Genomic DNA, 60948 nt, shown 5'->3' on the forward strand with positions numbered 1-60948 from the left:
GTGCATTGTAAGGGTGCAAACAACCAATGGCATGAAGGACGACAGGGGTGTAATTAAAAATGGACGTTTGGGATGGCTTGATCAATAATGGGTAATGCCCCCACGATTGGTCAAACATTAGGTTATACGACGTGGGATGGTCCGAATCAATAACAATTTGAGGGAGTCTTGTTCAGTCTTCTAACAGCGCCTGGCCCAGTTCGGCTAACGTAACGTAGCCATTGACTCCGGCGTGTCTCAGACGTGCTCGATCGGGAAAAGATCAGAACTGATGACTAATCATTGCCATCTGGTGATGTGTTTTGCTGCAAGAGGTAGTCAGATAGATACGTGCATGTTCACACGGCAAGCTACTAGTACAAGTATGCTGCATTAGTAGTACTGTCCAGTGACCCGACCATGAAGATTATGCCGTGACGTCCTGGCGGTCATAGTGATCCCGTCCCACATCATAATGGACCCATCCCTAAATCTGCAATGTTGCCTACGTTGACGTCCGCATGACGTTCGTCAGGACGCATGCAAACACGTCCATGCCCACTCAGAAAGTTCAGAGTGAAACATTACACGAGACCATTGGCGATTCCCCTAGCTTATACCTTCTAAACACCATTTGCGTCTGGCTAGATTGTGTCGATGTGTTAACGATGATACAACACGCGGTAGCCGACAATCCAGACGATTTATAATCCTTTAATCAGTAACTTTAACTTGAATGTCCTGGCGCAAATAAACAGCGATTTAATTGGTTGTTTCAGCTCAATTACTTCAAGTCGGGTTTATGATTAATTGGTCATGAACTTGTGTCGTTTACCCAGGGTCCTGTGATGGGGAAATACTGAAATACATTGAACATATTCGCTATTTCTCCCTGAGTTTGAAGCGTTCCAATTTCCCTTAGGCGTTCATCGCGTTGTAGACGACGCATTCCCAATCTGATCACAAAATAATACTACATTAAAGCAAGACGAGGGAGCTTACGTGTAACAGTGGATAATGAAAATCAACATTACTAATGGATCAGAGCGATTTAACGACCTATCACTGATGTGTCAAAATCAAGAATGAAATTGCATGATCCAAGTGAAATGTTTCGGGTGTGTTGCGGCATTAAGTTTAGGTTCCGAAAGTGTTCAATCTCTGGAAGTCATTTTTCAAAGCTATTTTTTCTCCCACGATCTTCTCACGACCAATCATAACACATATTTATATTTACTCTTCCTACTTTTTGGGAGAGTATATATGAAACTGACTGACATAACGACTATGAAACACTGTATTTTTATACAGACACATTCAGGGAAAAAATAAATTATAATTTTATTGAAATTATTTAAAAAAATGAAAATACATGTATCCTATCACAACCAATGAACGTTAAGGTTTTAAGAAATGTCGCCAACGCACAAACCGTACATTCTATTCACATGCTTCCTCTAAGGTCCTTATTAAGAGACAAGAAGGTCCCAGTTGAATCCATGGGACGACATAATGGATGATCATCATCAAGCAACGACAGCAGGGACACCGGTATTCAGAAAGGTTTTGATCATACACATGTCTTGATGTGCCCAATGTAAAATTACTTGAAGATATTGGTAAAGTGAAAACTCGTTAATCAAGATCCAGTTTATCGTCCAGATTACATAAACAATCCTATTAAACGAATCATTTGTCGCCTTAAAGTATGACTATGATGGGGCCATGTTATTGTCACAGCAACAGCATCAAGATATTCTAAACCCATTTTGTTTTTTCTTTTGAGAAAATTAATGATGTACATGTATATCAGTCTTGCAATGCCAGATTGTCATATACACAGAGACTCTGTATCTGTGACACGCAAGTCACTAATTACAAAACAATTTCTTTTCGAGAACGTAGAACACAACCCCACTCCCCGCTCGAATTATAAATATATATTACAAACATTAATCGTTTCCTGATTAACGGGACCCAGACTGTTGCGACTGCACAGTTATGATTTGCAGAACGCAATGAAAAACAAAAAGCATAGCATAGACAAAATATATTGCAAAATTCTGATTGCCTGTTGACACGGGACTAGAATATCTATTACATTACTCAGCCAAAATGAATATACATGGAGATCAATTACAATATTTAGATTTTTTTGATATGGTCACCGCAACCGTATTAATCAATTACCCCATGATGTATCTGGTGCTTGATCATTTTCCGTCACCGAGGGACGTGACGAGAACTGTAATGAACAAGTAACTGTCATGTGACGCCAGAACAAGTCTCTACATGCGACATTTGTGGAAAATGACTGACATCAACTGATGCTTTACAAATCAAATTTCACCATCTTCAAATGATAACCGAGCCGAACGGAACTGAATATATTCTTAAATCAACACGTAAGATAACTAACTACATGTCATTCCTTTGATGTCCATGGACGCTCCATACCCATCTGACATTTACTTCAACTGCCAGCGTTTCATCAGTATTTATTTACATATTATTTAGGGAACGTGCATCGTTATGAATGTTTCCCAAAGGGGCATTTTAAAGGTAAATGGTCTTCTTTATTATAATAATTTATAATAATTAACAATATGCAGTTTTGATTATATACACTCTAACCGTTCAGTAGAAACTCCTAATTACTATTCAAAATTAGTTTATCCCAACATTTGTCAATACGAATGATTTTAAAGGAACGATAATGTCTGGATGTCTGTGGGTTTTTTAAACTATATACGGTAATGACTGTAGTCACTCTTAGGATGTTATAGTACAATGCTCTATTTATGTGGTTCATGGTCTTGGGCATAGCTTCACAACTTGTTCATTATTCATTGAGAACGACCCCGTGATAATGATCTGAACAAGGATTAGTGATGAACCTTCCACTGAGGTGAAACTAGTAGCCAGTAAACTCGGAAGGTTATATGTTTGATATGTTTGAATGCGTCTGTACATGTACATGAATGCTGGTCTACCTGATTTTTTCTTCACGCTCACAATAGCCTCATACCAGCAACAGGTGGTCCATTGTGACTGTAAGTAAAGAAATATATTCTCTTTCTTTGTATTTGAACAGAAATCCAATTGAAACCCATCGACATAAACCTGATATGTTTTCGTTTCAGATGATGACTTTTCGAATCTCTTTCACATGAAACGGGTCCTGACAGAAAATGGAAACGTTTCAATTTCAGAGATACCTAAACGTGTTATCATTGTTTGGACAATAATCAACAATTTCAAAAGTTAATCGACCGGATGCGTCATACCAAAAGACGTCAAAAGATGGTACTTGTTGTTACCCTGTCTGGCGCTCGGCATTAAGGGGCTAACGCAAGGACTGGTCGGCTCGGAGTCAGTATGCTGTGTCTGAATGGGGTATTCATGTTAAACTGCGGCATGGCATTTCAGTGTGCTAGCACTATAAATCGGCATCAGTACAAGTAGTACAAGCAGCCACACACACGCGTGCATGCACGTCGCTATATAAGTGCAATAATATTGGACGCAATGTTAAACCCAATTTCACCTCACCTCAGTATAGTATGACACGTTGTAAGCACTGTCATGGTGCCCTTTTTGGCAATCAAATGTTCTTTAACAGAATCTTACGATATACCAGTTAAGGTTCCCCTCTGACATAACCAAATCCATTTTGAAACAAGGTAATACAGGTGGTCCCCTCACACCTGCCCAAGTTTTGCCTGAAGGTATTTGATGAAGTCAAGATTTTCAATGCATGGGGTTCAATTGGAAGGCAACATTTCATAAGACCAGGCTGATGTCTGAAATACCATCGACACCCTGTATGCACTTATTGAGGGAACATGATCAAGATCCGCTGGTGATCACTTCAGACTATTGGATGGTACATGTAGATTGTCACTCCTTATGCATGAAGACATGAAGGACATTTTCCAGGATAATTTCGCATGGAATAAATGCACTGACTGATCACAATTGAGGGCAAAATTAGTTGCATGAATAAAATTCGTCCCATAAGGCAGCTGGCATCTTACTTAACCGTAACCTTTCATGCAGGGAGTTCATACGTAGAACGACATTAAAAATGGAACAAACTTTAAAATAGTTTTGTAGAATCTTGACCCTGGAACTTTCTTGCACTTCTGTAGAAGAGATTAAGATTCATTAAGAAAACCACCTCTCGGATCACAATTGCTTTAAGGTTTGACACATGAATTCCATCTTTCAGTGCGAGGTTATAGGCAAGATGACCGTTATCAACCCTCTTTGTAATTGTGGGATACAATTGGTGCCAAGTAACTTGTGTTACTTGAATAGGCTCGGTGTCTTCGTTGACAGCATGTAGCGACATTTCGCTTGCTTGGTCCAAATTCTATTTACAGACTGTGTAAGATAGCCTGGATACAAGCAAACAAACAAACAAACAAACAAACAAACAAACGAACGAACACACACACACACACACACACACACACACACACACACACACACACACACACACACACACACACACACACACACACACACACACACACAAAAACTAATATGTGTCCACCCCGGATGTTCATGTCATAAGATACAAATCTTATCCGAAAGTTTGTCACTGCTTAGCTGTTTTTAGTTCATTGTATGCAATGGCCAAGTTTAAAATTTCCAGAGAGGAGCATAAATGAAAGCTACATAGCATCACTCAAAATCGTTACTTCACCAATAGTCAAATAGCCACCTTAATCAAGCACGTGATAGTCTATAACAGATTGGTGATATAAAAACATAGTCGAATACGCACATGTTCTGTGATTTTCCAAGCTGATCATGCAACTCAGTGAGCTGTGCGTTATGCTCGTCAGGAAGCTAGGTCTGATGACAAGTGCTAAACAAAACGGGAATTATCCCATTAATAATTTATAACATAATATCATTTATTCGCAAAACATTCAAGAAGTTCGCAGAAACACTTGAACACAGTCTTGGACTGTTCTGTCATAATACTTAAAAACATAAGACCATACCGCAATGTGATCTTTATACTGTAAGACCAATTTCTTGCGATTTTGTAGTAAAATGAACAGTCAAGAACAGAAAAGAACGCTTAGTATTTATCGTTGGATTGTGTAAAGTTTTTAATACCTTGGCAAAAGGAAACCCAAATTAAATGAAAACGATTGCCCAAATACAAAACAGGTTTTTGATGATAGCATGAAATAAAAATATCAATTTGTATAAAAAGCAATTAGTTGGATCCCAAAGCACCACACACAAAAAATGTCATTTTTGTCAGAAAAACAGAAAGAGAGGGTTCTTGAAAGACGCTGGTGGAGACTGAGCAGGTACATAGTGCAAGAATGCTTAGATGCAGCCGATGGACCATTGCCAGGCTATTATGTGGACACCACCTGCCTAGGCAGACAAGAAACAGGGAACGAAGCAGTAGGCCACGTGTGGCCATCCCAGGGGAGACCTCGTCTGCGCCAGTTACATGTGCGAAACCACTTCCTGACGATGACGTCATCGGGGTTGATGAGACTTGGAGGTCGCATCTGCAGACACACAGCGTCAAAACGATTGCATCCTGCAGCGACGTAGGCCTACAGACCCCACAGCGTCAAGGTCGGAGAACTGTGGTCTCGATCTGTGCGAGTGAGTGAGGTGGGTTCAACGCCGCTTTTAACATTATTCCAGTGTGTCAGCTTAATGTGGGATTAAAGCCCGAAGTGATGCAGGTTTCAGACGTTTACCACTTCGGTGAAACCTACGAGCACGGGTATGGTGCAAACAAACCTAGAAACATAATCGGGGCGAACCGGGATTCGAACCCACAATCATAGGTTTCTGGCGTGCCGAAGGACGCAACTCTGCACAACCCGTGCCCCCTACCACTTACAGTGGTAAACACTTCTTAAAATGGGACAAATACCGATATTTCTCACTATAAGAGGGTGCGTTACTAAGGTAGCCGCCACATTGAATCAGCCACGCGAGCCCTAGTTACCAGCTATATTTAGCAGCAAGACGCGCTGTATAATGTTCAAAATGACAATATCAAGCCCACACAGCTTAAATAGACCCGTGAAGATCCGGAGTAAAACAGGTCTTCACCAACCCATGCTTGCCGTAAAAGGTGACTGTGCTTGTCGTAAGAGGCGACTGACGGGTTGTCAGACTCGCTGACTTGGTTGATGCATGTCATCGATCCCGATCCCAATTGCGTGGATCGATGCCCATGATATTAATCACTGGATTGTCTGGTCCAGACTCCATTATTCACAGACCGCCGTCATATAGCTTGAATATTGCTGAGTTCGGCGTGAAAACAACAAACCAACCAACCAACCAAATACACCAAACCACTGGCCGACTCGCTTACCCGACCTCTCTGGGATCTCTATGCATACTTCTTGTGTCAATTGACACACACTCTTCAAAAATAGAAACGCACAGGTAGATTTTTAGTTATTGTTATTTATTGTACCTAATAACGTCGATATAATTAATTTAATATCATAGATACAAATATGAAATTTTGGAGCTCGATAGTCACATGTTGTACAAAGGCACTGACAACTGTTCATTGTCACGTCACATAAGGCAACAAGGTTGCGCTGAACTCAGTACCTCGTGTGACCGCCCCGGGCAGCAATCACGGCTCTGCATCTCCGCGGCACTGACTGGAAAAGTGTACGAATTCTGTCTTGGGGAATTCTGCGCTATCTGCTTGTAACGCCTTGGCCAGTTGTGGGAGTCCCTGTGACGTGTTCTGACGTTGACGTACACGTCGATCGAATTCCTCCCAAAGGTGTTCAATTGGGTTGAGATCTGAAGATCTCGACGGCCAGAGCAAAACGTTGATGTTGGGATTATGAGGGTAGTCTACCGTAACACGAGTTGTGTGCGGTGGAGCGTTGTCCTGTTGGAACAGCTCCCGCTGGCGGTCAATCATTAGAAGAAGGTGAGGTTGAAGAATTTGCTTCATGTAGCGAATTGCTGTCAAATTTCCCTGAACCACAACCAAGTCAGATCTCGTTGTGTAGGATATGGCCCCCACGCAATGACACTACCGCCACCGAAATTGTCGAATTCACGTACACAATGTGGAGCAAAACGCTCATTTCGACGACGATAAACACGTTGTCTTCCATCTCGCCTCTGAGGAAGAAATCGTGATTCATCGCTAAACCACACTCGACTCTAGTTTCTCACATTCCAAGGCTGTAAGGTATGGCACCAACGCAAACGTCGCTGTCGATGGATCTGTTGCAAAACAGGGACGATAACTGGTCTTCTGGGTCGGATTCCAGCCTCGCGAAGATGGTTCCTGACAGTCTGGTCCGATATCCTCCTCAAACCAGGGATGCGTCCTACAGTCTCCTTAGCTGTGGCATTGTGATGACGTATGTAGCGATCCTGTGCAGGGGTGGTAACTCTTGGTCGGCCGGTTCTCGGACGGTCTGCCGGTTCTCGGACGGTCTGCAGTGGAATTGAACTATGTGTATCGGTCCCAAAGACGGCAAATGGCAGAAGACTGCGATTCCCCTCTTTGGATACGTCCTATGGCGATGTTCCGATCGGCAGTGCTGAGTCTCGGCATTTTTTAACTTGAAAAATGTTGACAATTGAATGACAAATTATTGGCTTATGCTTGACTTTTTTATAGCCACTACCACGACTCACGAAAGCCATAACTTGCACGTTCATTTTGCTTTACTGTTTTCCTCCATGACATTTTTGTACAAGTGTGAAAACAATGCCGTATGACATTGCAAATCGACAATGGCTTCGTTTTGACGCACCTTTTGTCGAATATCAGGCCACCAACATTTTCTAATAACATATATCCAATTTATATACCGGATTTTTTGTGTTGTTAGGTTCAATGAACTACATACAACCTGAAGAGTGTATGGTCGATTATGAACATGAACTGAGCAAACTAGTATATTCACTTACAAAAACCTTGTATTCCGTACGATGAAAGGGTTTTATTTCTGTTATAATCCATATTAGTATGATTAGGCCTCGTAGTTTCCCAACAGAGTAAAGATGCTCATCTTAACATTGTGGGATAGTCGGCTCTCATCTCAACATTTATCTAAGACGTACTTCAGCCCTAAAAGACCCTTCTTGTGATCTTATAGTAGGTTTTGCCGATTACAGTTAATGGTAAAACCCCAAATACCGGGACTAAACCCCGGCATCAAATACAAGCAGACATATACGATTGTCCAGTTTGAGCTAATGCATTATCTATATGAATAAATATAAACATCAGTCTGAAAACTATCGCCTTGGGTGACCATTTACATTAAATGCATGAATGTATATACGTCAGTTTTCCCCATAAAGATCCAAGTTAGAACTGCTTGTCTTAAGAGGCGACTAATGAGATCGGGCGGTTGAGGAATGTCATCGTATCCCTATTGCGTACGTCGATGCTCATAATAGTGAGGTCAAGTTTCTATTATTTTACAGATCGCTGTCATATAGTTTGAATGTTTGCTGAGTGCAATGTTAAACAACAAAGAAAACGTCATTATAACATGAAGAGAAACCATTATATGTTATGGCGTCCTTAGTTGCCGTATAAAATATCATATTAGGTTAGCAGAACAATAATGCTTATCTAATATGACACTGTATACGGCAACGAAAGACACCACAACTAATTTATTATACCGAAAGGTTTACACTATCTAGTTTCTTTATCGCACATGTCATGTCAAAATTAAAACTTGACAATTACAACCAGTATAAGTGATAAGACCAGTACATATCTGTCTGATACAACGCTATAATGTAAACATAAACGTTAACAATAGAAAAGTATTATAGCTAAAATGGATAGAATTATCATAAAAATGCTTGCATGTTATCGGAAATCGGGCTACTGTAACTTGATAGCAGCCCACTTTTGCCTAATGAATGGCTTTTATCTATATTTTATTGTTATGTGACGTCACTGGCGTCACGTTTCTTTTTGTGACGTCATCCTATATTATGTTCTATGACGCTATTTGTAAATAAGTCACCTCCCTTGTGAGTTTTTTTTATACAGCCACTGAACGTATGCTGCTGTTTGGGGATTAGCTACAAATTCTAACCATTTTAGCTAAAATAACTGTAACGTTATTTTTCAGGGCATTATCATTTGCAGAATCCCCCTGTCTGTTTAACTGTCTGTCGAAATACGAATTTTCAGGTGAAATATGTAAGGTGGGTTTGAGAAAATCCAAGATGGCTGTTACTGGCGGAATACGATGTCATGTAAGGTCAGTAACAACTATCTAGGAGTTTTACGGGCTCATATGGGGATCAGTGGTTCTGCTCTCTGATTGGTCAACCTCACTTTGGTGGCATATACATGGAACATAATTGGCAGCGTATATTTACATCATCAGTGTGTACCAAGTAAGGGAAACGTAGTAACATCTTTGTAACCTGTTGCTGTGCTTAATTATAAAACGATGGTACTGTGAGTGTGCAGTCACGAAACATGTCCTCGTGGTCTAGCAGAGTCAAGCAGGACTTGACATGCCATACCGGAAACCTGCCCTCGGATGCCCAAATGGTATTGGTAGTTGGTATCTATTGGTATCTTTTGATAGATTATGTTGAACATCCACATGGAGTGTTTAACCCAGGTCCATGTTGTAAATAACATCCAGCCAATGTCCTCATACAGTTATGTATTTGGTTCCCTGTATATATAAGATCCGGCGGAACTTTTACTGTCAACATTTGTTCCTTTTTAAGCGCATACGTTTTGTTTCCTATCACACTGCAATATGTACCTGTCTTATAGGAACTTTCACGCACACATGTTCTGCCCTGTGAAGTTATCAAGGAATTCTTTATTCATTTGTAATTGGGCCAAGAAGTTTAAATTAGCTTCAGGTATATCGATGATCTGATATCGTTCTACAAACTTTAAATAGCCAATTCCCTTGCACTAATTTACTCACCTGAACTAGAAATAAAGGAGACCAGTTAGACCGCTTCCTCTGTTTCATATTTAGATCTATGCATAAAGATTCAGAGTGACAAAGCACTCCCCACAAGACTGTAAGGCAGGAGGGATGACTTCTACAATCAACTTTCCCTTTATGTGGACCAATATGCCTGTAGCTCCAGCCCTTGGTGTCAGCATTTCACAACGTTTGGGGTAACATCGAGCATTCTCTTTCTATCAAGATTTTAAAAAGCGCCACACAACTCTATGACTAGAGTTTGTTTTTGTGGGATTTTTGAGGAGTGTGGGTGGAAGAAAGAAAGGCTACATGAATTTTAAACATGTAACAAATACTTGGAATAAATTTGTTTCTGTTGGAACAAATGCTCTATGTGTAAAAATACATATCTGACATTTTCGTTAACATTTGAGAAAATAACGAATTATTAAAAAATATCTTAAGTATGTAATGATGCTGTTATATTATTCGGCTTACAACCCGACGGCCGTAGTGTTGACTGACGACTGCTCGTTTGTTAATTTTATTCATGAGAACATGGCTGTGGTTTGGGATTCTGTATTCTATCTTAATTACATGTTTCACGTTTTCTTTTATCCTTACTAAACCATCGGTATTTGTTTAATGCTTATTCTTTTTCATTATACTTCTTTTCATTTTCATTTTAGACCAATTATTTTAACTTTAAAATGATATACATAATATATTCAAATCTGTGAAACATATTTTTAAAAACAGCAACACTTTCTTAATATTAAAGGAAAATCAACCTGTCTTATAAATCTCACTGTTTCAGGATGCAGAATCAGTTTTCAAATCCCCATCAAATTGCAGAATTAGAAAACATCACGATGGAAGCTTGGATTACACATGTAAACTAAGACCAAAGATCATGCTTGCATTGGTCCCATACACTGAAGTTTGGCTGCCCACAGCTGTCCTCATCTTTACTGTTGATGTTCTGAAAATGAGTATTCTGAATCTTGTCAGGTTTCTTCTGGTTGTAGATGTTATGCTCGATCAACATTGATTTACATTGAAGGGTTCTGGAGCCTTGGGGGCATAGTGAGCAGGGACCTTAGCCTCATGGCTCTGACGATGGAGCTGGAATTGGTATAACCTGATAAATATAAATAAAGGCATGAAAGGACATTTCATGTAATGATTACAAGATGTATACGTATTCTGATATAACCTTCTTTGGATTCTACATCCAATACGCTTTCTCGTGATATCCAATCAGGGAAGAGTTTGATACCGTTCCTAAAAACGTTCCCAAAACACACTTAAGTACAAATCAACACACGTTTAGTATTCCAGGTTTCCATTTTATACATAATTACAATTTTCGGACACAGAAGAACTCTAAATGTGAATACAACATTGATGAATCCTGAAACGGTTTAAATAGAATATAGAATTACTCAATAACATGTCTAAGGTAAAGTGCGCACAAGTCTGTTGTCTACGTCAAAAACTGTTCCCAGATATATCCTACAACTCAATTTACCATCAGATCATATCGGTGACATATCTTCTGATTACACATTGTGTATTTCCAGTGCAATAAAAGCCAGAACGACCATATCAGTGATTTAGAGTGAAATCCTCACGCATAAATAATATGTTCCGTCTGATGTATGAGATGACCAATTTGGTTCTGGAACGCGCATCATATTATGACTGTCCAGACATAATGGCATTCCTTCTGGTTCTGCCACTTTGATTCAAGTGAAACACTGCTTGCAAAAGGAATAATATACAGATGAATATGATCTTGAACGTGTACGTCACAGTTTTTTAGAATCAGGATTGGGACTTAAGAATTGGAACAAACCAAAGCTTTTGTCTGTATTCAGCTCGGGGAGTAAGATAGTTGTATTGATAAAAGGAGACCACTCCGTCTAGTGCAATTGTGCTTAGTTCGTTATTGAATAAGTCATGATGTTACAGAAGTAGGAGTCATTGAACTGTTTTGCATGTGGAAACTTCGGATTAAAGAACGTGGTGAAAAGGCGTGCAAGAAGGTAAATGCCCCATGAATATAGCTTTGTACCATAACGTCGTGCGAGTAGGACACTAAGTCCATTAGATGCTACCTTAAACAACGGAATCCCGTTAATCCGGATGATACTGTGTCAGGTTAAATTGTCATGGTTAAAAGAAAGTTGTAAAAAGACGGAAGTAAAATGCATGATTACTGTCTTGGTCTATAATGGCTAGCGTAATACTACAAAACTCCGTAAGGTACCATTGTCCGTTTTGAAAAAAAATCCGGATTAACAAATCCTACCGTAATCATCCAGAACGTTTTCCCTCTGGATGTTGGTCTCAGTGCTGAATTCTTATGATTTCTATTTACTTCTGACGCTTATTTACAAATAAGTAAATCAAAATCGAATAAATCTTTCTGATCAAGGACTGGGGTGTTTCTTGCTTGAATCAATTATCTTAAATTCATAATGAATTTCTACAGATGTGAAGAAACATATCGTGGGAAGGTTCTTGCCTAAGAAACGTTATTATTACGTCAATCAAATCAACTCACTCGGCTTATGATTGATAACGAGGCCAAGACAAGTATCGTTGACAGAAGCTTGAGGGTTTCTGACGTTCTGACCTCTGATTGGCTAGGCATCCGGTTTAAGACTACAAATTCAGTTGAGGACCAGGGGCTTCCCATCTGTTATCACACGAATTGACCTAAAATATTATTGTTTGAATGTCCAATAATATTGTCTCGGGTTTTATAACTTTGCTTACACGTCAATAATACACCACATACGTTCCTGTTGACAGTACTCGTATTGAACAGTGCAAATTCAAATAAACTGCCTGCCATATATGAAACTTTACCATAGATTAAAATAAGTCTAGCTTAAAAAACCCCACAAAAGATAGATGCATGACGTAAAATGCATTGTAAAGATCAAAATCTCAGCGAAATCAACATTTAAAATGACATTCATACATCATCCGATATTGGCATGGCAGATGCCCGAATCGAGGTGGAGTAGCAAAACCAAGCTTTCAACGTAATTGACAAAGCGCACACGAATCTAAAAATCGCTCAAGTTCATTGACAAGTCACATTAATAGCGTATGTGACCACCCCTTCCATGAAGTCACCCCAAAACTCCCCGGCGCACAGAAAAAGTCGTCTGGGATACGTCGCCATTCCTCTTGGATCAGTTCTTTTCGGTTGGCCTGGGGATGTGGTCGCTGTCGATCCATGACACCATAGAGATGTTCTTTGGGGAACATGTCTGGAGAGCGTACAGGCCACGGCAACACGTTGACACTGTTGGCTGCAAGGAAGTTCTGTACGATTCGGTCTGGCGATGCTATGCTGATAAAGGACACCACATGGCATCTGTTGTAGAAATGAAAGGTCAATCGAACGAATAATATTATCCGCGTAACGCTGAGCTGTCAACTTTCTGTTAACGATGACCAGTTGTGTTCTCTCCTGCTCACAAATTCCTCCCCATACCATAACACCCCCTCCACCATACGCACGTCTCATCTAACTACCGGTATTGAATGCGTGTATTTCGCTGATGGGATCATTTTGATGTCGACTTCTATAATTTTAGTCGACTCTTACAATAAGCACAGATATCAGTGGATCACTGAAAATCAGTGATGAAAGGATAAGCATTTCCTGACCTACCAGTAGCACCCACCTTACGCATACAAATTGCATACAAACGGGATTAAGACACCTGTTCTCACTTTCACACAAATATTTAAAGTGAATGAGAACTATTTTACGCCGCTTTTAGCAATCTTTTATTTGTTTGCTGCTTAGCAGTATTCCAGCTATATGACCGTTTTGTAGTCTTCCAGCAATGTCATGAAATATGGGCTTGAACCACTAGGCTACTCCAGTTGCTGAAGACTACTGACGCGGCGTAAAGCAATCACTCAATCTGCTGTCTGTTTAAATTGAAAGATGTCATACTTTACTGTCACATAATCACACACTAATGAATCAAAACACTCAATAACGGTGTTAAATTAATCTGATCCTCTTTAGAGAGGAAGATGGCACTAGACAGTTCTTTTGCATGTCTTATTTGCTCTGTAAACAGAGGCATTAATACAGGAAGGGCGAAAGAGCAATTATAACAGAGTCTGTATTATTTTGCTTTAGTGTTGATTAAGGGATAGTGCCGGCGATAGATTGCATGGGTGACGGATATCAGTGGAGTATGTGAAAGAAGAGCTTTTTGACATCGCATGTTTTATTGTTTGTTGGTAAATCATCAAATGATAGCTAGTTGGGATTTAACATAGCTTTCCGTACTTCATTTATATGTGACGGAATAGTAATAATCGGGTTAAATGTCAGAGCCTGAGCCTTGAAGCTGAGGCGATGATTTTTATAAAGCTTGGTTTGTGGTTCCACCAACTCCCACACATCCCATGACAGCATGCATATTAAAAAAACGCTGTTTTTGAAATGGATGCTGAACTGTTGCAGTGTTTGAGAAGGATGAGAAGGATAACATTATATTTATATTCTATATTTCATACATGTTTAGATTCAATTATGCGTTAAATTTTTTCGAACAAAACGCACGTACCATAATTGTAGAAAGACCATCATCATTATATACAGTTTGTTTTTAACATCTAAGTTATCTGTGAAGGCGTAAAATGTCAGCTAGGACACTCTGTCAGAATTCAAAATGGACGAATTAACTTGAAAATATGTGAATAGTGTGTGTTTGACTATTCTATTTAAAACAGATAATCCATAAAAAAATGCAGCTTTATAACACCAAACTAATTAAATCATGCATGTAAAAAGCTACTTGTATTATATGTTTTTCAGACCAAATAGGCTAGCGTTCCTCAAAGAAAATTTCGTTCTGGATTTTTATATAAATAATGTGCTCATGATAATCCACGGTGGTGCGATCAACGGTTCTGGTATGGAATACTTCGTACCAAATATGTCTTTTTTACTTTCATTTTAGAGACACCAACAAATGAGTTCAATCGTCTTTGTAATTGACAGGTCTGTGGACACTCTTTTCTAATCATCAGTCGCTTCAAAAGAATACTAACCAGAAACAAGGAGGAACTGTGTCTAACTGGTTCAATGAATCTCAAAGCCAATGATGACACTTGTCCTCGTATCCTGACGCAGATGATTCTGAAGGGGCTTCAGGGTCGCCACACAGATGGTGCAAGGACGCATGCGGGGACTGTGGAAAAGTCTAAGTGAAATTGAACTATCATTGATATGTTCTGACGGATACCCAGCATTGGAATATTTGATATAAATGTTATAAACTGTATTGAATATTTGACATAAATGCAGTACAATTGTATATTGAATTATTGACATAACACTTTAAGATACATAAATTGACAGAAATGACATACAAAATATATATGAATAATGGACGTAAATGCCATGAAATATAAAAAAAATGAACGCAATGCCTACTGTATTTTGTATATAGAAACAATTAGCAAACAATTATATCTAAATGTATTATTGCTTCGAAATGGATTTTTAAAAAGTTTACATACATGTGTCTGAACATACAAATCATGTCAGTTTTGACATTTGATCAACTGTCGCCTACACAGAAAGCCTTCATTCCATTCTCTTGATGACAAACTTCCATTGAGGTCCTTTGAGGACACTAAGTTGAATCCACTCGAGACGGCATTGATGTAGATTACCATTGAAGAAACAGTTCAAAATCGATATCACTTCTGGAAATCGTACACCTATATTCAGCTGAGAGTAAATTTCCATCACATATCCATTGATTGCCCTCTGAGCACTTTGGTGATGTTAAGGATTTCGGGCATTTAAAGGGACTCCCACAAAAGGAGGTTAATAGTTGAGAATAATTGGGTCCTCAAAAAAAGGAAGGCACATGTATCACAAATCTTGATATGAGTAATGTCATGGCACTAACACAAAGTAGTTATAATTGAGACATGTATGCATGCGGCCATAATCTAGTAATCTACCAGACAATCTAGTAATTGAAATTTGGGTAGCGGTTCACTCTGTTTGGATATGGTGACACGCAATGAACCAAGTCACCGCCTATTTCTTTCTCAAAACTGGCATCTCTCCATAGAGCTCTCGTCTAAATGCAAATATTACTCACAGTACAAATCTCTCATTAATGTAGAAAAATATCATGTGAAATCTCTGCTTATTATAAAAGATTAATATGTATGTACAGGTGTAACAACTTTAAACTTGCAGTTGAAACTGGAAGACATTCAAAAATCCCATATGAAGAACGTGTGTGCGTGTATTGCCACTCCAAAGGTTTAACTCTAATTGAGGATGAGTATCATGTATTGTCAATCTGTGACAGATACCGAGTTGCAAGAAGAGATGGCTTTGCTGTAAGTGAAATCAACTTTACCACATTTCAACAGTTTTTAAACCTTATGTCAACAAACTCCACAAGAAGTTTAAAAAAACATTGGACTATTTTTATCTAAAGTTATGTATAAACGTAACTCATGACTGTTCTAACGTATTCTCAAACTATTTGTCTTAACATAACGCCATATTTTATAAGCATGTATGATCTACATGTATTATGGGCTGGAGGCCTGATTACTGAATAAATATGTCTGTCTGTCTGTCTGTCTGTCTGTCCTATTACGCCCTGGGGACGACATCTAACACCAACGCACTACAAGGAAAATAAATGTGCCAATGATGCTGATATAGACAGAAGGAACCTTCCTGCAACAGGGCAGGGGATGTGTAATGCTTTCTCTGTTCATTGAGTTGCACCAGTGGCCAAGTCGTCAGAGGCACCGCAATACCTGTGATCGTGCGTTCGAATCCTGGTTCACCCCGTTATGTTCAGCACGGGTTTGTCAGCACCATACCCGTGCTCGTAGGTTTTACGCAAGTGGTAAACGTCTAAGTTCTTCATCACTTCGGGCTTTCCTCCCACATTGTGTTGAAATGCCGTGATATAACTGATATAGAGTTAAAAGCGGCGTTAATTCCAACTCACTCACTCTTTGTTCATTGCGCACAGTAAATCCTGAAATTAAAAGACTATATAACACCATCTCCCAATGATGCAATTAACATGGAAGAAAGAAACGATGCTTAATCATTTGAGATGTGTCTACATCACTCGATTAAATTATGTACGAATGAAAGAGTCTTCAATTGGGCGACTGAAAGCAGGACGGGGTCTGCTTCTTGTTCTGTTCCATAACGTCAATAAGTTCCTCGTCACTTGGAACAGCCAAAAGAATAGCCCTTTTCGCGGAAGTTCAATTACGATGATTTATTGTTACAGGAAATAGCGCCCTGAGTGATAAACAAAAGGACTAGTATTTCAGTAATGACATTAGGTTTTCAGTCACAACGACAGGCAACGGAATACAAGGGATTGTTCTGAAAGGTTAGGATCATAGACTAGTCGTGAAGGAAACTATCCTGAATGTCTTAAAAGTGAAATATTTCAATTTATTCATACAACAAAACCTCGTTGATCAAGACGGCACTCATATCCAGTGAAATCGCCCGTATGTTAATAAATCCGGATTAACGAATGAAGGGTAGGTACATATGCCCCTTAAAGGGTAACTGCTCAGGCCTTTTGGCAGTCCCAGCAATTTTTTTTCACTGCATTCAAAGACTGTGTTTTTGGTCTGCTAATTCGATGTCATGATATATATCAACCAGACAAGTACCACAAATGTGTCTGTGACGCACAAAGCATTGATGACAACGTCTTGATCTTTTCGAGACATGAGCCCAAGACCATGAAGAACAATCTCCCTTTAAGTATAGATAAATGTTACAAATATCAATCGTTTCCTGATTAACGGGCTCTAGATTGCACATACATTTTGTTTCAAACGCTTCGGATACACAGACATTAAACTTATAGAACGCCACGTAATGAAAACAACGTTGCTAATGAAGGCATGGTAAAGTTAACATACCCTGAATTAGTTATTGCTTTTTGACAGATGTGAATCTAGTACAGTTTTTCAAATTCGTTTAAGGTCAGCAACGGAGTGATACTTGACACGGATATCAATTGCATAGTCAGCCAATATCAATACAAATCAATGACACAAATTAGACCTTTTTCTTACAGTCTGAGGTGAGGTGAAATTGGGTTTAACGTCGCGTCCAAGATTATTGCACTTACATAGCGACGTGCATGAACGTGTGTGTGTGTGTGTGTGTGTGTGTGTGTGTGTGTGTGTGTGTGTGTGTGTGTGTGTCCGGACTGATGCCGTTTAATAGTGCTAGCTCACCAGCAAGAAACCATGCCGCACTTTAACATGAATACCCCACTCAGACACAGTACACTGACTCCGAGCCGACCAGCCCTTGTTTAAGCCCCTTAATGCCGAACGCCAGACAGGGTAACAACAAGTACCATTTTTAACGTCTTTTGGTATGACGCGGCCGGGGTTCGAACCCCGGACCTTCCCCTCTCCGGGCGGTCGCTCTACAACTGCCGTAATAATGATTTACCTATGATATATCTAGTACTCTAGTACGCCTTCATTGTCTGTCAAACAGTGATGTGATGACCAGGTATGGGAATAACAAGAAAATTTCACACGACGCCAGAATATTCAAGAGCGTACTTTATCAGTTGAAAATGAATTCCATCAACTTATGTTTTTAGGTAAACTTTAACCATCTTCAAATGATGAGAATGAACCGGATTGAATATATTCTTTACTTAACATGTAAAATAATTAAAAACATGTTCTTCTTTTGATTGTCATGGAAGAATGGCCAACTGACATTTACTTCAGCTGCCAACGTTTCAAGAGTACTACGTGTCTATAGGATTTCATTTGATGAGGGTGTTTCGTGAGATAGCCTGCCAAAGGGAGCATCTTTATTATTATAATTCACGATGTACATTATGATTATTTACATTTACACATTTCGGTTGCAAACTCACAATTACTAATCATAATTCATTGAGTCTGAAATTTATCAAGACGAATAATTTCAACGGGAACGGTACAGTCTGGATTGTTAGAGGTTTATAATATATACGTTAATATCTGCATTCATTCGTACGTTAAGTAAATCAAAGACTTGTTATGTGTTCTGACACTTATTAGCCGTGGTTACACAAAATATACATTCCAGATTATAACTTTCACTGGGAACGGCACTGTCATTAAGATTTTTGCAAAGTATGGTTTATGAATCTTGGTTGCGTTTTATAATACACCCATTCTCATAATTATTGTCACCCCAATACTAAGAAGCATATAGCTAGGGGTGACAATAGTTAAGAGCACGGGAATATAAAAATATATTATATAATAGAAGAGGGGCGGTGGGGTAGCCTAGTGGTTAAAGCGTTCACTCGTCACGCCAAAAAAACAGGTTCAATTCCCTACATGGGCACAATGCGTGAAGCCAACTTCTGGTGCCCCCGCCGTTATATTGGTGAAATATTGCTAAACGCGATGTAAAACCATACTCAGTCATTTATCAGATGATGGAGCTGTATGGACCGTGGTTCGTGACATTGGTAGACACTTGTCAACCATCACAATATATGTTAAATACTTTGAAATCTACAACGAAAATTGCAAGAACTACCTTTTGTGTAACGTCTGAAATTGTTATGTCCTCAAAACATACATAGGGTAATTAATCTGTTAACCCAGTACATCACATCAAAAAGACAAATGTGATATATTTACGTCTATCAATGACAACTATTTAAAAAACAGCGTCAGTCTCCTCTGGTCGAGAAATTGATTTGGTTCCAAAGGGTCGTGTATTTTGTTTGTCGTATTCCGGATTGAAACACCATCTGTGTGATCTTATTAGGTTATTTCCCCTCTAGGCAGGACGGATTGTTTGACGCCAATGTGGGCGGATCAATGTACTTGAGGATAGCCTTTGAACTTGTTAGAAGATAGACGTGTGGTTCTATGTAAAAGACTTTCAAATTGTAGTGCCACCAAAAACAATAGGGTATTAAAGAAACAAATATTAATCAATACATTCAAGGAGGCATTGTCAGTCAGAATATAAAAAAAACCACGAACACATATTCTCAACCGCATTCGTTTCCGGACTAACGTATAACTCGTATAACTTTCTTTTTATTCTTCGGAAACGTTCTATTAGAACTGTCTGCCTCCGTGGTGTAGAGGATAGAGCGTCTGTCCGGAGTCATACTAAAAGAGTGAGTGAGTGAGTATGGTTTTACGCCGCTTTTAGCAATATTCCAGCAATATCACGGCGGGGGACACCAGAAATGGGCTTCACACATTGTACCCATGTCGGGAATCGAACCCGGGTCTTCGGCGTGACGATCGAATGCTTTAACCACTAGGCTACCCGACCGCCCCCATACTAAAAGACGTTAAAAGATCATACCCTTGTTTCTTTTTTTCTCTCTCTTTTTTTATAATTAATAACAGTTTGTTTTTTGGTTATTGTTTTTTAATTATTAATTTCACAAGACTGATATGTTACATTTAACATACAATGGATGATACAGATACGACGTTTTAACAAATAAAACGTGTTGTTACCCTGCCTGGCGCTCGGAATTAAAGGGATAAAACAAGGACTTGTCGGTTCGGAGTCAGTATACTGTGCCTGCAGGGTGGGGTATCTAATATTAAACATGGTACAAGTAGTTCAGTGGGCTAGCACCATAAAACCGGAGTCCATGAATATGCAGCCATTTGTAAATGCAACAATCTTGAACGCGACGTTACACCTCATTGTATCTCACCTCACTGTGTCTTTCCATTATGACTACTGTTTTATTACTTATACTTCATGGTTCAGTGACTGCTAATTACTTCCTATCACCTCTGTATATCTTGCGGAGGCAATGGTAACCCAGTCGCCTAAGGCGCCGCAATTAATTGTGCATTGTTACGTCTCTTGGGCACGCCAGAAACCTATGATCGTGGGTTCGAATCCCGGTTCGCTCCGATTATGTGTCTAGGTGTGTCAGCGCCATACGCCTTGCTCGTAGGTTTCACCAAGTTGATAACATCTGAGACCTGCATCACTTCGGGCTTTCCTCCCACATCAAGCTGCCGTTAAACCCAACTCACTCACTCACTCAATAGGTAAAGCTAGATACGGATTTGGAGTAGTCAAAATGGGAAAAAGACTTAACAGATTCCTTGTATTCGTTTGAGTTCATATTCATGAATCAAATATGGCAAAAGTGATTGGAAGTGAACCGGGTGGTGCTCCTCGTAGTACTCATATTCATGAATGCATCCGTTTCAAGTTACAAGTGTCATACCATGTCATTCAGCACGTGTTCAGCAAGTTATGGTTATCGGTTCTAAATTTAAGAATAACTTTTTTATGAGAAGAGATACTTTTCAAAAGATAAAGTTTTAAAAATTCTTTGCAGTACAAACCCTTTGAACTATGATGCGTATCCATAATAGAGCTTCGCCAGTTTTGCAGATATTGATCTTTAAATATTTCTTTGAAGCGAGCACTTTGCGCAGAACATATAAATGGGTTGTCAAACAATTCAGTAAGTCGACACAAAACAAGACCCGTTGCAATTTTAAGAAATTATGAATGAACTTTATCAATCAGATTTGTATTTTCAGATCCTAAAATTCCTTATCCATACATTAAAATCGGGGCAATCATTATGTCAAATGTAACATATAGTCAAAAGGTAAATTAATGTCGTACCATTTGTCGAGAGGCTAAGCTCTGTAAGAGGCGTACTACATAAAAGGCTCGACTACACAGTTTGGTCTAGGAGAGCCTACTGAACATTTCTAAGTACTATGAAATCCCAAATTACAGGTAAAAAACTAGAAGCAGTCTTATGTCAGGTACCTGTTGTTAAAAACAAGTTTCATTTTATAAAAACATCTGCATGTTGGGATAGAGACAACATTTGTAATAACTGTTACATCAGTCATAAACTTACAAACATGACTTCAGAGACCAGCACAGATTTCTAGTTGTAGACATTTATTTTATTAAGTCAATGCCAGTCAAGACAGCCATATATAAAAACTGAACGAAATAACTATGCTTCAAATTAAGTTCAATCAAAATACATTTATTCCAAATTAAATAGTTCAAATTTCAATACATATTCATGAAGACATCTCCTTGACCTTAAGGTCATGATTCACAATTTGCATGTGCATGTGCATGTTCATGCACGGTGCACAATTAGTGTGTTGGTCGTTTTTGTCGTGACATTATATTGAAACATAATATCATCGCTTTGGAAACGTTATCTACAGCAGGACGACACTCATAACTTGCGGCGAAACCGCATTATCAGTGGTTCATATTGGGAAAGGGAGGTCACTCTAATTTCAAACGGGAGCTATCTCCGTTGCCTTCGTATTGGCGAGAAATGGCGTCACCCTAGCTGTACGTTGTTGGTCCAGCTATTAAATGCCCAGCATATCCCTAAGGAAAACGTATTCTTAATTAAATGTTTGAATGCATTATATATTCATTTTTCCATCCGTCTATCTTCTAAGATTGGTTTAGTGCTGATAACCATTTTCTAAAATGTTGGCCCACATTCCCGTCACCTATGGTGATCGAAACAAGTGGGCCCACATTTGTATTTCGCCCAGCTTCGTTAGGTTGTTTCGTTAGTTCTGATAATCAATTCTTAAATGTGGGAAGACATTCTTCCGTCATATTGATTGCAACAGGAGGGACCACATTTATGAATCGCGAAATTCTACTTAAATATATATTGATAATCATTTTCTCAAATGTGGGCCCACATTGTTCCCGTCATATATGGTGGTCGAAACAAGTGGGCCCACATTTGTATATCGCCTATATAGTGGGTAGACGTTCTTCCGTCATAGTGATTGCAACAGGGGGGACCACATTAAAAAATCGCTAAGCTTCATTAGCTTGGCTTACTTATTACCATTTTCTAAAATGTAGGCCCATATTATTCCCGTCTTATAGTGATCGAAACAGGTGGGCCCACATTTGTAAATCGCTGGGTTTCATTGGGTTGACGAAGTCATTTAGGCTAGTGGTCTCACATTTGTCACTACTTTGCATGGGTATGTGACATTATATATTATTTATATTTTGTAATATTGATGGGAAATATCTTTATAAATCATTTCGTGTGACGTTTATTCCACGAAAGGCACAAAAGTCTTTGGAGTTTGAATAACGCCATTATAGCTGACCACACTAGTTTAACAAAAATAGCTACAAAGCAAAAACTTAAATCTACTTCAAATTAAATTTACAGAGGCAATACCACTCATTCTACTTTTTCCAGTATAACACATCAATCTAATCATAAGTGTTGGTGGCGACATAAGCCTGAAAATACGTCTACACTTGAATTGATCTCGGACATGATACAAGCCTCAAACATTTCCGAGAACTTGTTCCATAAAAGGAATAACTATGAATATTAATGACCCCACGACCTAGTTTGGCGATGGTCGTAGAAGTGAGTTCTGCTGTATTGTCATCGCATTTATACATTTTAATCCAATTATAAGTCATAATACTTATTTTTAAAAGACAAAATAGCAGTTCGTAATGCGGGTTTGTTTACATAGTACATATTTTTAGTTTCGAATGTGGGCCCACCTAGAACTTTCGATTAGGCAAACGGAGTTAGCTCCCTTCTCGAACCACCGATAATGCGGTTTCGCCTAACTTGCTACTGGCCGACCGGGCGTCCACATGTGATATCACGTGAACAAGACAATCATATTCGTTTGCTACAAGTACGAAATCGATACGATACACAGCTTGGATAATTCCTGGGTTGAGACTCATTAACATGAACACAGTCAGTTGATGGAGCACAACATCCGGTTCTGACGTCCAACAGTCCGCCCAATTTTCATCCACGCCTAGCTTGGTGTGGACAGCATCTGGGGTTCAGAAAACAAGACTGCGAGATGGGAGAAACTGTTCACAGACGAGGCCAGATTTCATCTGGACAACTCTGATGGTCGTTCAATGGTCTACAGGCGTCCAGGCGAACGTTTAAGTGACGCTTGCGTTACTCAACGTCGTCGTTTGTGGGGTGTAATGGTATGGGTGGCATCACAACTCATGGGAAAACACAACACATTATTGTTATTGGCAATTTGAATGGCGTACGCTACCAGAACGATATCGTTCGAGATCATGACCTAGCCTTTGGGCAAATGTAGGGGCGTAACGTCACATTGCAGCAGTGTAATGCCCGGCCATATGTTGCACGCGTTATAGCACTTTTTGAGGCAGAATAACTTCAGACATCTCCCCCCAATAGAACCTGTTTTGGATGGATGAGATCGGGGACGCCTACGACAGGACCCGTACCAGCCTGTGGCGCCAGCTCAGTTGGAACAATCTTAGGTTGACATTTAGAACAACATCCCCGAAATTGTTTATGATCCCCCGGTGTCGTTACTGCGCCACCGTTGCCTCGCCTGTATTAACAGAAATGGTCACACGATACGGATGCTACTTTGATCTGCACATGTCTTTTTTGCTGATCTTTTTACACCCTCAAAGGTTACCTCCGATCTCAAACAAACTTGTTCAGCACATGAGACGAGCAAACTACCAAGTCTATGTTTGGAGATGTGCAATGCAAGCCATGCATGATTTTCAATCTATTGATGGTCATGGATGGAAGATATAAGTCGAAGTAATTCAGCACCCGAAGAGACTGACGCCAGAGACTGTGTAAATTATACTACGGACAAAACAAAAGGGAACTGATGAAATTATAGTGAAGGTGTAATCATGTTAAATGTCTGTAAAATTAATTTCGGGCGTGTAGATCAATATATCTGGTGTGTCCACTATGTTGGGTGATACAAGCTTGACCACTTGTGTATGTTGCCCTTGGTATTACACACCAATCCGCTTGAAGAGCTACCCCGAGCTGGGACACGTGGGTGGGTGCTTGGTCCCTGCCAGAGCTCGAGAACATCCTACAGATGCTCTATTGAGGACATGTCCGTCGGAGGATATCGGTAATGACCTGGGCACGATGTGGTCTGGTTTTGTCATATTGCAGTTCAATAATTCTATCAGATACTGATACGATTGGAACAACGAGAGGACACAAAATGTCATCAAGATACCGCTGGTCACTCAAATGCAGTCACAATAACCAAATCGGTTTGCTCGTCATGCTCAGTTTTATGTGTGAATGAAACATATCAAAGCAATCATTGGCTATAATAGGCATGTACCATACTGGTTTTAGAATGGTCATTTCGCCACCTGTCGTCCATTTTGAAAAATGGTTACAATGACTGCCATTGGCTTAATTAAAACATATTTTATAACCAGAAATATCTGTTGGTCACTGAAGTAAGTCTGTGCCATGTTTCGTAATTTTTTACCTCATGTTACAGTTATTACAAATTATGTTTCCATCCCACCATGCAGATATATTTATAAAATAAACCTAGTACTTACAATAGGTACCTGGCATTATCTAGACTTCCTCTAGTTTTTTAACCTAACATATTAGGTAGTAATGAAATGTCTAGTAGACACTCCCAGACCAAACCAAACTTTTATATAGTAGGTGTTGAACAAAACTTTTTTAGCTTGGCTCCTGTACTATATCTTTAATAATGTAAACATGGCTTTTGTACATTTTTCACAAGCATTTTTTATTGCTATTGTGAAATACCCTAACATTTTTCTCGGTAATATATTCTCTGTGATCGATGTGGAAATACAGAATATAAGAACAAATGAAATCTAAAAAATGTCGATGCATTTAACAAAGGCTGCGGATAATAACTAGATCCCAAATTGACATGACAGATTTAATAGCAATAGTCATAAAGAAACAAATGTGTCTTTCAACTTCTTTTGAGTAGTAGGTAATATTTTTCGCTTTCCTCTTTTCCAAAATTTGAGCCTTTGAGCTTTTGCTGTTTGTTTATGTATGTTTGTAATACTATATATATTATAGTATATATCTTAAGAAATGAGAGAGAAACAAACAAAATGCAATATTAAGTCACTAGAAACCTATTCTCTCCAAACTTTAAAAACAGCATTTTGTACGAATGTATGTAGACAAAAAAACCTAAAAAACCGAATCCTATTTTTACTTTATGTACATGTAAAATTTCATTAACGACCAAACGACCAAGTTGATTTATGTCAAATCACCAAATGAAAATAATGTCCACCAACAGTGGTGATGTTTGGTGACGTCAAATAATTTGACAATGACACGCTGTGTGATGACAAAAACATATAAAGGGACATTGTGTGACTTAACATGCGTTTATTGTCTGACGTCGCACTCGGTAATTATCAGCTATGTGACGTTGGTAATCATTCTTTTGACAAGAAGACGTTGCTGGGGACCTATTCTAAAAGTAGGTTATTACATTAGTTTATGTAGATGTGTATCACCAAAGTAATTTTGGCGAGTCAGGGTCGGGATTTGGGGAGTTGTAATGACTGATTGAACACAAACTTGGGATTACTTGGCAAACTGACTGTGATGGAAGACCAAGAACTCGCATATGGCGTCAACGGCGTAACGTCACAATGCTGATGATGTACGCTTAACTACGCCGTGACGAGGGTATCATCCATTTCCTGTTTTATGAATGACCATTCCAGTAAATATATGTCCTTAAATATAAATTATTATTCAAACATTACAACAAACTAGTCGATGATGCGCACAAAGTATATTATATTGACATCAATAGGAAATACATAAGTACAAATTAAGGATACTATTTACAAAATAACGTATATTTACAAACGATATTATTAATGATAGTTATTTAAACAAAATGACTGACAGTACAAATAGTCATGAGGTCATGAACGATGTTGTATTCTGATGTATCTCCTATTAAGAAAGCATTGCTCTTTACATTTCAACATGTCATAGATGGTGTAGATAAGAATAGACGATACTGATATTTTGCATATACAGTACAAAAGTATAATATAATACATGGTAATATTTTACATATATTAGACAGATCTGATTGCACTGAGTACATATATATATAATACAACAAAACCTGAAATAAGACCAATCACATATATACAACTAGAAACTACATTGCACGTTGGTGTTCCAAATCGCTTTGTATTAGAACACAAATAAAGTAATATTCATAAAAGGTATCCATACATTAGGTTTATGAAAAGTTTTAAATGTTTTTGGTTGTGTGGATAAGTTAAAACGGTCGGCCAAGGACATCGATACGTCTTGGTCTATTTTCCGGTAAATATTTGTTTTTATAGTTTTTCTTTCACTATCAATTTTGTTCGGATTTTAACAAAAGAGTATCTTAATATTTTGCCTACAACTAAGCTTTCTAATCACGGTTTCGCCATTAACAGCCTAGTTATGTCTTTTCAGAAATTCCATGGCAGTCATTAAGAGAAATTTGCTAAATATGAAACGTCGCTAAATATGATACGTCGATTCAGATATTCGAGACTGATTAGTCTCCAGCGTGAACTGAATTTCCTATCACTGATTTCTCCCTAGTGCCTAATACTTTAACATAACTTTGTCACCTTGGCGCTTTCAAAATACGCTGTTTCTGACAAATATTTGATGGCCTTATATGTGAACACTTTTCTTCAGCTGATGACCTCAAGAATAATGGGTCGGAATGTCGAAATTGAATTTTATCTAAATTCCTCAAATTTCTTGGATTTTAAATTTCGATTTCTCAACCACTTCAAACTGAGTTCAAATTGTACCAAACGAATGTAAATGTATATTCGCGAACAGCATTGCTCGGTGTCAGATCGGGTTACATAAAACAGTATAGCATCAAAACGGAAAATAACTCCAGAACTGGAACCGACTTTAGCATGCCAGAAAATAATTTAAGATTATTGTCAGGTCTCTTTAGGATCATTCGGGGATCAGAACAAAAACCATAATGTCACCTTGGCGTATTAAATAAAACCATCTGAAACTGTAATCCCCTATCGAAGGATTAAGAGAAGGAAAACGTTCGCACTCTCGTGAAATTATTGCGAGACAACACCAATTCTTTCTGAGTGGCTGCATAAACATCAATCATGAACATCGCATCTTTCAACACAGGGTTAATGTACCGGTAATGACATACAAGGATCCTCACTCGATCTAATTCAAATACATTCAGCCTTAATATCAAGGGCACTCAATTAACCAACGCTCTAATTATATAAGACGTTTCATCCATCTGAGTGTGTTGAATCCAAAGCCGGCCTTGATTGTAGATTGTGTTTAGTCGACGATGTCGAGAATAACAACGGCGCTGCTGCTTAGAAACATCTCTGTTTGAGCTCAGCTGAAACACATAATTAATCACTTATACATACAATTATTCATATATACATACATTTACCAACATAATATCTAAATATCCATTTGAACATATACCTATCCATATAATTTATTATCCACGTAAAATATAAACTGCCGGCCAAAAATAATAATATTTGATACTGGCTAAAAATGAAACAAACAAGAAATGGTTATTCGATTGTGATGCATTTGATACAAGTGTCATAGTGGTGTTTTGGACCTTAAAGGGGAAGTGTACACACAAAAATCACTTTCTTTCTTTTTCTAAACAAAACGCAATTTTAGTATTAGTTAGTATATGTGTTTGAAAATATAAACTCATTTTTTTTCACAGTGAAAGTAGGAAGCTCCCAATAGTGTGAAAATGATATGCCGTTATGAGGCCTTCGTTTTTCGAGCTAAACAGGCCTGAGTTATCCCACTTAGATTATGACGTAATTGGTGCCAATTCAACTGGGTAGGTCTATTCTCAACGCAAAAGATATCAAGTACCAGTTTCGGGTAAAACAACATGGCCTACGACACACTCCGGCGCAATGGTGACTCAGCATAACACTATGCTGGCTGGCATCTGAGACGCTAGAATCACACACCTGTACCTACATGTACACCCTGTGAAGCGGCTCTAACGAAGCATGATGACGTCATAATGTTTATCAATTGGCACCAATGACGTCATACTGCAAGGGGCATAAGCCATGGTGATTTTGTTATGGAAATAGAACACTTGGTAAATGTGAAAAATATAAATCGTTTTAATGCAAAAAATATGTTAATTAATTGTGATATTTTTATATTTTTGTCTATGACACTACTAGGTTAACACTTTTAATGTGGAAAAAGTACAAGATAAATAGGTTCATTTCCATGTGAACTTGCCCTTTTAAGTGTGCAGTGTTTCGAAGACTTGTTGCAGCTTAGTAACGTTTTGATAATTCATGTAACATTTTGGTCAAATCGAAATTTTCAAATGCCCGGCTATTTATGTTTATCCATATAATGTGTATATCTTATAACGGTTTACCAAGCATAAAAGCAAAACAAATGTATGTCAATGAGTGCTTGTATACTATTCAACCCTTTCATCCGTAGATTTCACAAGGACAAGAACCAGAACGGGGGTTAGAGCAAAGCATATTTTGCAAAATATGTTGGAAGTAAGTATTCATATGAAGTATGTTATAACAGGACTGTACGATGCATATTCTGAGTCGAAATATTCTAAACAATGTAAACTATCAAGTATAGAGTGAGTGAGTGAGTGAGTTGGGTTTAACGCCGCTTTTAACATTATTCCAGTCATATCGCGGCGTGTCAGCTTAATGTGGGAGGAAAGCCCGAAGTGATGCAGGTTTTAGACGTTTACCACTTCGGTGAAACCCACGAGCACGGGTATGGTGCTGACAAACCTAGAAACATAATTGGGGCAAACCGGGATTCGAACCCACAATCATAGGTTTCTGGCATGCCCAAGGGACGCAACTCTGCACAGCAAATCGCGGCGCCTTAGACGACTTGGCCACCCGTGCCCCCATCAAGTATAGAGACAAACAATCGCCGCAACAACACTATTTTGTGTAGCACATGTCCTGTTGTTCGTCCTGTAGTTCTCCCGAAGGATTTAAAACAGGAGGCCCAAGAGTGATCAGAGAAGTGCAATCATTATGCCTACTACTAACACATCCTTGTTCGTGTGAGACATGCTACATACAAGGAAACGTACTTTATCGAACATTGTAGTTTAAACCATTAAACACAAACTAATTTCATTCGGCTAAAGCACGTTGGTATTTTTTAACAAAAGATAATTATTGGACTCATACATCTTATAAATTGCAGAAAAACAACCATCGCCTGCCGGAGACCCGGAGACCTAAAGATTACAGTAATCTCAATTCTCACGTGTTAAAATGCGAGACACTAAAAGCGCCTGCAGTATGCTTTAGTGACGCTTGTTCCGTGAATTAAGTTATTGATTAGTCCTGTTCTTCGTCATTGGGTTCCCCCAGTGGATTTAACACGGGAGACACGTGTTGGTTGAGCCAAGGGATGCTGAAGGCCTTGTTAAACCCTATGCACTCTTTCACTCAACTGTCTGGTTCATGAGAGGTTCTTGGCTGGCATACCGCCTGCTTAGATTTTGAATATAGGATGGAAAACTGCCAGGCAAAAGAAAGTATAAAATTGACAATCGGCTTTGAGTAAAGCATTACAAACGTTATCAAAACGTTACAGGGTTGAATACAGTTGCAGAAACACTGCAAAAGTAAGGTGAAAACAATGATACCGGTGTCGAATACATCACCATCGATATAACTATTTCTTGTTTGTTTCATGTTTTGCCACCTTGAAACATGATGTATACTTTCTTTTGCCCGGCACTTTACATCTGTGATTTACAGCAGTGGCCAATCATGTCATGGTTTCGACATGTTCATAAATATACACATGGCATTACAACAAGTAAAAGTGCACTGAAATGAAGTCGAAAGATGACGAAGGAAAAAAGGATTGCCCTTAACTGAATTCAATGCCAACTTTCGACATTATAATCGGAGCGATTACAGTTTTACGCCACGTTTGAATTGTATTTCATTAACAAATGTATAACGTGTCAGAATAATATGTGGAAGGGCTGGTTAAAATCAGTATGTATCATGGGTTATTTCATGTTAATGTCACACGTTGTACTTCTCTGTATACGCTTGTGGTTGTATGAGAACAAACATCTGAATCTGAATCTGAATCAGAAAAGCGAAAGATAAGGTAAGTCGTAAGCATTGACAACTTTAACGAGCGCAAGAGCATGATTGAGTGAATATTATTTTATGCCGCTTTAATCAACTATTCCAGCAAATTCACGGCGGGGGACTCCTGAAATGATCTTCACACATTTTATCCATGTAGAGAATTGAACTCGGTTCTTCAGCGTCACGAGCGAACGCTTTAACCACAAGGTTATCCCACCGCCCCAGAGTAGCAAATTGGTACGTTTTACGCTGGTTTGGGCAATATTTCATTACCACCACGACATATCAGTTTAATGTGAGACTAACGCTATCCTCGGCGCTATGACTCGGTACTATACACTTTGGTGAAACCAAGTTTCAAGGATTGTAATTAGAAAATCTGAGGTTTGCATCCACCAGCACATCCTGACCCACCTAAGGGCCACAACTCTACGACGCCTGGGCAAATCACGTTGAGACAACCCTTGAGTAGGATTATGTGGATAACCTCGGAGTACACAGTGTGGCTTATCAGCTAGTTCCTATCTGAATCGCTGGACAGTCATCTGTCATAAACGGATGCGCTTGCATACTGAGTGGGGAATATGAGTGACAAGACGGGGCATAGTTCGCCCGGAAGGTTATCAATAACCAGCTGATGACAGAGAAGTCATTATAGACGGATATATGTAGTCTGTGTACAAAACACGAGAGTACCAGTCAGGCAGCTAATCATGTAGGAGTGCAAAACAAGTCACATTCTTAGATGAATTTCTGTCCTGAGACAACAGGATCTTTTTTCTCAGCATGATTCGTGGGTTAAAATCAGGACAGTTTTGAAACATACTCCGAATCGCTTCACAGTTACAGGGTGATATATTGATCTTAAACAAAATTAATATTAAGGTTTCAGCACCTTAACTATGGGAACTGACTACAAAGATACAGGGCCCCTTATATAATTATTAAAATGTCTTCCCACTACAGATATCGTTAGTCTATGCTGCAGTATAGAGAAGGTAGGAAATACCGCTACGTCCGGTCTTGGAGGGTCAAGATTTGGTTTTGCAAAACCGATACAGTTTTATTATTTATTTTTCACAAACATCATGCCATATAAAATGTATTTTATTCCCAGAACCAATGTACAGTTCTAAGATGTATCAACAACATCACACTGAATAATCAGCATGAACGATAACTGAGACTGCTAGTTATATCTGTTGTCTCTGTGCAGGATCCAGCCCTTTAAGAACCACAGGAGGAAGCAAGGTTTAGGAACTGAATCGGGTTTAACCTCGGACGGTAAATGAATAATTTGAGAAAAAATAATTATTGGTGATAAATCTCAAGCTCGAGGACGTCAATAGAATTAAAGAAGGATCGTGACTAACTCTTTTAACCTAAATATCCTTAAACCTATTGATTCAGATTAAATTACTTTCACTGGAACTGGTCGATTCGCGAGGATCTTCTCCTATGAGAGTCGTCGTGCCTCTCAAGCTTGCTTACAAAGTATGGTTCGTAGAAGATTGGACGATACAACAATTACAGAGAAAATGGTGTCTCTGGACTATCGATGAAAGACTTGAGCTCATCGCAACAGGAACTGACACTCAAGATAAATGCAACCTGTTGAATGACTGCATTCATAAGTCGACTTGTCAATTGCTCTGACAAACCGTCAACCCGGATCGTAAAGCGTTAATGTGTTCATATGAACAAAAAAGGTTTATCTTGATGAGTGTATCGAGTATTTTTCAGTGCCCGTCTATGATAAACTGCCGGGCAAAGGAAAGCATACACCATGTTTGATGAAAAAATGAAACAAACAAGAAATGGTTACTCGACGATGATGTACATACATCATATGAACGAGTATCTCACAACACATGTCGTCTCAAAGAACAACATGGGGGTCGCAATTTCAAATTCAACATTCAAGTGTATTATAAGTTAATATCAATCTGACTACCCTCAACCCTAAATAGAGTAGTCTAATAAATCGAAAGATGAGAGGTGTTTTGAAGATTTAATCAATGTGGTTTTTTTAACTTTCAATTAGTTTGTCTTTTGCACCCAATGGAATCGGGTTCGATGGATAATCGAGACTGGTTATGCTCTGGCATTGATCATGAAGTTTCATATTTGAAACAAGAATGTAAGCTCGATTTGGACAAATTTGATATATTGTTTTTGTTCTATTAAACAGGTTTTAATGCCCCTGTGACCAGTTTTAAAAATTGATGTTGACGCTAACTACTTCATGTTCGTTCAGAATATGTTCCTTGTCATATTATACATATACAACTTAGAAAGCGATGACTGTTATATTAATCTTAAAACAGTACAGGGTATTGACCCTTATCTCTACATAAATAAGGAAAGTATTTGATGTCATTGACATTACGCTAAAAAGCTTGAAGGATCAAGCACCTGGTCGTAATCTTACACTTATCCATCAAAAATATTATTTTTAAGTATAACTCCATTCCATAGAGGGGTATGCTCCAAACGCCGGACAGTATTACTTTGTCAACGGATCGATGTACATTTAAATTGAATTGAATTAGGTTCAGGGTTAAGACTTATATATACAGCCGAGGTATCCAGTACCCAGGTATCGAGTACCCAGGTATAGATGGATGAACTGATACAGATCTTTAAATTCCCTTGCCTAAAGATTTAAAAGCTCGCCATACGACTCTTGCATAAATGTTGTTTTATCTGGGTTACAACGTTAAGGCCTCAGTTAAGCTTGCAACGGGTTTTATGATGGACATGTGGAGGACATTTCCAAAATGAAGTCCGATGCAGTTCCATACTTTGACTTACATGTTCCCGTGTTTGTTCATGTGAACACTTGACTAGCCTTTGCATGTGTTTGTGACGGGTGCAACCTGTGGGGCAGGATACGCTCACCTTTTCGCGATTTGATAGTTATCACTATTTGCTTATTATTCATACACACGAGAACATGCTTATTGGAATACTAGTAGTCGGAATCGTACAATGGACTTTGTCGCGTTTATTTCGGTGTGTGTAGGGTCGAGTCCATATAAACTGCCAGGAATAAAGTTTCCCGGGTGCAGTCTCCAGGGTACCTACTCCCAGTGCTGACCTCAGGGCCCCCGACAAACTGCACAAGCTCGTTACAGTTGCTACCACGTGACACCACCTGGTTTGTTTCTTGTCTCAGAGTTTCCAGATCGGTTTATTAAACGAATGACACTTTCTTTTTGTCCTGATAAAAGAAAGACATGACAATTTCACACAAGAAGCGCATTTAAACTGCGCCCACCGATATTGATTTTACTCTAAAAAGGCAACAGGTTGGCAGAGTTTAAATTCAGAACGGAGCTTTAGAGAATTTGTGTTTTAAACGTGTGGGTGAGAACATGTTGACCTTTCAGTTTGTATCTCTCAAAATTATCCCTTGGACAATGTTCGTCTCGTTTTGGATAAATATATATTGAATGAATGAATGAATGAATGAATGAATGAATGAATGTTTTTTCAAATACCTTATCATAAACAAACGGCACCCAACAAGGACTCGCTTAGTAATCTATGTACACAACCGAGGTTATAGCATATAACTGTTTGGCAGTGTTTATCAATGTATCGGTGTATCAAAGTATCAATGAACCAGTGTATCAGTGTATCAGTGCTTAGATGTATCAGTGTATCAGTGTATCAGGATCATAATTATACAATGTGTATACTTCTTAAGAGCATAGCATAGTTTTACTAGCTTTATGAGAATTTTTATGAGAACCAACTGTCGGACTGACTCTGTAATACCGTTTCAATAGCTGATAAACGTGATGGAATCGGCATTCTTTAACCATAAAAACCAATATCATTATCCCTCGACGCCACAACAGTGATTCTCACAAGTTTTACCCTACACATTTATGCTTTTGAATATGTTCTTTGCAAGACAAAAAAGCTGCATCAGTATATATGTATATATTCTGTATGATTGAATATAAGAACATTTGCATTCAATGTTTTCTTCTGTATCCTGATTATGCGATAGGTTTTTTTTAATGACTGTTGTTCAGAAATATTTCCAAAACTTAATCGTTTGTTTGTGGATAATAGCAAAGCGTCAGTACTATTGTGTTAATAGTGTACATGAATAGATTGTTTGATGGTGCTCAGAAAATAAGGTAAAGGCAAAACTGATTTTTCCAAACACCCCCATCAAGGTTATTTCTTTTTTAACAAATGTGGGAGCATATAATTGTATAGGATTAAGATGTGGTCGCTCCATTTCACTAACTAATTATTTAAGAAAACAAGAAAAATGTATTTAATATCTACTTTGGATTACGCCAAAATAAATATGTATGTCTCCTGTTTCAGTTCATCCCTAACATATGGTACATGTAGGTAGGTCGTTTATGTCCATTCTTTGAAAAGCGGTAATTTGTAGTTTGTCAAAGCCTGATTTGAAATAGAGATATTGACTTGGTTTTATTATAAGGAAACGCGACAAATTTACACCGGTGGCAACCTAAAATCATGTTAGGTTTTGGGTTGGTGATTATGGACGGCCGGGAAACCAAATGTGGCCCGTAACACAAAACGTAGCAGCTACACGATATATGGTCAAAATTGTCAAAACTATGGACAAGGATATTGTGACCATGTATATACGGGCTGTGACCATGTATCTTGTAGCTTCTATTTATAACGTTACATGACCCTTTGGTGGAGAATGGATAAGTGTTTGGCATGTGGTACAAAGGTTTGAACCATAGAGTGTGGGCAATCTATATGTGGGGTTTATTCCGAGTCAAACAAGATCCGAGTAACCAATACTTTCATAGTGAGTGAGTGAGTGAGTTCGGTTTAACGCCGCTTTTAACAGTATTCCAGTTATATCGCGGCGTGTCAGCTTAATGTGGGAGGAAAGCCCAAAGTGATGCAGGTCTCAGACGTTTACCACTTCGGTGAAACCCACGAACACGGGTATAGTGCTGACAAACCTAGAAACATAATCGGTCAAACCGGGATTCGAACCCACAATCATAGGTTTCTGGCGTGCCCAAGGGACGCAACTCTGCACAGCGAATCGCGGCGCCTTAGACGACTGGGCCACCCGTGCCCCCTACTTTCATAGGAGCTTCAACAGGGATCGGGAAGCAAAGGGTCTCTGTTTGTACTTATTGTGCGTCGTCGTGGTGGCATAAGTCCAGATCCAGACTCGAATATCTACAATCCATCGTGATATAGCTTAAATATCGTTGATTGAAGGCGTTTAACTGCATTCACTCACTCAGTCTGAAGAAACAAAATTTGTCTCGAAAGCTGTTTCCTGACTAAAACGATACGTAACGAGGCATTTTGGAGAAAGCCATTTCCTTTTCTTTGAGGCAATAAATGGGCAGACATATGTCAGATTCCATATTTCACTATGTTCATGTATACTCTATTATAAACATATCATATGACATTTCACTGAAAACAAAGACAGTCTTGTCGCGGCAATACGTATGTTACACACATGGATATATAACATGCACTATGTTTTACTTTGATCAATAGTTATATTCCTGTCCTTACACTGATCATTGTCACCAAGTTTTGTTTGAAGTAAAGAGCATGTTTTTATCTATTCACCGTCTGGGCTTTTTATGCTGTTTTTAATACCTCAATTATTTAAACTTTTAGTAACGACCTACCGGATTTTGTCATATTTGACAGATTTAAATTTTGACTTGATTTGACTAATTACTAGTTTACCATTGAATGCCATAGTTGACTTAGATATTTGTTATCCTAAACTTTTATTGTATTTGTTAACTCACTCACTCACTCGATCACTCCCACACACTCGCCATCATACTCACGCATTCACTTGCTCACACACACACACGCAAACACACAATCACGTTCGCATTCACTTACTCATTCATTTAGATAGTGCCCCATCACCCCTGCACTTGTCTCCCTGATTAAGCTGACGCCCACACTCGCTGTAGCTTCTGTCATGATAACGGACTTATTTTCCCACTGTTGTTTACTGTGGTGTGATGACTGTCATTATTACAACTTTTTTTAATTCCTTGGAGTATTTTTTGTGCAAACTGTCAAAGTACCTGTCTTTGGGATTTATAGCATGTGGGTGTTATTGTACACTGCGTTTAACAGACAGGAATTGTTTAGACATACTGCATCAATATGGGGAACAAGGTGTGACGAGGGAACGATTGAACCGTTATAAATGGTCTAAAAACTGATATCAGTCTTGAAATCGTACATGTTCTTTTTGGTTTACGCGATAGAATTACATGCCCCAGGATATATGTTAAAATTGTTATTTGGCTTGTAAGCTTAAAGGGGGATAATGCTCGGGGCAGTTGGCAATCCAAGCAAATTTGAGTCATTAAAATCCGCTGAGACATATTTTATTATATAAACTGCAGGGCAAAGGAAGGTGGAAACGCAAGATTGGTGGTGGCTAAAACTGAAACAAATACGGAATGGTTATTCAATTATTCACACGGGTATCATTGTTGTGTTTTGTTTTCGGTGTTTCGGCATCCGTTTCAGCTTAGTAACTTATTAATAGCTTTTGTGTTTTGTGTGTGTAAAATCCAATTTTCAAAAGTATGCTTCCTTTTGCCCGGATCGGAGAGTCGATCATGGACTCCCATCCCCAATACCAACAAGAAAACTACAACCATACCTTGGTATAAGTCTTGACACACGCTGGCAGGTAGGTCACATCTTGTCATCTTAGAACTGAAGAGAAGTCCCCCTTGGTCCAGATTACACTGTCTGTAGGTGATGAAGGCATTGTTCTTACACTCGTAGAAATACTGAAGTCCTTTGTTGAGCGCTGGATATAATCCATCGGTTTTACTGTTGCACGGAGGCGCGATGCCACAAGGGGGCGACGTACTACCAACATCATCACATATTTTGAGAGCTTCATTATAGACTAAGTTATTTTCACACTGAAATTTAGCGACAAAGAACCCTCTATCACACTGTATGTAACTATGACATGACGCGTCTGGAGAAGGATGGTAGCCATCTTCTAAACGTAGGCATGGGTTTGTTTTATTCCCGCAGGGTTTGACAATGTCTCCAGATACGTCGCATATACGCTTCTCGGGGTTGAAAATTCCATTCGGGCACATGGATACACCAGCCAGTTTGTTTCTTGTACATTCTAGGTAGTGTGTGCATCTTCCAAAGGCGTCAAGAAAGAGTCCATCTTGTCTGTCCTTGCAGACATTGGGCATGTCAAGGTTGCCACATGGGTAGGGGACATACTCCGAATCTTCACATCTCTTTGTTATTGGATTGAAAAGCTGTTCGGAGTCGCATCTGAAAAATCCCGTAAACATTTCTCCTTTGCAGGCGTAGTACACGTCGCATCTACCGTATTCGTCGGCGTAGACATTGTCTCTTCGTCCTTCGCAGCTGGGCCTCCATCCGCCATGTTGTCGTGGGATGCTGTATGGAGTCTCGCATGCTCGGGTGAGCGGGGAGAAGACGGCACTCTTATCACAAACGCCCTGGAACACAGTTCTCTCCTGGTAGCACTCCACGAAGAAAGGCTTCCATTCCAGTTCTGGCCATGCGTTCAGTCCATCGTCCTGCCCTAGGCAACTGGCATAACGTACCCAGCATGGGATGCAATGTGAGGTCTCGTGACAATGATTGGCGCGGTAGTCACCTGGAAACAGTAACGTCAAATCAAACCAATTTTAGGGTATTCATATTGATATTTCTCTCACATTTGTGAGTGTTGGTGTGATTTTCCCGAACACCCGGTGTCATCACTGATTTTCAGTGATCCATTGATATCATTTTCACTGCTATTTTGCCTTTTACGCCAAATGGAATCTGTTTCAGAGGATGATCGAGAGTGTTTATTCTCTGGCGTTGACGTATTGTATTTGAGCCACTTTTGCTCATATCTAAGCCATATTAAAGCGGGAATAGCAAGAATGGATTTCACAATGGGTACTAATTTCGGGAATATAAATAGGGTATTCGAAGTGACAAGCCACTGCATCACTTCACTAAACCCCTTATAGACGAGTACAGAAATATGGAAATGACACATACATACACATGTTAAGTCACGGATTGAAAATTAAGTTCGAGAGACGAGTGGGCAAATCCGGTCATACCTGCCATACCCACATGCGTGGTGAAGGGCGAGCTCACGTTACAGACATCCCTAGATATAGATATCTTCTGCCATCTGAACCAAGGAACTATTTTTGTCTCCGTAAACATGAGATGGATGTTTTCCAGACATTTGTATTTGGTCAGATTTGTGAAAGGTAGTGCAAAAAATCATAGACATCAGTTGCAGTGAAACTCATATTTCATTCCCTCGCTACAGCCCTATGTAAAAAGATCGCGGCAGACCTCTTATCTGTAATATCGGGATATTTTCATTGTTCTCTATGAACACCCCCGAAGTACAGGACCACGATTGGGGTAACCGTATTTGAAGTTAATTGTTTAGTATATACAGTAAACAACGTTTATATCGAAAAACGCTTATGACGAACTGACGGATATAACGTACTGGTTTTGGTCCCAGGCATTTGCTTTATATATCCTGTATATATGTTTATAACGAATTGCGGTTATTACGAACTACAATTAGTGGTCTCATTGGGTTCGTTATAACCGGAGTTTACTGTTGATGAATTTACATGTACATAGCTTATAAGAAGTAAATAAACATAATTTGATCTCAAATTAAAATTGAATAACGAACCGAAACGCCTACTGCTCAGAGAAAATCATCTGGGATTTTTTGTCAGAGACAGATGGTTTTGACTCAAACATTTTCTCTGTAAGTAGCCGAACAATTGTTTTGTCACCAACACATTTTTTAGAAGATTTTTTTTAAAACATAAACCTGGTGACAAAGCACCCCCACTTTTTTCTGGAACACCTCTTTTGTCCGATGTCAGGGTGCGGGGAATTAACTGTCTTCGATGTGAGTTTTAAATAGGAGAGCTCGTGAGTGTTTCGACTTACATGGCGATTTTGGTTCTTCCCTCCCTCTACACTCAACGTCCTCGAAGTCCTCACACTGCATGGTATCCGCTGAGAACAGCTGAGGGTATGGACATTCCATGATAAAGCCGTTGTAGAAGGTCTCCATCACTGCATCTGGCGTCATGGAGCAGTTGAAGTACCAGGCACAGTTGTCCGGGTGGGGCTGGAGGGGTGCTCCTCTACGACACGACATGCCGTCAAGCTCATCGTCTGGAAAGGTAAAAATGGGTGAGTGAGTGAGTTGGGTTTAACCCTGATTTCTTTCTCCGAAATAACGGCATGTTAGTTTCATGCATTATGAAAGCCAATTATGAAATCCAACGAATTCCAGAATGGTGCTGACAGACCAAGGTTCATTGGGTTGACCAGTGGATCCTGACAACTATGGAACGCCACTCTGCAAAGCGTGTTGCGGCAAATTACATCACAAGGAGGCCATATGTGAAAAAAGGACAAGGCAAACAGTGTGTCAGAATTAGAGAATATGAAAAGACGGGAAAAAAATTGAGTGCTTTGGCAGTTTGGTTTTTTTTGTCCTTTATCAGAACCTTCACATCGGACAGATTCACCATGCCATCCTATTACGGTCATGAGCTCTAGACAGCGAGAGAATCCGTGCCAGTTGTTTTGATGAGGATTTTCGTTTAAGAGGGACTTATGTTTATAGCGTGGGAGAATTATTACATCGTTTGTCATCCTTTGTCAAGAGCTACAACTTAAGCACTATTACCTTTCCGTAATGCGCGAGATAGTATGTTTAGGTAATTCGATGCTGATTGGGGTAAATAAAAGGACACAACCATATACATGTAGTATATATAATATATGCAGCAAGATAATGTTAATTAGTGTAGTCAATGGAATATGTCTAGCGAAATGCTAATATCTGGAATGTTCACCACATGGACCACTCTTGTGTGTTCTTTTATTGCCGAATAATCCATGGAATTCGTCGAGGTACTTACCAACTTCATAAAACAATAAAAGCGACAAAACCCTTTCCAAATTCATACGATATCTCTGCTCAAAGCAGTTGTCCACTGTACGATTCCGACTATATCATCAGCATGTGTTTATGAATCACTATCAAATAGTGATGATTCCATGTGTTCGCGAAAAGGTGAGCCTATTCTTCCCACCGTTAGCACCCGTCACAATCACATCCAAAGGTAAATCAATTGTTCACTCGGAAAAAAATCACTGGAGCATATTATGGTACAAGTCAAAATAGCGAACTGCATCGTACAACATTTTTGTCACTGATGCTTCATATTTGGAAAAGTGATCCTGCAGGCGAAATCTGTGTACGCATGCCCTATCAGTGCTGATGGGGCACAAGATCATGTGACAATTGTCAGACACATGATACAACAAAGAACCGAGCTATCAGCTACCAGCTGTCGCTTTTATTTTTAAATATCCATTGCATTGTGTTTGTAACATAATGTGTTTCGGGGTGTAAACAAATGACTACATGTATATAAGTAATATTCAAAAAGTTCATCGGCAATGACAAGCAATTGGCATAGCCATCTTTTGCGATCTTGGCAATATATACATGTACTGTCAGGCAAAAGACAGTATTCACCCATGTATGGTGGCTGAAAATGAAATAAACAAGAACTGGTTATTCGATGGTGATGTATTTGATACAAGTATCATGGTTTGGGTTTTATCTTACATTAAGTTTACAGTGATCCAGCGACTGTTTTCAGTCCGGTAACGTTACGATAGCGTTTGTAAAACATCACATCCAACTTTCAAGTGTAGCTGTCAATTGTAAATCAATACAGGACTTAGACTATAGACATAAAGCCTACAGATCTAAACGTTAACATGTAAGATTACAAACCATAAAATCAGTTTACATAGTTGAGTTTATTTAAAACGTACATTAACGGTGGTGATGAGAGATACCATTGATTTCCTCTTGCTGGCCAACACATCCTGGCAGGATATCTGGCATGTCCAGGGAACATTCATTGTATCAGGTAATTGCTAAACACAAACAAAATATACAAATCATATTATCCCAGGTTTGTGTTTAGCAATTACCCGATACAGTGACGTGATTGTGTTTCTGTATGTTCAGTGCATAGAATGTTAATAGTCTTGAGATGATAATATGAAGTTTTGAGTTTGAAATGAGTTGACGATTTGCGATCCCCCGTACGAGTGAGTCTATGACTATGATTACCCTCACTTTGTGCCAAATTCAAGCAATATTACGACAGGCGAATGTCCTAGAAATGTGGGGAATCGAAACCGGACGGTCGACGTGACAGACAAACGCTTAAACCAGTCGGCTAGCCTACCGGCCGCACCTGAAAGGTGTCTTTAGCAAGCGACCTTTCATCCGTTAAACAGTTAAACGTAGTGGGTGCCAAAAATAATCACTTGCTCCAGGTCAATTACGATGACAGGATCACGGCCCTGACGATCGTCATAAATCAGAGTAATGCAAGTCACTCAACGCACTTTTCCGATGACCAAGGGCAATATCTATGGGATTACACTTCAAGGTTCCTAAGCCACCCACTGATTTCCTTTACAGTTGCCTTCACGGAAGTTAAAGTGTTACCTTCTATATTAAGGTTGAGAAATATCTAACATGAAAGGATGCATTTGATTATTATCTCCACTGGTAACAATCCCACTGGCTACAACTACTTCGCCAGATGATAGGGAAACTGGGGATACTTAACATTTGATAGGAGTTCAAAGATAATCCACATTTGATAGCAAATCAGAGATACCAGACATTTGACAGAATTTCAGATGTTCTCAACATTTGACAGAGATGTAGAGATACGTCATAGTTCATACGAATTCAGAGATACTGTGCAGTTGATAGGAATTCAGAGGTACTCTAAAGTTGATAGGGATGTTAAGATGCTCCACAATTAATAGGAGTGAGTGACTATGGTTTTACGCCGCTTTAAGCATTATCACGGCGGGGGACACCAGAAATGGGCATTGAACCCATATTGGGAATCGTATCTGGGTCTTCGGCGTGACGAGAGAGCGCTTTAACCACTGAGCTACCAACGTCACGACATATGCACAAAGAAACAGGTCAGCAAGAAGGGGAGCAAAGTTAGTGTACATAGGGATATCTACTTCCTGCCTTAATGTCTTCTCAAATTTCACATGGATGTTAAAGAGGTTGCATACAAAAAACAAAAAATTCAAGAAATGGGTATATTTGGTATCATTTTGTAGGAAAATATGTCTTGAATAAAATTACGCAATAAATAAACCAAGTCACCTCGGCATTTTTTGAATAAGTGGCGCCATCTAGAGGCAACGGATGATAAAGTCATTTTGCCAATAAAACGGTCATTTTAAAGTTTGATTATTAAATGAGTGTTTTTAAATAGACATATAATACAGTATTGATATGACACAAAACAGAAAAATGAAAATTCAAGTGAAAACAATTTTAATTTCACACATCATTTGACAAAAGCACATTTTCCAAAAAAATTGATTCATCAGTCAAAAAAGCATTTTACAAAATCAAGATATTTTTCAAACTGGCTTATTTCTAATGTTTATTCATTGTAAAATAAAATTATAAAATAAAAACAACATGTTACCAGAGGGTATTCAAATTATTTTCAATCAACACAGCATACCCCTAAAATAATGAATCAGGGGAGGTAACTCTTGCCCAAATTTACATTTCTATGAGTAAAGTACAATTAGCCGCGAGTCAAAGGGACGTAACCGCTTTCCAAATACTCGCCGTTACATGCGCGTCCGGTATGCGCATGAACAATGGTATCCAACGTCTTTAACCAGTAAGCTACCAACGTCACGACATATGCACAAAGAAACAGGTCAGCAAGAAGGGGAGCAAAGTTAGTGCCCGTAGGGATATCTACTTCTTGCCTTAATGTCTTCTCCTCAAATTTCACATGGATGTTATCAACGAGGCTGTCCAGTATTTCAAATGTTATGTTTTCACTGAACATTTACTTTCTTTTTTAACTCATTGAATCTGAAGATAACTTCATCTATGTCAACATCTATGGCTGTCACCAAGATTAATAACATATGCCCCATGGATCTTGGAATAACGTTTTCCCTTAGGTATGTCGTGTGGGAGAGTGATGTACAAAATTGAAAAATCAAGTGTTTTGGTAGAAACGAACTTGGTTGTTCCTGAGTTTGCAAAACGTTAAGGGAATCCTTTTGAGGTTTTAAGAATCCACATGGTATTAATTCCACTTGTCTCAAATGCTTGTTGTGAATTTTAGAAAACCCTTCCTTGATTGTATTAAGGATCATGGTTAGTCTTTGAGACAGGGATTTGGTGGTACCCAGCAATATCTCTCTTATGGAGCTTGGGCATCCAATACAAAAGGGGAATCGACATGTCTTCAGGATTTAGAGTCAGAAGTTGATTGTACTGATATATGGTTTTGGCAGATTTCTTCTAAGGGTAAATTACTGACCTAATATGTGACATTATTTGATATGTCAATAATGCAAAGTTCTTTGATCAAACATTTGATTAAGTGATGCTTACATTTAATGGTTGTGTAATCTTAGTCCATATCAGTGGGTGCAACTGCAAACGTTTCGTGTAGGGCAGCCAGGCTTTGAATGACAGCTGCCTGGGACAGAAGGGTTTATTCCAATTTTGTTTCCTATTGTTTAGCTTTTGCATTCTACCGATCAAGCTTCGACAGCCTCCATTATTATTTTAAAGATGTGATCACAATTGGAAAGAGACTGCTCTGAGAATATTACTTAAATTTAAGGCATCCTTTCCCATGTTTGCAAATTTCAAGAACTATTCTCTCTGGTCGATACTGCTCTTACAGTTTGTAGACCCATCCATCAGCAAAAAATTCTGGAGCCGTTTGATTTCCTTGAACTGCACAGATTATAGTCTTGTTCTTACTTTTCGCAATCCCAATGGTTCCTGAATTAGAGGCAACTAATCTTCAAAATGATTGGAATCATTTGGCATTCGTCCTTTCTAGCCACCATACCTCTTTGAGATGCTGAAAACAGACTCAATACATTGACGTTGGCAGTTCGTTGGTTAGAGAAAAGTATATTATTTTGACATTACACACCTACTGCGTTAGCAATTACTGTCTGTCTTTCTTTTTTGTTTAACGCCGCACTCAGCAATATTCCAGCTATATGACGGTGGTCTGTAATCGAGTCTGGACCAGACAATCCAGTGACCGACATCATGCGCATCGATCAACGCAAATGGGATACGATGACGTGCATCAACCAAGTCAGCGAGCCTGACCACCCGATCCCGTTAGTCGCCTCTTACGACAAGCATAGTCGCCTTTTACGGCAATCATGGGTTGCAGAAAACCTATTCTACCCTGGATCTTCACGGGTCCATTAGCAATTAGATGACTTATATATTTACTATAATAATTTACATTTCATGGAAAGAATGGAGTGATTTTCATAAGTGAAATGTTGGTAGATGCAAATGGAAACATTTCTGTTGATGATAATCATCATAAATAATAAAATTAATAATTCATTCTTAGAAAGGTAAAATCAATTAAGATATGTTAAAAGTCTGTGCAATATTTTAAAATTTGTCGATGTCAATGTTGAGTAATTGCATTTTATTTATTTGAATGAATCAATAATTGATTAATTGATGACAAGACTTAAATCAGATTTAAACAAGAATTAAGTAAATGTCAACACGCTTTCTGAAAATGAGACAATAATATCACAAATTATTCTTTGTGTCATGATATAATTATTGCTCTCATAAAATCTATTTCATGACATCACAAATTCAGTTATATTCTATGATATCAACAAATATTTGGATACAAATAATTCATTCATAGAATCGGAAAATCAAGTATGATATATTTAGAGACCGTGCAATAGTTTAAGTTTGTCAATGTCCACAATCTACAAGGAATTGTAAAACATGTAATTAAAACCGTGATTTGTATATCGCGAGATGCGATGTTGACATTTATTTTCGCTTTGTCAGGTATTATCTATGGTTGACATAAACAACGTCATGACTGGAGTGATTTCAGATTCCGAGTAAATGACAAACCAGGATAAGCATCAAACAGCCTTATCATTATGCATCGACTATGGTTCCATAATTGCCCTGGTTGGATGGCCTGATCTCACCTCCATGTCCTGTCCGCGGTCATGGGAGTAAATAAGACCTTCTTATAGTATTAGTAGCGAAATTAGAAGACTTGAAAATTGTGCCTTTGATTAGGCGGGCTGTCTTTGATGTTCAGCCGTGGAATCTTCTGTTAGATCAATCTCAACACGTAAATGACTGCCAAGATGCTTCGGAATGTTTTGTCTCACAATTCGAAATCAATATCAGAATACCAACTTTCATCTACTTTTTTTTAACGAAACCTCATGGAGTCGATATTATTCGATGACGAGCAAACAAAATTCAGTGGGATATCACCAGTTAATGTGTGAATTCGAAATTATTATTGAGCCTTGAAAGTGAAATGATGGGTCTATCAAGGGTAAATTTGTTTTATTTGCTTTTTGTATTACGGCTATAGTCCCTTCTCTTGACGATGCTTCTGGAAGCCATTATTTTTACATTTCATCAATGTGTTTTATGCGCTTACTTATTATTAGGTGAGGTGAAATGGGGTTTAACGTGTATGTGTGTTTGTGTGGCTGCTTGTACTAGTCCGGACTGATGCCGATTTATAGTGCTAGCACACTGAGATTACATGCCGCAGTTTAACATGAATACCCCACTCAGACACAGTATACTGACTCCGAGCCGACCAGTCCTTGTTTTAGACCCTTAATGCCGAGCGCCAGACAGGGTAACAACAAGTACCATCTTTTAACGTCTTTTGGTATGACGCGGCCGGGGATCGAACCCCGGACCTTCCGCTCTCCGGGCGGACGCTCTACCATTAGACCACGGAGGCGGTCTTTACTTATTATTATTTACAGATTAAGTAAAAAAAAAAAGATGCAGCAAAGAGGGTTTGGGTGACCCTGGCACAGTCGGACTGGTAAGGCTCATCATCATCTCAGGGCCCTTGAAACCCCCCGCCCCACCCGAGCAGCCCATACAGCGAATGGGACTTCTCCCATGAAGCGCTGCCTAGTCGAGTCGAACCCACCCAGAACTTTTCGGAGAATGTGAAGACTCCCCAACACTGCAGCCCAGAGAAGGGCTGTGTTCCTGGCAGCAAACCCGGGACTCTCCCAGTGTCACTCAACAGATTGGAAGATACCAAATCTAAGTCACCGAGAACAATGGGGAGTCGAACAACGTGTCAAAAGGGACAGAAAATTCGATGATATAAATGATTTCATTCGATTTATCAAAAAGGACAAGATCAGGTTTGTTGGCTAGGATACGTCTTAGGCTATATACGCACATATCCCAAAGAATTTTGTATTTATCATTTTCCATGACGCCCTCTATGCATTCTGGGTCGTACCATGGATGGACCTCTGAATCAAAACAACAAGCATGGCGATGACATGGTAATAATGTTTCTATTATGTCGCTTAAGACACTGTGTTTGTGGCAAAACTAGGCAGAGTTATTATTATTATTATTATTATTAGATTAAAATAACAATGCAGCGAAGAGGGTTTGGGTGATCCTGACACAGTCAGGCTGGTTAGGCTCATCATCAGCTCAGGGCCCGTTGCCCCCTCTACACGCAGCCCAGACAGCGTATGGGACTTCTCCCAGGAAGCGCTGCCATGTCAAACCCACGGAGAACTTTTCAGAGAATGTGAAGACTCCCCAACACTGCAGCCTTCTGCATTACACAGATTGTCATGGATGGACCTCTGAGACAAAACCACAAGCATGGCGAAGACGGTAATAAAATGATCGCGCCACTCCATCTTGTCGCTTAAGATAATGTGTTTGTGCAAAAGATGGGCCTCAACTGACAATGTGTTTGAGAGTCTCATTAAATTCATTGCATATTTATATTTTGATGCAAAATCACAAGTTGATTATTATAGAAGTTCGGGTTGACATTGTTCACTGTTTCTTTCATTGTTTTCGGTGCTTTTGTTTGGTTGATATAATTTGACCAATACTGATCAGGCCATATATCAACCCTTTCCCCAAGCATCTCAATGACTACTGTATTTCCGTACATGGATCATAATGAAAGTTTACGAGAAAGTATAAATGAAAGCTACAATCTATCACTCAAAATATTGAGTTCATTACTGCCTTTGCGCAACGAATTTAACTCGTTACTCGAATGTCACGCACAGTTCTATGGCGTTACGAGTTGAAACAAAAGGATCCTACAGTAGCCGAAGGTAAAAACCCTCCAGGAATATATGTACTGATGTTACAAGCTGACGGGTTCATATTATGTGACTTATACGACTATATCACACCACATATCATATTATACGACTATATCACATCACCACACTGTGGTAAATCGTTAGAAACAGCAGAGTGGACTCCGAACATCAATAGGTGAACCAGATGGTAGCTTATGTAGTTTGTATCCTTTCAACAGTCGGTTAAACATGTGCCTAACTTCACGCATTCCTCAGCTGTGCATAATACATTAGGTAGAATACGGTATTGACAGGCTCCACTAATTGTAGGGTAACATACTTCTTACAAATTCCACACTTACAACATCCTTGTTCATATTGATTATAGTTCATGTGACGAACTACGCGTTATATACCACTCCAGTGAGAGACTGGCTGAATATTGTTTACTCCAACTATTCCGCAGATCTTTGAAGAATCGAGTCAGAGCCATTTAGGCCAGTGGTTGAGAGCATAAGCACTGATCCACCTTGTCGGGGCTTGATGCCACACAATCACACTACATGTAGCGTAATTGTTATTGCGTAATATAGGGTTATGGATTAGTAGGCTAATGCCACACAAGTGAAACCTTTGAGATGAGTGAGTGAGTATGGTTTAACGCCGCTTTTAGCAATATTCCAGCAATATCACGGCTGGGGACACCAGAAATGGGCTTCACACATTGTCCCCGGGTCTTCGGTGTGACGAGCGAACGCTTTAACCACTAGGCTACCCGACCGCCCCCTTTGAAATGAAGCATACATGTATATGCAGCGCAAGGGTGAAGTTTGGCGGATCACGCCACGCGCCTTTCTGTGGTGTCGAGGTTCCTTTCAGAGAGTGCGACTTGTTCTTTAATAACATCAAAACTTAGGGTTAAATATATTGCTAATATAATGGGTAAATTCAAATTAACAACAATTAAATTTTCTTTTTCTTGCATTGCTTTGACAAAGGGTATGTGATAATATATACGTTAACGCCAGAGAATAACCCATCTCGATTATCCAACGAAAATGATTTCATTGGGTGTAAGATGCAAAACAGACGATAACACAAGGTGTTTGCGAAAAGGGTACGCATGTTATGGTTATAAAAAAAAACTAAGTACAGATGTGTAAGTGATCGAGCATATACACGTCTAAAGAACAAAGTGTTGATTATAAAATTGGAACAATATGACAATTTCTGTTGAATTTGATGCCTTGAGGGTGAAATTGGCTGTCCTAGGAAATTTGATTCAAGTCGTTCACACGGCGCATTGGTTATGTGATAACTTTAAATATCCGATATTCGTCATTTTCCGAGTGGGTAACTATCCTAAATATAGTTAGCCATTCTCTTATTTTCATAGTGAGTGAGTGTGTGTGTGAGTGAGATTTAACGCCCATTTGAACAGTATAATAATTATATCATGTCGGAATTGTTGAGTATTAGATGACAGAGCTAACGTGCCCCCAGTTACACATACGACACTAACTACGTGTATACATTGACTGAAAATGACAGAAGACTATGCAGCAGGGTCCATCTTTAAGACTGTAAACGTTGGCGATGTGGATTGAAGAATACGGTGAATACGCATGCAGGCAACCCCGAGAAAATCCGGCTTAGAATTGGACTTCGGCAACCCATGCTTGTCGTAAGAGGCGACTGACTGGATCGGGTGGTCAGACTCGCTGACTTGTTTGATGCATGTCATCGTATCCCAATTGCGTAGATCGATGTCTATGATGTCAATCACTGGATTGTCTGGTCCAGACTCGATTATTTACAGATCGCCATCATGTAACTGGAACAGTGTTGAGTGCGGCGTTCAACAACGATCCCGTTAGAGGCCTCTTGGGTTGCTGATTGGAGATTAACGTCACGTTCAAGATAATTACACTAATATAGCGATGTGCACTGCACTGCTCTCCGGGAATACGTCAACATAAGACATGTCAAACGCGGGTGATACACACATCGTTACGCTTGTGATTGGCGTGCTATATATAATGTTTGTGTTGGAGGAGGGAGGCAAAACAACCAGGCAACATATTGGTAGTGCGATTGAAATTATATGGGGTCATTTGCTGTAATTATAACATCATAAAACTGGCCCAAATAGCTGAATGGTTCTGCAGATAATGTGTTATCAGAATAAAACACAACGCAACATTGATACTGATAATATACTACTCAAAAGAAGTTAAGGATGTTCCCGCGTATCACAAAATATACAAGTCCGACAAAGTTTCAATTAGAGTGGCACTCCTTTATTGTATACTCCTTCTGATACAGCCTTCTGCATTACCCAGATTGCCAGAAGGGCTGTATTCCTGGTAGCAAACCCCGGTACTCTCCCAATGTCACTCAACAGATTGGGAGATACCAAATCTAACTCACCGAGAACAATGGAGGGTCGAACAACTTAGTACTTTGGATTGCAGGCGTGACATATCGAAAGCGAGGTCCGTATATTTACCATGTTTTTCCTGAATCTTGTCAATCACATTTGTGTCAAAAGGGACAGAAAACTCAATGATATAAATGATTTCATTGGATTTATCAAAACGGACAAGATCAGGTTTGTTGGCCTGGACAGATCTGAGGCTGTATACGGGCCCATTCTAAAGAATTTTGTATTTATCATTTTTCATGACGCCCTCAACATATTCCGGGTCGTACCATGGATGGACCTCTGTGTCAAACCCACAAGCATGGCGAAGACGGTCATAAAAGGATCGAGCCACTCTATCATGTCGCTTAAGATGCGTTTGTGCCAAAGCTGGGCATCCACTGACAATGTATTAGTAGTCTCATTAAATGCATTGCATAATCTACATTTCATATTTACATTTTTATGCAAAGTCTCACGTTGACGGTTTCGAGTGGAAAGTGACTGGTCCTGAGCAGCAAACAGAAAGCCTTCTGTTTCACATTTCAGGCCAGCCGACCTCATCCAAGAGAATAACTCTGTGGGGTTGCTGAACTTCTCAACACACTGCACGTGATGCACAATAAAATTTGTATTAATTCTGTTGACATTTAAAGACCATTTCTAGTGTTCCAACGCCCTGAATTGGCGAATCGTTAAGTAGTTAAACCCTTTCGAAACCATGAATGAGTCATGAATCTTTATATTCTATTCACATAAACAGAGTCGTCTGTCTAGATCTTAAGCATCCAGAAAGCCAGTCCTATCACGAAACCCCCATAGCACCTATTCAGTGTATTACAAAGGCATCCAGTCAACGATCATTTCAGTCGCAAACGGACATGTTGTCGCTGGCTTGTGAAGGACGTCTTACTGCTTCAACGCTTATAAACGACAATGTGAAATCTTATCTGACAAAGAAAGAGGGGATCATGGACAAATAGAAGAACTCTCCGCTGTAGTCATTCGCACCTGTGGTCGTACCAGAATCCAATGGTCCACGTGTGATTAGTTGCTGGCATAGTCCTTGCAGCAAGTGATGGGGGCGTTGTAACCGTTGGCGGGGCATTTTGCACTTTTTGTGGGAGACGTATAACCAAGTACAATTATCCTTATAACTGTATCATTCTGTGTATTGTATTACTGGGTGTTGATCATTCTGGATGTAATTAAGAAATAAGCTAAATCATGATCATTAATATAACTGTATGTACTATCGCTCTTCGTTCTCAAGAATATTGACAAAACATTTTTGAAATATTTTCATAGTGTTTGAAATTGCACATTTTTCAATTGTAATTATATATAATAATGTTTATAATAATATTTCTCCCATGAAATGTGTAATTTAAAATTCCATACAATGAAACATTTGTATCTTGGTACAATTATTTCATACACGATTATTCTAACTGATCGACCGCCTCCGTGGTCTAGTGGTAGCGCGTCCGCCCGGAGAGTGGTCCGGGGTTCGATCCCCGGCCGCGTCATACCAAAAGACGTTAAAAGATGGTACTTGTTGTTACCCTGTCTGGCGCTCGGCATTGAGGGGCTTAAACAAGGACTGGTCGGCTCGGAGTCAGTATACTGTGTCTGAGTGGGATATTCATGTTAAACTGTGGCATGGTATCTCAGTGAGCTAGCACTATAAATCGGCATTAGTCCAGACTAGTACAAGCGGCCACACAAACACACACACGTACATGCACGTCGCTATATAAGTGCAATAATCTTGGACGCGACGTTATACCCAATTTCATCTCATCTCCAACTGATCAACAAGGAACTCTCTCAGATGCATACATAAGGGTACCAAAAGGAATTGGATCTTGCCATTCTCACAATAATGGCACTAATACGATGGGGATTTCATCTCATATGTTCCACAGCTGTGGTACTTTACGATGCATAAGAAAATACTGTCTTCAGGAAACGCTTTGCCAATATTATCGGTGGCTCCCTAATGACTTTTTTTGAAGGTCAGTAATACATGATACCAAATGGAAGCTATTGGTAGTCAGCGGTCAAGAACTCGAGGAAGTGGCCTGTTTTTAAATGAACAATTGACTTGCCATTGCATGTGTTTGTGACGGGAGGCACAGATGGGGCATGATACACTCACCTTTTCGAGAACATATGTTATCATCACTACTTGGTAGTTACTCGTAAACACGTGCTAATGATGTAGTGAAATGGAATCGTAAAATTGACTCTGATTAAAGTAGACAATTCTTATGCATATGAAAATGTTAGTTGACGCTTTTATTATTATATCCGTTACTCCGTTACTCAGGGCGATTTCCCTAGGAACAGTACTATCCGGATAAACGGGTTTTTATTGTATTGGCATAATAGTTACTATGCATATTTTGCAGTTCCACTTTCGAATTTCGTGTAACATAATTTAAAGAAATTATTCAAATTGAAACCAAACAATATGTTATACTGCCCATGAGGTCATGTGTATTTGGGAGTGTTTGCAGCAGGTGTCTTTTGATACAATCAATATTGCCTTTCGGGGTTATGCGACTGCGTCATCATGGCCAGTTCAGGACGTCAATGCGGCGATGCTCCGTCGACAGCGTGATAAATGAATAACCATCGCCAATCAATTTAAGCCGTGGGTTACATATGCTGACTACAAATTAGCATGGCATACACCCAGAAAACTATGACTACCATTAACTATCCCGAGGTCAGATATCATTAGCCAGTGTCAATTACCCCTATTTCCAAACGGACGTTATATGACTGTTGATCTGCGTGATGAGGCCTAGCAGCCACGGTCTCATACATACTTATGTGCCCGTCAAAGAGAAAAATCAATCCTCTCTTTTTTATCGTTTATATTGTCTCTTTTTGCGCTTGAACATTGTATTAAAACTGTTTGTCATATCTGTTGTTTTTAGCGATCTGATTTAACGTTGTGACATATCGTTTACTTTAAATGGTATTATATTGTTCTGGGTATACTTTGCGTACAGAGCAGTCCATCTATCCTATACATATTTTTTACGTTAAATGGTAATAAATTGTTCTGAGTATACTTAGTGTGTAGAGAAGTACATCTAAACCCTGTACCCACATCATGTCTATAGCATGTAAACACAATGAATGTGTGTCAAAATGACATTAAATCACAGATAACTATGTACTAGTTTCTCGGAAGACGTAATAACACATTACGAGAAATTTAACTCGCACAAGCCACAATTACAGTTATCTTTTATCTTTTCAAACTTTGAACCTTTCATTTCCTCACGTCAATGGAAAACTGGGTAATGATAACAACGTAGAAATAAAACCGGTAAGCAATTATATGGTAAGCATGAAATAGCAACTAGCAATGTCGGTCCTAAATCAATACTTAATGACGGATGTTTGGCATCTGAAGTTTATACTAAAAGAAAGATACAAATTGGATACCACGTACTGCATCCATGATGGCGATTATCTTGTCTACAGTTTTATTTGCAATGACTCCCTGCATATGTTTGTGATGACAATATAGAATGTTTGTGATGATCCCTGCATGTACTTGTGATGACCATATTGCATGTTTGTGATGACCCCTACGTGTACTTGTAAAGACCCTATTGAACATGTACTTGTGATGACCCTATTGTATGTTTGTAATGACCCTGTTGTATGTTTGTGATGACCCTATTGCATGTTTGTAATGACCCTGTTGTATGTTTGTGATGACCCTGTTGCATGTTTGTAATGACCCTGTTGTATGTTTGTGATGACCCTATTGCATGTTTGTAATGGCCCTGATGTATGTTTGTGATGACCCTATTGCATGTTTGTAATAGCCCTGATGTATGTTTGTGGTGACCCTATTGTATGTTTGTAATGACCCTGTTGTATGTTTGTGATGACCCTATTGCATGTTTGTAATGGCCCTGATGTATGTTTGTGATGACCCTATTGCATGTTTGTAATAGCCCTGATGCATGTTTGTGGTGACCCTATTGTATGTTTGTAATGACCCTGTTGTATGTTTGTGGTGATCCTATTGCATGTTTGAGATGACACTGTTGTATGTTTTTTTGGGTGACCCTATTGCATGTTTGTGGTGACACTGTTGTATGTTTGTGGTGACCCTATTGTATGTTTATGAAGACCCCTGCATGTGTTTGTGATGACCCTATTGAATGTATATGATGATCCTATTATACATGTATGTTGTGATGACCCCTGCATGTGTTTGTAATGACCCTATTGCATGTTTGTGATGACCCTATTGCATGTTTGTGATGACCCTATTGCATGTTTGTGATGACCCTATTGCATGTGTGTGATGCCCCTATTGCATGTTTGTAATGACCCTATTGCATGTTTGTGATGACCAAATTGCATGTTTGAGATGACATCTCCACGTACTTGTGATGACCCTATTGCATGTTTGTGATGACCTTATTGCATGTTTGTAATGACCCTATTGCATGTTTGTATTGACCCTATTGTATGTTTGTGATGACCCTATTGCATGTTTGTGATGACCAAATTGCATGTTTGAGATGACATCTCCACGTACTTGTGATGACCCTATTGCATGTTTGTGATGACCTTATTGCATGTTTGTAATGACCCTATTGCATGTTTGTAATGTCCCTATTGCATGTTTGTAATGACCCTATTGCATGTTTGAGATGACCCTGTTGCATGTTTGTGATGACACCTCCACGTACTTTTGATGACCTTTTTGAATGGTTTTCACGAATTTGTGATGATGCCAATGCATATGGCAGGGAGGTAGGTGAGCTCAATCTGAAATATACCTTTCTAGATTCATCATATTCTTTACGAAATGGAAGGACAATTTATTCATTTAGTGGTCATATAATACCAGCCCATTCATATTACCGAGGAAATACTGTACCAGTTATTTGTTGGAAAAACATGCGTCTTTAAGCATATGACACACTTCACCTAATTTTAATAAAAGTATCACTAATAAAAACAGATGAAGATAATATTTTGAACTTTATTGAACATATTCGTGTAGAAGAATCATTGGAATATAAGTAGTGACAATGGCATACTTTCAAAACACCGATTATCAGGTGACGTCGGTTTAGAGTGAGTGAGTTTTTGCTTTACGTCACATCGGCAATATTTCAGCCATAACGTGACGAGTCGACGGTTTAGAACGGTCCAAAAAGAACGATGCATTTACTGTACTTCCGATACTAATTACTGACTTGCAGAGATTCCAAATCCACGGGCATAAAGTACACCTGCACTTCACCTGTTCAAAGTGCAATGTGTGCAACGTACATGTATATACTTATCCACAATGTGATATGGGGGACACTTTCGTCGTAAAGATACATCAGTAACCGTGACCCATTGATATGTACATATGGAAATATCACTACCCTACAAGCACCATACTTGGTGTGGAGTATGTATAGGTGGACCTACGTCTGTCTTTCATTTATATCACGGCATGTCAATGTGTGGTGAAAGCCCAAGTTAGGCAAGTCTTAGGGCATCTTTCCTACTTTGGTGAAATCCACAAATACGGATATTTGGCTCATAGGCAAAGATCTACATCTGGGAGAATCTGACCAAAAGTGTCATTGTGTTGACGAAACTGAGATTACAAACCCACGATTCAGCGGACCCTGGGAGCTAAGACGCGCAGCTCTGCACAACAAATAACGACGCCTTTGGTCATTGGGCAATTCATAACCCACAGAAATGGCAACGACGCCAGGTGATTATCACCAGACAGATATAAAAGACGTTAATGCAGCAACATCATGGTCCGGGTTCCAATAACGATTATCACATAGATTGCACATGTGAAAATATGAACCCTGAATGCATGGAAGGGATACATGTGCAACCAATTGTCTACTCAACAACTGAACTCGACCTAGCCGCCGACTGAGGCATAAGATGGACGTATATTAACGGGCATATACAAAGTCTTTGGTGTGCATTTAGAAGTTGGATGAACATGAATACATGGAACATGTTATGGATAACAACTTTTTTATTATTTGTCGCAATGTTTCAGGGCTACTTCCTGCCCCTTTCATATATTCATATAATCCTGAGGGGGCAAGAGGTAGACATGAAATGTCGGAATAAACAAGTTTTTATCCATACCAAGTTTCATGTACATTGTCGCTTAAATCTCAATGTTCTTCAGTCTGGAATCTTACAGTAAAGTGCGTGGCAGATGAATATGAAGACTTACATCTTTGTCGCCGACATCAGTTTTGATTATCTGCAGTGTTTGTCAAGAAAGTTGTGACAATTATATGAAAGGATCACTGACTGAAAATCAGTGATGACATCAGGTGTTCGCGAAAAGGGTAAGCATGTCCTGATTTACCGGTAACAACCCACCATTCATATAATTTATGAAAGAAAGAAAGGTTTTGAAATCCTTTTTGAAAACTTGTCAATAACAATATTATACACATTGGCACTTTTTTATCATATGGTCACTCTCGAAGTACCGATAACGATATGTTTTCGATTGTCTTCGAGCTTAACGTGGTTTCTCCGCCGTTGTAAATCAAGTGTTTGTACCGTTATTTAGGAAGCCATCACCACCAATGCTGGATGCGTGCCTCGTAAAAACACCTAATGTGTTCATTATCTCTATATGATCGCTGTTACCATAACATTTGATGCCTGTGTCGATTATGTCGACTCAGTTATTTCATTATTCCATACATAATTCATCGTACACTTATTACTTGGGTCGTATTACTTTATTACGAGGTCGAAGGTCCCTGACCAGATATAATCGAGGATTAAAATATAAATCCCCAACGCCAAAGAATAAACAGTCTTGGTTAATCGCCGAAACGGATTCCACTGGTCGTTATAGGCAAACGATGAAAATTATACGAATGGATCAATAAAATCAGTCACATCAGGTCTTCACGAAAAGGGTAAGAATGCCCTGCCCTGCTCTGTCCAGCAGAACTGTGTCGATGAGGAACTACTAATTTTAATTTCATTGTACAGCATATTGAAGAGAAAAATACACCCACGGTTTAGTAGTTAGTATTGGTGTTCTTCAATTGTAATGAGATAAATATAACTATATACATATGTGGTCTTGTAAGTCTTAAAAAGCTTGTAAGTACATCCCAAGGCGAGAAAGTATTGAAGTTTAAAATTCTAATAATATAAATATACATCTTCTTGTGAGCTAAGTAGATTAAGGAAGATCTCACATGTGCATCTGTTGTTCACAGCTTATAATAACGCCTTGCGTGTGTTTGACCTGCCTACTCATACTGTTATAATTTATATAAAATTGTACAAAGAATGATGGCCTGCAACCTCACATAAACACACATATGAGCATAGAAAGTGTATTCAACTTTAACTAATGTCCAACATACAAACAGACACGGAACAAGTTGATTACAGTGACAACTGTCTGTTGTGGGCAATCGAGGTGATTCTAAATAAACAAGGACGAGTGTTTCCGGAGATTTCGACGCTAACATCCTAAAAAGACCTTGTTTGCTCAGAATTCTGTGGCTTAAAATAAGATTCCGTATCCTTGCGCTTTCACTCCAATGTTGGAAACAAGCACTTGTCTTACCCTCAGTGCAGAAATGCTGTTGAGCACAACTGGTCATTGTGACGACTTCTTGAACATGTCTGGCGGTTGGTAAGTGACCGATTGTATTGACGACAGACAGAGAGAGAGCTTGGTACACAAACTCCACACGTCTCCGGATGGGCCGGCGTCTGGACGAGCCTCGGGGCCATCATCGTGGGTGTGAGGTGAACGACGCTTCTCCCCAAGCCCACTCGCTTGGCCAAAATTAGATTAGGAAACAAGCCAGAAACTAATACGATTGTTTTCTGACTGACATTATTCGTTTAACGGCGAGCGGGGTTTTAAGACGTCTTAGAATAAAATAGAACTTTAAGGGATATTGAAAGGAAATGCCTGATATGGGAAGCGATTGTGACAAAATATTTTCAAATCATTCGAAAGTGTGAGAAAAGTGCCGAGGAAATGGGTAGAGCATATTTCTTTGAATGTCTAAATCTATTTCACAGACATCATAAATATACTGTGTGCCAGTTTAAGTGTTCTCAGTGCGTCTGTGAATGGAGTGGTCATATATTTGTCCGTCTCAATCACGAATCTGTTAAGAAGGATACAAACGATAGCGAGACACATATTATGGATGCAAGGCAGCTCACTCTATCTTTCTATATTAGCCTCATTACAGGCAGTCGAATCCGTCTCATGTTCGTCTTACTATTTACTTACTCATTTGAGTCATTACAGATCATGGTGTTGATCTCGTGTTCATCTTCCGACATTTGAGTCGCTGCAGGTCATATTGTCCGTCTGTTGTTCATTTTCCCACATTTAAGTCGCTGCAGGTCATATTGTCCGTCTGTTGTTCATCTTCCTACGTTTGAGTACCTACAGGTCATATTGTCCGTCTGTTGTTCATTTTCCCACATTTAAGTCGCAGCAGGTCATATTGTCCGTCTGTTGTTCATCTTCCTACATTTGAGTCGCTGCAGGTCATATTGTCAATTTGTTGTTCATTTTCCACATTTAAGTCGCAGCAGGTCATATTGTCCGTCTGTTGTTCCTCATCCTACGTTTGAGTCGCTGCAGGTCATATTGTTCGTCTGTTGTTCATCTTCCTACGTTTGAGTACCTACAGGTCATATTGTCCGTCTGTTGTTCATTTTCCCACATTTAAGTCGCAGCAGGTCATATTGTCCGTCTGTTGTTCATCTTCCTACATTTGAGTCGCTGCAGGTCATATTGTCCATTTGTTGTTCATTTTCCACATTTAAGTCGCAGCAGGTCATATTGTCCGTCTGTTGTTCCTCATCCTACGTTTGAGTCGCTGCAGGTCATATTGTTCGTCTGTTGTTCATCTTCCTACGTTTGAGTACCTACAGGTCATATTGTCCGTCTGTTGTTCATTTTCCCACATTTAAGTCGCAGCAGGTCATATTGTCCGTCTGTTGTTCATCTTCCTACATTTGAGTCGCTGCAGGTCATATTGTCCATTTGTTGTTCATTTTCCACATTTAAGTCGCAGCAGGTCATATTGTCCGTCTGTTGTTCCTCATCCTACGTTTGAGTCGCTGCAGGTCATATTGTTCGTCTGTTGTTCATCTTCCTACGTTTGAGTCGCCACAGGTCATATTGCCCGTCTGTTGTTCAACTTCCTACGTTTCAGTCGCTGCAGGCCATATTGTCCGTCTGTTGTTCATCCCCCTACGTTTGAGTCGCTGCAGGTCATATTGTCCGTCTGTTGTTCAACTTCCTACGTTTGAGTTGCTGCAGGTCATATTGTCCGTCTGTTGTTCAACCTCCTACGTTTGAGTCGCTGCAGGTCATTTTGTCCGTCTGTTGTTCAACTTCCTACGTTTCAGTCGCTGCAGGCCATATTGTCCGTCTGTTGTTCATCCCCCTACGTTTGAGTCGCTGCTGGTCATATTGTCCGTCTGTTGTTCAACTTCCTACGTTTGAGTTGCTGCAGGTCATTTTGTCCGTCTGTTGTTCAACCTCCTGCGTTTGAGTCGCTGCAGGTCATATTGTCCGTATGTTGTTCATCTCCCTACGTTTGAGTCGCTGCAGGTCATATTGTCCGTCTGTTGTTCATCTCCCTACGTTTGAGTCGCTGCTGGTCATATTGTCCGTCTGTTGTTCATCTCCCTACGTTTGAGTCGCTGCAGGTCATATTGTCCGTCTGTTGTTCAACTTCCTACGTTTGAGTCGCTGCTGGTCATATTGTCCGTCTGTTGTTCAACTTCCTACGTTTGAGTCGCTGCAGGTCATATTGTCCGTCTGTTGTTCATCTCCCTACGTTTGAGTCGCTGCTGGTCATATTATCCGTCTGTTGTTCATCTCCCTACGTTTGAGTCGATGCAGGTCATATTGTCCGTCTGTTGTTCATCTCCCTACGTTTGAGTCGCTGCAGGTCATATTGTCCGTCTGTTGTTCAACTTCCTACGTTTGAGTCGCTGCAGGTCATATTGTCCGTCTGTTGTTCATCTCCCTACGTTTGAGTCGCTGCAGGTCATATTGTCCGTCTGTTGTTTAACTTCCTACGTTTCAGTCGCTGCTGGTCATATTGTCCGTCTGCTGTTCATCTCCCTACGTTTGAGTCGCTGCAGGTCATATTGTCCGT

At 39.4% G+C, this 60948-nt stretch overlaps 1 protein-coding gene across 1 annotated transcript; it reads right to left on the minus strand.

Annotated features, from left to right (window-relative positions):
- Nucleotides 1-26637: 26637 nt before the first annotated feature.
- On the minus strand, nucleotides 26638-40249 carry LOC125372374 (chondroitin proteoglycan 2-like). The gene is made up of 3 exons (XM_048382164.1): nucleotides 40033-40249; nucleotides 37706-38704; nucleotides 26638-28259 (listed from the first exon to the last, which is right to left on the minus strand). The coding sequence occupies exons 1-3, from the start codon at nucleotides 40244-40246 to the stop codon at nucleotides 28234-28236; spliced, it is 1239 nt and encodes a 412-aa protein (XP_048238121.1). The 5' UTR covers nucleotides 40247-40249; the 3' UTR covers nucleotides 26638-28233.
- Between the last annotated feature and the right edge of the window lie 20699 nt (nucleotides 40250-60948).

The sequence above is a fragment of the Haliotis rufescens genome, unplaced genomic scaffold, assembly GCF_023055435.1.
Source record: "Haliotis rufescens isolate VD_foot unplaced genomic scaffold, xgHalRufe1.0.p SCAF_1, whole genome shotgun sequence".
In the NCBI taxonomy this organism is placed as follows: domain Eukaryota; kingdom Metazoa; phylum Mollusca; class Gastropoda; order Lepetellida; family Haliotidae; genus Haliotis; species Haliotis rufescens.

Excerpts from the sequence above, each read along its gene's own strand:
- LOC125372374 (XM_048382164.1), bottom strand. The coding sequence starts at position 40,246 with ATGTCGTGTCGTAGAGGAGCACCCCTCCAGCCCCACCCGGACAACTGT. Across the intron at positions 38,705-40,032 it reads GGAAGAACCAAAATCGCCAT|GTGACTACCGCGCCAATCAT; the intron begins GTAAGTCGAAAC and ends TACTGTTTCCAG. Across the intron at positions 28,260-37,705 it reads GTGTCAAGACTTATACCAAG|CTGAGCTCAAACAGAGATGT; the intron begins GTATGGTTGTAG and ends TATGTGTTTCAG.